Source organism: Pinus tabuliformis, chromosome 7 (genome assembly GCF_031772625.1).
Source record: "Pinus tabuliformis cultivar Carrire ecotype Pingquan chromosome 7, CPIR1, whole genome shotgun sequence".
Taxonomy (NCBI): domain Eukaryota; kingdom Viridiplantae; phylum Streptophyta; class Pinopsida; order Pinales; family Pinaceae; genus Pinus; species Pinus tabuliformis.
In genome coordinates, this window is record NC_142293.1 from 327,853,407 (window position 1) to 327,925,495 (window position 72,089).

At 36.6% G+C, this 72,089-nt stretch overlaps 1 protein-coding gene and 1 pseudogene across 1 annotated transcript; both read left to right on the plus strand.

The window, feature by feature from the left end:
• The first annotated feature begins 29,843 nt into the window (after positions 1–29,843).
• LOC149247263 (uncharacterized) lies at positions 29,844–32,020 on the plus strand. Its single transcript, XM_089443734.1, has 5 exons — positions 29,844–30,232; positions 30,665–30,746; positions 31,007–31,501; positions 31,796–31,813; positions 31,895–32,020. Exons 1-5 carry the CDS (start codon positions 29,844–29,846, stop codon positions 32,018–32,020), a joined length of 1,110 nt encoding a protein of 369 aa, XP_089299860.1.
• Positions 32,021–54,993: 22,973 nt separating this feature from the next.
• LOC149247264 (uncharacterized) lies at positions 54,994–59,253 on the plus strand (annotated as a pseudogene).
• Positions 59,254–72,089: the final 12,836 nt, after the last annotated feature.

Here is a 72,089-nt window from a genome sequence, read left to right on the forward strand (position 1 = left end):
TTCTATGATGGTAACTTTTCGGTAAACTTCCTACTTTTCCTCTTTCATTGGTATTTATTATTTTGTTACCCTTCTATACATATAATAACCTTTTCTAGTTATTGGCCCTCCATGGGTTATCATTAGTGTTAACCCACGACCACAATTCTAGAAGAGCATAGCGCATCTCGCAGGTGAGTTGTTGTGCTTCTTCCATGGGCCATTTTCTTTTATTGCAGTCCCCACACCCTAGCGGGTTTAATAATGGTAACAAATTTTATTAGGGTTTTCTCGAGTTTTTTATTTCTTCAACACAACCACTTGTATAGGTATTACTTTACAATTCTTCTTTATGATAATTTTTCCCTTCCTTTCTCCTCTAGATATGCATACTTAATGTGAATTCTTAGATACTGGATTATTCTTATATGTAATGCTCCTAGAGTTCACAATGCCTTGTCCGCCCTTGCTAGCTCTCTTCAAAATTTGTTGGTAACAATTACTCTTCTATTGGTATTCCTAGGTGCGGTTGCATACCCTTTAGGGTCCTTGTGATTATGATTACTAGAGATTGTATGCAAAGGCTTCCTAACAACAAGCATTCTGTTGGTATTTTGTTTGGTTGTCTAAATGAGAAGATGTCGTATTACTGGTATTAAATTTTTCTGCAAGCCAATTCAAAAGTTGATTTGACAGGTTACGTTTCTCTATTTACCTTCTTGTGTGGGGTGTTTAAATATACAACTCTTATCATATAATTATTCTAAATTTTTACTCTTCCTTATTAGTTGAAATATTAAAAGCAGTAACTGACAGTTTGTATTTTTTGCTCACTGTGTTTACTTTATTTTCCATATGGGAGGTCTAAGGGACTTACCTTGGGTTGTTGGTAACTTGACTCAGCCTAGGGACTAATGCAGGCCTCGTCAGATGCATTACTTTCATTATTTATATTAGTTAAAATTGTTGTTTATTCTTTGAGGATCTCTATATGATATTGCTACTGCAATTCAGAAATCCCACATCAAGACTTATTTATAGATATTCTTTACCCTACATTCCAATACACAGTCTCTTCTTGAAGTGGCATACAAAAAAACATATATTACAGTTTGTACCCTTTTATGTGTAACACAACTTTACTTTAGAAGAACAATTCCATAACTACTAAATGAAATAGGTTCCTCAATACTTATCTATTTTTCCTTGCTACAGTCAGTCACAAACTACAGGGAAAAGAATGTTCCTCCCAACCTATGAGCACTAGTAACACCATTAGTACTCCCCCCGAGCCAATTTTATATTACGAACAATCTAAAGTTTAAAACTTTGGTAGGGATACCCCAAGACCACCTTGTCCAAACCAACTTCAGCCTAGGGTTTCACAAACAGAGTTCCACTAGATAACCAACTCAAGAATTTTATGCCTATGGATGTTCCTTTTGTGTTAAGGAAATGTTGGGACTTTGTCCTAAGTACCTCGAGACTATTAATTCAAGGAAATTATATTTTTCTTGTCTTTTATTTAGTTGTCTAAATGAGAAGATGTCACATTACTAGTATTAAAAGTTTCTACAAGCCATTCCATGGTTTTACCTTTTTTTCTTACTAACACACTAGCCACATTCATGTGTCTTATGAATAGTATAATTAATCCTTACCTTGACAAATTTGTGTTGATTTTTATTGACGATATTTTGATTTATTCTAATAATGTGGAGGAACACAAGAAGCATCTACAAATAGTATTTCAAACATCACAGGAGCATCAACTGTATGCTAAATATAGTAAATGTGAATTCTACAAGGATTAGATACAATACTCGGGACATATTATCACTCAAGAAGAAATAGTAATAGACCTTGAGAAAATTAAAACCATTATGGAGTGGCATGTCCCAAAAAATGTTGCAGATGTATGATCCTTTATGGGGTTAGTTGGCTCTTATCGTCGCTTCATAAAGGAATTTTCTAAATTAGTGTACCCCTTAATGTCTTTATAGAAGAATGGAAAATATTTCAAATGGAAAACTAAATGTCAACAAAAAATTGACTTAATTAAAACACCTGCTAACCACAACGCTTATTCTAAGGATAGAAGATCTAGGTAAGGAGTTTATTGTATGTATTGAAGCATGTCAAGAAGGGGTAGGAGGTGTGCTAATGAAAGAAGGTCGGGTAGTGGCCTATGAGTCATGGAATATTAAATAACATGGACAATGTTACTCTGTGTATGATCTAGATTTAACTACTAGCACTACTCTTGCACTACTACCATGGGTGTTTAAATTTATTAACTTGTAACTAACAAAGTTATACTACTTTAGGACTTATGTAACTTAAACTAACTATAGGGTCTATTAAAATAGAAGCATTATGCTTGAAGAGCTTACCTTCAAATTTGATCATGTTGGGTTGATATTCTACTTGATGATTTTCTAATGCAACATTGGTTTTACGTATACTTTTCACTACTTCACCCACTATTGATTCCTCTTGTATATTTGTTACATGTTCAAAACTTCCACGATAGGGATAGTTATTTATATAATGTGATCCTTCACAACCCTAGCAATGCAGTAGTGGATTTTGTGATTGGATTCCTTCGGACCTCATTGACTGTTCTACATATTTTGATTCATTTTGTGGTCAAGGTTTTTACTGACCCTTCTCCATGAGATTCCCTTGCTAGTTTTTGTGGGAATTCCTAAAATTTACAGTTTTGTTTTTCTTAAAATTTTGTACATTTTTTGTCCCTTCTTAGATTCCCTAGTCTTATTATTATCTTTCTGCTTCATCTGTTGATAGAATATTTTCGCTTTTCTCACACCATCATCCATAGTTTAGGATTGTCGAATTCTAATCGTTCCTTCATATGAGTTGGTAGGTTGCTAATAAATATTTGTACCTTGGTCTTTTCCTCCCATATATAAGGTACATACCATAATAGAAAAGTGAACTTTACCATGAACACATCCATGGTTAGTTGTCCTAGCCATTGATCATGGAATTCTCTAGCCTTTTCATCATAAAATCATTTACTCAAATATTTTCCCTAAAAATATTTCTGAAAGGCTACCTAGGTGACTAATTGTTCATGTTTCTGAAAGTATTCTTAGGTAACTGATTGTTCATCAAATCCATGTAATTCCTTCACCTCTTCCCACCATAGGGTTTCCTTTCGTTATAGCTAATAAATTGCTAAGAAAGCTTTCAAATTATCATATACTTTAATATGGAAGTACTTATTCATGTTAAATAACCACAATTCTTCTACCTCTTCAACTTCACTATCGTAGTGTAGGGGTTTTATCTTTTCAAATCCCCCCTACAATTCCATCTTCCATCTCTTAGCTCCTTTACACAAATTACCCCCAAGAGTATTTCCATATTCTCTCTCATGTGTTTCTCAATCTCACTCTGATTCTGTTTTTTTACTTCCTTCGAGTATGCTATTTTCCCTCCTTTTGGTAGGACTTGACCCCGTTTCCATTATCAAGACTTGGAATGGAATTTGTGTGATTATATTTTTCTGTAAAAAAATTCATAATCTTTTCATGTTCACGCATCAAATGTTCATTATTTGCCCTAAATTTTTCATCTCAACCTTTAATTGTTTTACAGTTTCCATCATCCACAGTCGTAACATTCTGAGACTCATTCTCCAGCTAGATCCACAGTTCTGGGTTAGGTCCCATAAGTAGTGTTGATCCAAATCCTACAAGGGGTCTTGTTGGTGGTGTAAATTTTGTACCACTCCCTCTCCTCTTATTTCTTCCACATTTCCTCTCTCTTTGTGAAACATATTGATGGATAGTTGGCATTGTCTGGATGGCTAGTGGCCTGGTGAAGGCATCTGCAAGTGTGTTGGAATTGATGTCAACAGTCATGCTGGGGAGATGTGTTGGGTAGTTGGCATTGACTAACTATTGGAAAAAGTGTTGGCATTGATGTCAACTATACAAGCTCGGATGCTTGTTGCAACAGATTTTGGTAGTGATGGACCAGAAGGAATCTCAAGGTAGATGCATGCTTCTTGTAGAGAATCATGATAGTGGCAGGCTTACTGGAGAATCCATAAAATGATGAACTATTGTGTTGTTCAAGATGGAATTTCATGGTAGCTACAGGCTTCATGTAGAAAATCATTAGAGTAGCAGGCTTATTGGAGAAGCCATAAAGTGATGATTATAGTGATGGAACGGGAGGAATCTCATGGTAGCTGCAGGATTCTTGTTGAGAATCATTATAGTAGCAGGCTTACTGAATAATTCATAAAATGATGATTATAGTGATGGACCAGAGGAAATCCATCATAGTTGCAGGCTTCATGCAAAGGATCACCATTGTGGGTGTGATTTCAGTTGTCCATAGATTCAAGGAGGAGAAGGGTGGCAGAGTTTGGAGCCATATTAAAGGTATCATATGGGCTCAAAGACTACATCATACCCCCTCCATTGGAAATCTCTCTAGAAGAGCTTTCCAACAATATGCGGAAGTCCAAAAATGGATTCCTAGATAAAAAATTATGACTTGCTGAAGTTCAGGGTTTTGAGGCCTTGAGAAGGCAAGAATATCACATATCGATGATCACAATTGGAGGTCAATGATTAATCCATATCGGAAATCGCAATCAGGTGTCAATACTTGGGCATATTGATGCATCTGCAATTGAAGGTTGGGCAGACAAGTTGTATTGCATATCGGAAGTTCGAATATCGAAACTCTCCAAATGCAACCCTTTGAAATGTTGTGATATTTATGAAAATCTGATTGTGATGGAACCCTGAGGATCGACACATGGTTTTAGGCCAATCAGGCATTGCACATCATAAATTTCCAAGGGTGACCCTTCATACAGTTGCGATACAATAAAATGTTGATTGAGTTAAAAATCGTCGGTGAGGCGAAAAAGGAATTAACAAAGGAATTCGTTGAAAAACAAGGGTAGGCGAGGCCTCTTTCTCTCTCCTCTAATAGGACATGTGCCAGTGTCTGGTGGGTTTTGATTAGGACACATCGTAGCAGGAGATTGGTCCGAATGAGGACAAATGGTAGCATCTACTTAGTTTCGATAAGGGACAAGTGACAGCTAATGTCAACATGATGTGGTAGTAACGCAGGACATGTGGAAGGAATATTTGACCATATTGGGTGGCCTAATGGGCCATATTTGAGTGAAATGTGTTAGCACTCAGGAAGCGCCATGTGGCAGTGATGACTTCATATCGCAAGTTTACAACCGGAGGATTGAGGTTGTTAACAATCAGTGGTTTGAAACATTGCACCATTGAAAAGTGTGCGATAAGGAAAGATTTGATATAGCATTGTAGTGTCAAAGCTCTGATATATGGCACAATATAGTGCTTTAAAGGCTGTATGGGTCGACAGCTAAAGTAAATGTGGAACTGAGTAGTTGGTCGCTGGAGATGTCCCATGCACGCATTGTAGACAGAAATGAAAAAAACAGAGAAGCCATGTGGAGGTACAATCAAGCTCTACGAGCGTTGAATAGACATGGAAATCCTCAGTGATGCAAGTGTTGCAAATAGAAAGGACTATACCTGGTTTGAGTATGTAGGTTGACTGAGAATTAATTCTCAGTATGGAGAGATAGTCGGAAGTACATCCTCATTGTTAATGCAGAGGAAAAAACTAGTGGCAGATGTAACAACAAAATGGAGAGGCCATGCCAAGGTACACTTGCAGAGTAATGAACAAAGGGTAGTGTGGTAGCATTGATCAAGGGAGATAGTAGAGGAACAAAACCTAGGAGCTCAAATGAGCAATGTAGGGGAAGAAGCATAGTTTCCTATGAGCCTAAGCGGATAAAACTCTATGAGAGTGTGCACTAATGTGAGGCTAAGAGAGAGAATCTGCTGCAAAAATAGGAGGAGATTGCCTATGCAGATAAATAGAGACCCAAAGAGTTGCGTTGTGTGTGAAAGGTTGATGTTGCCTATGTGTTGTGAGAGAAGGTCAAGAGTTGTGTGTGCATTGTAGAGTAGAAGGCTGAGAGTTGTGTGTGCATTGTAGAGCAGAAGGCTGAGAGTTGTGTGTGCCTTATAGAGAAGAATGTTGAGATTTGTGTGTGCCTTGTAGAGAAGAACGCTGAGAGTTGTGTGTGCCTTGTAGAGAAGAAGTTTGAGAGTTGTGTTCGGTTGTGGAGAGAAAGAGGCCAAGTGTTGAAATGCATTCTAGTAAAGGGAAGACACAGAGTTGTGTGGGTTGAGATGAGTGACTATTGTTGAACCAGATCAGAGTGTTGAATAGTGTAGCAGAGTGAGAAAGAGATCAAATTTTTTATTATGCAGAGTGGCTGCCAAATTACAAAGGACATTCAGTTCCTATTTGAATGTGGGTTGGTGCCTGCAGACATGAAGTTGGTGCTTCCATTATCGAGTGGGTGCTTCAGAAGGCTTTGGGGCGGGTGCCTCCTGCAAGTTGGTTCTTGCAAAAATCCAAGGAGCTTCGAGTCAGTGGTTGCAACAAATCCGTGAGGTCGGTGCCTCATATGGTGTTTTTGGTAAGCTGGATAGGTGTCTACAACAAGAGGAAGTTGGTGCTTCCTGCTAGTCGGTGCTAGCAAATAATCAAAGGGAGTTGGTGCTTCTTTTGAGTGGGTGCTCACAAAACATATTGATGTAATAGAGTAGGTGCTCTTATTCACATCAATAGTAACAACAAGCTTTGTGGTTTTTCCCGGAAGGGTTTCCACATGAAAATCTTATGTCTCATGTGTATGATGTACATGGTGTGTAAGCTTGTTTGTTGAGTTCATGTTGTTGTGATATTACATATTATTGTTGAGTATATGGATGAATTCTAAGTTTAAATAAGAAAATAAAATTGGCGTAAAGAAGTTACAGTTAGCCATAACATTAATTCACCCCCTCTCAATATTATCATTGTTTCCAACAATTGGTATTAGAGCCACGTTCCTTTAGGAATAGCTTAATCTCAAGGGAAACAATGGCTAATGAATCTTGGCTAGCATCAGAAGGAGTTATATTCTTACATAGATTAGGCCATGAGCTCTGGTATGAAACTAGAAGGTTAGAATGGAAGCCTATCTGATGTCCTTTGATGGAGATATATATGGCTCTCCATATTGAATGGAAAAAAGAGCGAACATGATTAATTTTAATAATGTTCAATAAATGAGTAATAAGAAAAATAAGTACACTTATTCATACCAATCAGTTGGGACAAGATTGTAGGTTTAATTAATCTCTTTTTTCATTTTCTTGAAAATTTGATTTTTATTTTTCAGTTTTGTTATAAAAACTTTTTCAATTTATTTTTTCTTTAATTAAATATTTTTATTTAGTAAACGTAAAAGTATTAATAATTATTTAATATTCACTTTTAAGGAAAATTAAAATTAGTATGATTTTTATAACAATTTGCACATGTATTATAAATAAATAGTATATTTTTCAAGCATCTTGAGTTTTTACCAAAGTATTTCCAATTTATACACTATTTTTTTGTAAACATGTGTTTCAAAGTATAATGGAAATATGAACATCATGATAATGTGTATTTATAAAATATGGTACATTCAATTATGTAGTTTGAGTACTAACATTTTTTATAATCATATTTTAAAAATTATAATATAGACATGATTAAATTTAAGAGATAATACTTTATAAGGGAAAAAAAAAATCTTAAATTTCATCTTATTTTATTTTATGAATTGACATGTTATTTTAATTAATAATATTTATTAATGCAACTTTTAGTTTATCTATATATTACTATTCCAAAAATATCTATATGCATAAGTATTTTCAATATTATATTTAAAGATTAATAAGAATATATATATATATTTTGAATTTAAAATTCATATGGTTAAAAGAATTGCAAATTAATTTTTAGATTATCTTTAGAAATCAAATTATTGGCAAAATTAAAATTCCTACTATAAAAAAATGCTTAATGTCTATACGATAATAAAAATAACAAAACTTTCAAAAACAAATCATTTTAAGTTAAATAGAAATGTAATTTTAATTTTAAATATACCGTTATTTTAATTTTAAATAAAGATATAATTTTAATTTTAAATATAAATACTTAATTAAAGATATATATAAGTTTAATTCTTTAATCATTTAAAATTATTTTTAAATAACAAAATTTCTAATTCAATTAGAGCTAAAAACTTATTTAAAGATATCAATTTATTTTAACATAAACATATAAGTAAAATTTTAATAAAAAAATATTTCAAATAATTTTATTTCCACACATATTATTTTAACTAAATAAATTAAAAACTATATACATAAAATTCCTGTATACAAATAAGATATGCCATTACATAGCTCTTATTAACTTAAATAGGGAAGCGCGCCACTCTATCAGAACCTTAATTAATAAAAAGAGACGAAACATCCCAAAAACTTTATAAGTGTAGTCATTGTTACCTTATTTTGACAGCTCTGCGTCCTTTCTTTTTTAAGCCTTGTAACCCAATCTATATGACACTGCAAAATATGGGGCTGCATCGAAACCCTCAAAATCAGTTGAAACATATAAGTACTGGGTAAGGAAAGAATTGGTGGATATGATCAATTGTGAAACCATTATTAGTCTTTGCTTGGGACTCTTAGCGATGATTGTGTGTTGACGGCGTATTAATTTGACCAAAAAATATTGTTGTACATCACAACCTTAACTGTACATCACAACCTTAACCAAAGTTTTCATATTAGAAAATAATATAAAATTTATTATGTAATTTTTGATTGGACAACAAAGTTGGGGGTCTTATTGCGCGCTTCGCAGCTTTCAAGACATTATGTTTGGGGAAAAATAAGATATCCAAAGTTTTCGGAGATGAAAAGTTTTTGTTATCCAAAGTTTTCAGAGACGAACATTTTATCAAAAGCACCACTTAGTTTGTCCTAAGTTTTTGTTACCTGTTCTCAGTGTCATGCATGCCGTGTCCTGCATCCTGCAAGTGCCCGCTGTTTGCATATGCAGAGGCGTCCACGGTGGTCTACAATTGCCTTGTTCGGAGTCCGGAGTAAGTTCAGAGCAGAGAGTGTCTAGCAGCTAATTCTCCTGAGTAAGTTGAGAGCAGAGAGTGTGGAGCAGCTAGTTTAGCTAATTCTCCTGAGTAAGTTGAGAGCAGAGAGTGTGGAGCAGCTAGTTTGAGGAGCAGAGTAGAGAGCGTCGAGCGGAGCTTCACCTTTACAACTTGTAAGTTCCCAGACAGAACGAAGCATTCCCATCTAATTTAATATTTACCATAAAAAAAATGTTGAATTTCTACAAACGTTTAACATAGTTATTTGATGGCATACAACTCTTTACACTGTTCCCTTCATCTATTCATGGTAATAGTTTTGCTTCTATCACTCAAGATTTCACTATATAAAGTGTTTTCTTAATTGCAGTTCTATGATATATCAAGTTTTCATACTCAAATATCCTTTCTGGCAGTGCCCCAATTTAAGGGTTTTTGATCTTGTCTACAGATTTTCTATGGTTGAAACAAAAATTTTAACTCGTTTTCTTTTTGCACTCCTAACTCTAATTATTTTCTTCGAGGCTCAGATCAGATGGAACACCAACTTCTCCTTAACATATGCTAGAGAAATATCTCTCAACATTGTACAGGTAGTTGTTCTTATTAAATTCTTTTTATATATAATGTTTTCTTTTTAACAAGGTTTCTACCCATCAGACTGACACTACAAATAAGTTGGGTTTATTCTTCTTGATTGCAGCGCACATCACAAACCGCTCAATTTTTTCCCAGGTACCATAATAGATTATATGTTTTATTTATTAATCTACACCATTCAATTTGTTATATTTTCCATTTTAACTTGTTCCAGTGGTGTTTACGCACGTAGATATCTCTCTTGGTGCTTGGGTATATCAGATCTTTACTCTGATCATTTTGGGAAACACTCATAGTGGCGTTGAGATTAAAATTTTCCTCATTGGTTGCATGTTCTCATTTCCAGGTTGGTTCCTTACCTATCCATGATTGCTTGAGGGAGGTCCAACATGTGTTGCTAAATTGCTTCTATTTTTGTGCAAGAGAACTCTTCCTGATTACTCGAAACAATTTTCTAGGCTGTCCACAATCCTTGGGGGAATGTCGTCACTCGGCAACTACCCATTTCAGCTTGAACACTGTATATTTATTCTATTTCTTACATAAACATTTGTTTGTACTAAACCCTTTTTGGGATTTCCCCTTTTGAGGGACTCTCGCCCCTGGTTGAACTAGTAGGATTTCAAGTCCTAGTTTGATTGTGAGAGAATCTATTCTTAGTCTATCCGCTATGATTACCTGGAATTGTTTTGTTTTTCCTCCATTGTTGTAAAGGTTTTCCTTTGTATTGAATGGTTTTTATTCTAAATTTTAATGCATCATGAGTTCATGAACTACATACTTAAAATAGTAAGACTTTATTTTTACAATTGTTATCATATAGCTCCTATTGTTCAAACTGTCCTGGAACTTAGCAGATGACTCTATCATGACTTCACCAAAGAATTGTCTCGTGATTTACGCTTGTTTTTATTTTAAAATATTTCTTTCTTGTCGGCACAAATGCCATTATCTGTTGGACGATAGTTTATAATCACTTCAACTGAAATGGTGCTTAGAACATGGATTCACACCTGCTTTAGTTGTTTCGTGATTTTGGCTAAGTTATTTTGTTTTTGTTTTTAGTGAGTACCTCTATCTCGCAATGGTTTCCATTTTGAACTTATATTCCTATGTAAACAATACGTTGCGTAGTCATTAAGGCTGAGCTTCAATATTTGAAGGAATTAAGATTTTTCTTCTCATACAACGCAAATCTACTAAATTAACTTTTACCGTAGTAAAATTACACATATGTTTTGAATCTACCAAACTAACTCTCTGGTTCTCAAGTGATTTGATACTAAATTAATTCATACTGCATTGACGATATTCATATTTCCTAGAAGTCGTAAGCGGTATAATCCCTCCTAAACTAAGGACACTCAAATAGATGAGAAAGCATTTTTATTATGGAGATAACATTTTTGTTTTTATTCTATAATAACAGATTAAAATGTGCTCTTTAGTTTGTTTATCAACAGTTTCAATACCTATGCTACCCGATGGTGAGAGTGAGCTTGGCTCGTGCAGATCTCACTTGGACTTGGATCCCAATGGTGAGAGTGAGCTCGGCTCGTGCAGATCTCACTTGGACTTGGATTTGCTTGCATTGCTATTTTCACCTTTTGTGTTATCCGGCACCAGCACCCTGTACAAATGTCTTCAAAGGATTTTGATTTTGATTGTGAGATTCTGTGAAAATAATGAATGTTCATTTTGTTGTATGTGGACCGCTGTGTGTCAAGCTCATGAATGTAACTTGTCGATGTCGTTCTCAATAAAATTAAAAGATAAGATATTAGATCGTAGTCGTTTGTGTTCTAAACATCATTCCTTCTTGCTTCTTGTGGCATTTTACGAAACCTGTATCCTCACACTCATGAGTGGCCATGATATTATGAATAACTTCACTGTTATTCTAGATATCCTCCATTGCATTTTTTTTTTTTGAATGGATTTCCTAATACTTGTATTTATTAGTCTCCAAACAATGCATCTTTCAATGACAATGCTTTCCAAGAAAACACGATGAAATATATTTAGCCTTTCCGTGCATGATTTCCAAAAATGGTCACCACTTCTTTTCAATAAGCAACCCTACGCTTATATTGCAGTACATGCATATTGTAAACTTTCATATTAATTAGATAAGACCATGTAAATAAGTTAATGGAAAAACTTTCATATTAATTAGATAAGACCATGTAAATAAGTTAATGGAAATACAACCTGTGACCGCAAAAGCAAAAGGAAAAGGAAAAATTGCACCCTTCATAAGCTTTGTTAAAGCTAATCAGTAGGTCTAACTAAAACAAAATCCATAGGTTTCCAATAAAACCCAATTGCATATCAAATTCCGCACATCACCGTCGATTTGACAGCTCTAGATAAACTATTTCAGTTCCATTTCAAATCCCATTTTAAATCGGACAGTATACAATCCATTTGTGTTGTCCCTACAGACCCCGTCACGGACTACCCCACGGCAGTGGCTCCTTGTTAAATATAGATAGATCTTCTCAGTGAATGAGACATCTCTCCATTTTATTATATTCCTTCAAACTCGGAATTTTTGTGGGGACACACAGATCTGCCTGAGCTGTATTACGTTCATGGAATTTTGTAAGCTGGCGCCCTCAAGATTCTTGGTTGGCACAAAAGCTACCTATCCAATGATACTCATATGGGAATTCCCATTTTGGGGGTTGAAAGTTATAATAATTTAGTTACTGGTACTGAGAACAATCTTATTTGTCAGAAGAATAAATTCACTTATATTTTTATATGTACTATTTAGTGATCAAATTCAGTGATATTTTCTTATGTAATATTTAGTGATAAAAGTTATATAGTATTGGTTTATTGGATGTAATTTAATTAATATTACCTTTTTCTGAAGTAACATGAAGTTCTGATCTTATGATCCTATAATAGTATCTGATTTCTGAATATCTGCGCTTAAGGCATTTTGTCTTCTCATGTATCTCGACTTTTATATTCTCTTAATATAAATCATGAAGTTTTTTCTCTCTGAAAAAAAAAGATTTAAAATTCAAATACTATAAATTAGATTTAAAAAATAAATAAATAATTATATAACACTTAATGATAAATGTAAAATGAATAATAATAAATATTGATAATTTATGAGGTGTCAAACGAATAAGGATAAGGATTGATAAATTAGATAACTGTTATTTGGATAACTATAGGGTTCTACGTTTAAAGAGTGATATGGAAATGGAGAATATATATATAATTTTTGAATGTATAATATTGGTAATTCATGATATCATAAAAAAGTTTATTTAAACATTAAGATTTTCATATTAAAGTAGGGATGAATTTTCATTATTAAAAATCTGGTTACATATTTTTTTTGAAATGCATATATGTTTAACTCATATATTATTATTTTTTAATTAATAATAACAATAATAATGATTACTCAAATATGTGCCAAAATTTTAATTTAATTATCAATAATTATTAGCTTCATATTAGGGATCTAACCTCCACATACCATAGGAAACACAATGTTGAAGCTAAGAAAAGATCAAAGGAAACAATATTGATGTCCTTAGAATGAATGCCAACAACATTTATCTAAAATAGACCTTGCATGTTTTTATGTTTGACTATTTTATGTTATGGATTGATAGAATGTCATAGCTCTTGGCAGCCATATAGAGGTTGTAATTGAACAATAATTTGTATAATGTTGATTTCAATGCAATAATAAGTATGCGATATTTTTTAGTGAAAAAAAATAAACATACAAAAAGCTCCACAAATATTCTTAATAATAATCACATATAAAAGTTGAGGTTTATCTCAAAATTAGTTATGTTCTTTCTTCCTCTTTAATTACAGTGATTGATTAAAAAATATCATATGATGTTTTTGACATGTGATATTAGTAAGTTATGGTATTAGCCAAAGATATTATAGTAAAACCTATTTATATATTAAGAATCTCCATATAAAATAAGAAAAAATATACATGGTTATAAATCTTATTATATGCTTTTTAAAATATGTATACATTTAACTCATATATCAAATTTTTTTAATTAATAATAATAATTTAAAATAAATTTATAATTTAGCCAATTTTATTTTTTAAATATTGATAAAATTTTAATGTTTATAAATTTTTACTATTTATTTAATTTATATAAATATTCCTTCTTAAATAATTAATATACAATTATAATTCAGTTAATTTTTTAATATTTTCATTTTATCAATGTATATATAAAAATACTAATTAATATATATATATATATATAAAGTATTAACAAAATTTAAATGTCAAATTTAATTATTTAAAAATACGTGAACATGGATAATGTATAAAAGGTAATGCACATCACAAATAAATGTAAAAGTACACATTATGAGCAGTAGTAAAGTATTGCATACTACAAATAGGTATCAAACGTTTCATAATATGAGTTTAAAGTTATTGCGTTTCTAACGATGTTATGAGGTGGTGTTAAATTACTTTATTTTTTGAGTGTTTGTTATAAAAACAATTTTTAGTTGAATAATGAGTTGTTATTTAAAATATATTTTTAAATATATTGGTCTCTCAAAAAAAAAATTATCATATTTAAACAAATTTAATAAATAGATTTAAAAAAAAAACTAAAATCTCTAAAATATAAAACAAATATACTATAGTTTACAGCTTTTTGAGATAAATGACTATGAAAGAGATCCACACATTACTTTATCAGTACCACGACGCACTAACTACGATGACATAAAAAAATTGTCACATATTCAATTATTCAACTACACAACCATACATTTATTTATAATTAATTCACATTTTATAAGTAAAATGTATTTTCTATATATAAATAATTTACAACATAATATATATAATAATATAAATTAAACAACTACATTACACAAATCTAAATACATAAAACAAATAGCCACAAGAAAGTAAATTTAATAAAAATTAATAATTTATAAATTATATAAAATATATTGATGAAGATAAATCAATTTCCAATTCTTATCTTGTCCTCATTATATGATAACAAAATCTCATTATTTATGATTTGTAAAATAGGTTGATAAATATAAATCATTTTTCTAATATATTTTATAATTATATATTGATAACAAAATCTCATTATTTATGATTTTTAAAATATGTTGATAAATATAAATCAATTTTCTAATATATTTTATAATTTTATATTATTATTATGTAGACAAAATTTCATAATATATTAATTTGTTGAATTTTTAAATAGAAATATACTATAAATTTTGTATTTACTAATTCTTAAATTATATATATATAGATTTCATTCCAAAATGTATAGGTTAGGTTCTTAGAGTATTTAATAACGAGTAATTCAAAAATTTATTTAAAATTTTATGATAGTTTTATTTATTAAAAAATTTAAAACTAAAATACAATTATAGATATAAATTTTAAAATATTATATATATAAAATAATAAATTGTTATCTTGTAAATTTATATTAAATATTAAATATATTTATATGAAGTAGATTAGTATAATAAATATTTTATTTTAAAATATTATTATTATTATTTATTTTAAAATATTATTTATAATTTATTTTTATTAACTGTAGTAAAAAATTGTTTAATTCTTGTATTAAGATTATTTTTTATAATTGATGATTTTTTAAATGTGATAATAATGTTTTTTTACAATTTTATCAAAATCATTCTTAATTCTAATTATTATTTTTAACTCTTTTAAAATATTTTAATAGTTGATATTAATATTATATTAAGGGTTTTTTTCAAAATAAATAAAATAATAAAAAAACTAATCTTAAGCATAAAAAGTGGTTCAATATATATATATATATATATATATGAGTTAAGTATAATAAGTTTATTCAATTTTGGTAAACATGTCAACTCCCCAAGATTTGGAGACATCTCATAGCGTATCATTCTAGATAGTGTGGCTAACAGTAACTAGTTAGGATACATTTAAGAATAGCAACAAAAATGACTCCTCATTATTAATTTAACAACTAAATTATAATAAATTTTCCAAAAAAATTAATACTATAAAATTTTTTATAATTTAATTTTTTATATTATTAAATATAAACATTATAACCCACCATAAATAAAATAAAGTAAAATTAGCGCAAACTAAACTCAGGTTGAAAACACTTCTTAGAATTCTCGTCACTCAGTATGGCACTCTTCCATCATTGTTAAGTTATAAGTCAATCCTATGACACTGCAAAGTATGGCGCTGCATCAAAACTTCAAAAGCAGATGAAGCATATAAGCACTGGGCAAGCGAAAACTTTTTAGAACTCTGGTTATTGTTATTACCTTACTATGACAGCCCAAACTCTCGTCATTGTTATTACCTTACTATGACAGCCCAACCTTCGATCGTTATTCAATCCGTATGACACTGCAAAGCATGGCGCTGCATAGAAACCATCAAAAGTAGTTGAAACATACAAGTATTGAACAAGCGAAGAATGGTTGGACATGATCGATCATCAAATCATTATTAAAGATATATTTTATTAGTGAATGAGACATCATTGTCACAGTGAGAATCTTTCCCTTTTGATGTAACTATGGTAGAATCTTTCCGTTTTGATGTAACTATTGTGTTCTACAGCTAGATTTTTCATTAATACAGAATTTTAGTTATTTAAAAAATATAAATAAAAATTAAAAATTAAAAAATTTGAAGTATTATTTTGTTAACAGATAAAAAGTTAAAAAGGAAATTGGATATTGTAATAAATATTTTGAAATTGTGATTTAATTTCAGTGTATTCACTATATTGTATTTTAAGATAAAATGATTTTTATCTTTATTTTTTTAGTGTCACAAATACAAGAATTTCTTTTGATTTATGACATTTTGGAAATTATCAAATTTTAGTTTAGCAATGTTGATTTTCTTCTTTAAGTTACAAAAACATAAAAATATTTTTCATTTTCTATATTAAAGTTAATGATTTCCTTTGTAGCATTATAATTTTATTTTTTATTTTTTTATGGCAGTAGGATTTCTTCTTAAATTCAGATGTAATAATATTATTCATATTATCTTCAAGTAATATATTCTTTTATTTTCCAATGATTTAACCAAAACTACATCTGATCTGTATGCTATCTAGCTTTAGCCACATGTAATTTTGATTGGAGTTAGAGAAAATATTAAGAAGTATCTTGTTTTCCATTAAATATTTATTCACAAATAATGGAAACATAGGTTCCTACACAAAAAATAAGATAAACCTTCTATCTTAAAAACCACCTTTAATTTTGAAAATATAATTATAAAATATTTTTAATTTACTTTATTTTTCTCCCTACCTTTTTAAAAATATTCAAACACAAATTTTCAAATAACAAAAATAACATTGATAACGCTATTCTCAAACTGGATATTCTTATTATCCATATTCATTAAAGAGAACTTATTCACAATTGTTTTTAATTCCATAATAAACATTCGAAGTCAATCCCATGACACTGCAAAACACAGTGCTGCATCAAAACCCGGAAAATAGGTGAAACATACGTGATACTAGAACTGCCAAACGAAACTTTTCTCATTATCATTGTTACCTTAGTATGGCAGCCCTCTTCCATCATTAATTTTTGCCTTCACAAGTCAATTTGTATGACACTGCAAAATATGGCGTTGCACCGAAACTCCGAAGTAGATGAAACATACAAGTAATGGGCGTGCGAAGAGTTGTTGGATATGACACATCATAAAACAATTATTAAAGATACATTTTATTAGTGAATGAGACATGCTACCATTTTATTCTCTTGCACTTTATATTCGGAATTCTTAAACATGCTACGGTTGTCTATGGGGACACACAGATCTGCCCGAGCTGGAAATTGGTAAGCTAGCGCTTCAGTATGAACCTCCTCAAGATTCTTGGTATGCAGAAAAGCTAGCATCTGTATGGTATTACCTGTCCAATGATACTCGCATGTGAATATTGGGTGGTAGTAGTTATCATAATTTAGTTAGTTGTTTGTTGTAGTCAGAAGAATGTTATTCATTCATTTTCACCCCATAAATTTAGTGGTCAAAGTTATATAGAACCAGATAATCCCAGTTAGAAAAATAGATTTTACGCGGAGAGGCAGAGGCAGAGAGAAGTTGTTTCGTGCAGCTATATAGAGGCTTAATAAAACACTTACGACTAAAATACAGAGTAAAGCTTGGAGCAATATAATAAAAATTTCGGATTAAATTCTAATTTATGAAAATACTTTCATATGAGATTTTGGCTCATTCACCAAGTAAAAACAAGGTTTACAGTGATTTGTGTTTCACTAGGGGTTGCGGAGTAACACACAGTAAAACACAGTAATTGTTGTTTTTAGGCTCCCTCAAAAATTTTCTCCACGATTGTCTCTTTCTCTCACTTGCAAAATGACTTTTACATCCATATTTATCTCAACATACAATTTTACATTAATACATGATTGAGCAAATAACTAATACTTTGTTGTTGTTGAGTATGGAAAGTAATCGCGCAGTTGTTTGTGGAGCATGCGCAATAGTCGCGCAGCTTGCCCGTATTTACTAAACTTCATTTTCTGTTCTGGCTTCATTCCTTCCATCTTCAAACAAAGACGCAACCTGCAAAAATACTTCTGACAAGTATGGTTGTTGTTAGGGTGTTTAAAGTGGTGGTTGGGATTAATATTTCTAACAGTCCCCCTTAATCAAAATCACCACCATTGACAATTCCCAAATTAGAGATAAACAAAACTTTCACGTGGCAATGACTTTGTGAAGATATCTGCAAATTGTTCATATGACCTGCAGTGCTGCAACACAATTTCATCATTGTTAATCAACTCTCTAATAAAATGATATTTAGCCTCAATATGCTTGGTTCTCTTGTGAAAGATAGAATTATTTGACAATGCAATTGCTGAGGTGTTGTCACAGAAAATAGTTGGCCTTCCCTCTTGGTCATGACGAAGATCCCTCAACATCCTTCTCATCCAAACTGCCTGACATGCTACTGTTGTTGTTGCGGCATATTCATCTTCTGTTGTTGATAGTGACATTATTATCTACTTCTTGGAGGCCCATGAAATGGCTCTGGAACTTAAATGGAAAACATATCCTGATGTGCTCTTTTTGTCATCGACACTTCCTGCCCAATCATTGTTAGTGTAACCAACCAGCCTGAAATCACTTTTTGTTGTGTACAAAATGCCATACTGTTTTGTCCCATTGGCGTACCTTAGAATACTTTTTGTTGCTTGCCAATGCGTCTCCTTGGGTGTCTCCTTGAACCTCGACATCAAACTTACTGCATACAATATATCTGACCTAGTGGTGGTGAAATACATCAAGCTGCTTATCATGCTTTTGTATAATGTCATATTGACATTGTTGTTGCAATCTTCTTTCCTCATCATCAACCCCATGACAGTTGGAATTGGTGCGGACTACTTGTTCTGCATTTTAAATCACTCCAAAATGTCTACCACATACTTCGCTTGAGAGATAAAAATGTCATTTTTTGTTTTCTTCACTTCTATGCCCAAAAAATATCTAAACATTCCCAATTCAGTGATTTCAAATTCATTCTTCATGACTTGTTTGAAATCAACGATGAGGAAATCATCACTACCTGTAAAAATCAAATCACCTACATATAAGACAACAATAAGAATCTTACCATCACTCTCTTTGACGTAGAGAGTAGGCTCACCATCACATTTGTCGAAACCATTGTCCAATAAGTAGGCATCTATCCTGCTATACCATGTGCGCGGTGCTTTCTTAAACCCATAAAGAGATTTCCTCAACCGATACACTTTGTCTTCTTGGCCTTCTACCTCATAACCAGGCGGTTGTGCAACATACACTTCCTCTTTCAGCACTCCATTCAAGAACATTGATTTTATGTCCATTTGATACACTTTCCATTTATGCTGCACGGAAATCGCCACAACTGCACACACTATCTCCATCCTCGCGACTGGCGCGAACGTCTCTACGTAATCTCTTCCATGATGCTGCTTGTATCCTTTGACAAATAGCCTTGCATTGTGCCTTTCAATCTTCCCCTCAATGTTTCTTTTGGTCTTATAGACCCACTTCACTCCAATGACATGCTTTCTTTTCGGAAGGCTCACTAACTCCCATGTGTCATTCCTTTCTATTGCTTCTATTTCTTCCTCCATTGTCGCAACCTATTTTTCTTCTTTGAATGCATCCTCAAAATGGATTGGGTCATCTACATGACAAAACAAGGAAAATAATGAATTCAGCCCAGCGCTACTATCAACTTCATCTTGCTCATAAATTTCATTTAAATTTTTGAATTTTGGTCTTCTTGTGCTTGTTGTATATGGGCTTGACATGTCATTTGGTGTTGTGCTTTGCGGCATGCTTAGAGAAGCATTTTCTTGACTGTGCGACACTAATCTATTATTTGTTGATGGTGTTGCTTGTTGTCTGCTTTGTTGCGCTTGAATAGGAGTAGAGGGAGTCATTGTTGAGGAATTAATTGCTATTGTTAATTCCTCTTTTTCCTCATGTGGTATACATGCTTTGACATTGATTGCCTTTTCTAAACTTCCATCCCATGCTTCCTTTTCTATAAACTACACATATCTGCTGATTATGACCTTCTTGGTTAATGGATTATAGAGTTTGTATACCTTGGATTCATCATTGTATCCAACAAATATACATTTCTCCCCCTCGTTATCCAACTTCTTCCTCAACTCATCCGGGACATGTGCATACACCACACATCCAAAAACTCTCATGTGAGTGACACTATGATTTCTTCCACTCCATGCCTCTTTAGGAACTATGTTCTTGACGCTTTGGTTTGACATCTATTCAAGATATATGTTGCACAAGCGACAGCTTTAGCTCAATAATCATTTGGCAAATGCTTTGCCTTCAACATACTCCTTGCCATTTCCATAATGGTCCTATTCTTTCTTTCCACTACACCATTTTGCTGAGGTGTATACCTTGTTGTAATTTCTTGTGAATTCCATGATCCCTACAAAAATGAAGGAAATCATTTGAGATGTTTTCTCCACCTCTGTGAGTCCTAAGGACTTTGATGTAGTGTCCGCTTTGGTTCTCAACAAGAGCCTTGTATTGGTGAAAGTGCTCAAACACTTCACTTTTCTATTTTAGGAGAAAGACCCATATCTTCCTTGTGTAGTCATCTATGAAGGTCAATAAATAGTGGCTGCCACCAATTGATGGTGTCTGCATTTGTCCACATAAATCTGAGTGGACAATCTCCAAAGGTGCCTTTGCCCTTACTGAATTTCCTGCTGGAAATGTCTCTCTATGTTGCTTGGCCAAGATACATCCTTCACATAGGCTGTCCAGTTTTTGTATGAGTGGTAGTCCTTCACCATGCCTTTCTTATGCAGCAAATTCAAACCTCCAAAGTTGAAATGACCAAATCTCAAATGCCATAACCAATTTTCGTCTTTGACGTCTGCTTGAAATTTTACTTGTATGACAACTCCATCATTTCTTCCATTCTCTTGTGAGTTCATTGAGAGTTGTGCTTGTGCACCTTCTTTCTATAAATATGATCTTATTTTTAGGGGAAACATTCTATTGTTTGTCATCTAAACCTTTGCAATCAGCTGTCTATTTGGAGGTCTATCCAAAATTGTGCACACATCATTTTTGAAGAAGACATTGTAGCCCTTTTGCATGAGTTGTCCAATGCTTATGAGGTTATACTTCAGACCAAGGACAAAGTAAACATCAGAGATGTACTTCTTCTCCCCCTTTTTTGTTAGTATATTAACTCTTCCTTTTCCCATGACAGAGACTTTGCTATGAGTCCCTAATGTGACTTCATATTTCACACTTTCATCTGGATTGGAAACATTTCTATGTTTCTTGACATGTGGTTGCTACACCCTGAATCTAGATACCATATATCACTTTGTTTTTCTTGTGCTACATTACAAGCTAAAAACATGCTATCATGGTTCTGAATTTCCTTTTTGAAGTTTACACTTGGTTTGTTACTAATTTCATATTGCTTATTTCTACATTCATTTGCATAATGACCATACTTCTTACAGTAATGACATTGAACTTTAGATTTATCATACCTCTAACCTTGTGCTTGGTTTTGGCTTGGGCCTTGACTTGGATTTTGATTGTTTCCTCTTCCACTTGAGCTTGAAGGGCTACTTCTTCCACCTCTGTGTGGGCTTATTCTTCTTCCTCTAGCATATGATCTTGCTCTGCCTCTACCTTGACCAAATGAAACTTGTTTCTTGAAGGCATGCTCCAATGAGGAGCTTGTTTCTCTATTTAGTCTATGTTCATGAGAAATTAGTGATGCATGAAGTTCATCCACTCAGAACTGTGAGAGATCCTTTGTCTCTTTTATGGCCATAACAATGGCATCAAACCTTGCTGGCAAACTTCTCAAAAAATTCTCAGTTATTCTTATTTCCTCAAATGTCTCACCATGAGACCTGATTTGAGTAACCAGCGTAATTACATTTGTAAAAAAAAAGTCTACATTCTCAAACTCTTTCATACATAGTGTTTGAAAATCTCTTCTCAACATTTGTAGTTTTGTTGTCTTGACTTTTTCCATGCCTTGGTAGGTTGTCTTGAGGGTGTTCCATGCCTTGGTGGGTTGTCTTGAGGGTGTCCCATGCTTGCTTGGACTTCGTTGTTGCTGCAACCCTTGAAAAAATATTTTCATGAATTGCCTGGAAATTATAGAAGAGGGTTTTTGAATCCTTCTTCTTGTTGTCCCTCAACAAATCTCTTTATTCTTGAGGCAAGGCATTGTATGTTGTTGCATCTGTTGATTCTTGAAAACCATTCTCCACCAAATCCCAAATGTCTTGAGACGAAAACAAGGCCTTCATTGTAATAGCCCAATAATCATAATTTTTGTCATTAAACTGAGGTATCTAAGGATTACTCAAGCTTGTGAAACTTTCTACCTGCTCGTAAATATGCTAAAAACAATATGTCCTCAAAACAATCTTAACTACTAGTAAAAACACTTATTTTTACACTAATGGAGTTTAACCTGCTCTGATACCATGTTAGAAACAAAGTAAAGCTTGGAGCAACACAATAAAACTTAGGATTAAATTCTAATTCATGAAAATACATTAATATGAGACTGGTAAAAACAAGGTTTACAATGAGGGTTGCGGAGTAACACGCAATAGGCAAAAACAGAGAGTAAAACAGAGTAAAGCTTGGAGCAAAACAATAAAACTTAAGATTAAATTCTAATTCATGAAAACACATTCATATGAGAATGGTAAAAACAAGGTTTACATTGATTTACACTTCAACAGGGGTTGCGGAGTAACATGCAGTAAAACACAGTAACCACCAAAATTTGTTCCACTGTTTTCTCTTCACTACCTCAAAGACTCTTGCTCTCTTTCTCTCTCACTTGCAAAATGACTTTTACATCCATATTTATCTCAACATACAATTTTAAGTTAATACATGACAGAGAAAATAATTACTACTATGTTGTTGTTGAGTGTGGACAACAATCGTACAGGTGTTTATCGTATAGGTGTTTGTGGAGTATGGAAATAATAACCCAATAAATGCTCGCCCATATTTACTAAACTTCTTTAAATTCCTTAAATTCTGTGATGTGTTGCGGAATGGTTCACCCGCTATTTATGTTTTGGCTTCAGCCCTTCCATATTCAGACAAAGACGTAAGCTGCGAAAATACTTCTGACAAGTATGGCTGTTGTTAGGGTGTTTAACACGGTGGTTGGGATTAATATTTCCAATAATCCCTATGCACCTGAAACACTTAAAATTATGACATGGAAATGAATAATGACAAGGATCGATATATTACAGTCATCTAGATAACGATAGGAATTTAAATTTGAGTGATCCAGAAATGAAGACAATGTTCTATGAAATCATTCATTGGATTGCACCTTTCATGTTTTTGGGGTCAACAAGGTCTTTTACTGATCTAAGGGACCTATCGATGGTGTTAAGGGGTCTAAAGGTTGAGGGAACATTATGCTTCCTAAGAATTCTCGCAATCTTATCAATAGTCCCCTCGATGAAAGGGAAATGAACCCCTAATTAAGTTATCTAATTATTAATCATTTATTATTTCTTCTTAACATTTCATATAATAATAATAATATAATTCTTTATCTAGTTTTTTAAGATTTAAATAATAAAAAAGTATATTAGTTAGTTCTTAGTTAACTATTGATTTAGTTAAATACAAGTAATTACAAAAGAAATAAATATAATAAAACTAACTAGTTATGTGTCCCTTTCCATTTCTTTGGTCCCGTCCTCTTTCCATGTCTAATGTAGCCATTTTCTGGTCAAATGTAGCTGTTGGTGGTAAAATATAGCAGTTGGATTATCTGCTCTCTTTATTTATCCAGCAACCATGATCTAGTTCTTCAACTTGTCCTGACAATGAACTACACTTTTTGGTTCGAAACGCTTACACAAATGAATTATAATGTGGTTTTCGACCAAAATTCTTCTCAAAAACTCATCACAAAAGCCTAAATTCAACAATTTATAAGTTATATAAAATATGTTGATAAAGATAGTTCTTCAACTTGTATTGAGGATTAGTGTGATGACTCCGGGAAAAGTGTAAATATTTAAATCTTACTGTGGTAAAAGACAGAATTAAGATAACAATGGAAAACTGTTTGTTTTTAAAAAAAAACCTTAGTAGTATTTCTTGCTATTTTATATGTGCACTAAAAGAATAATTATTCCAATAAAAAAATACTTATGATAGTGTTGGCAACTCTCGGGAGGGAATTGGAAAAGAAAGTCAGTTATCAAAACTGCAAATAACCACCTTCCCTAACTGGAAAAGGGTCTCCAGGGAAAAGGGAAGGGGCTTGGAAAAACTCTGTGCTGTAGAGACAAGCAGAGAGAGAAAAGAGGAAAAGAAAACACGAAAAGACTAAGTTTGGTAAGGATCAGATAGTCGAGCACGAAGTGAAACCTTGCTGAGGATAGTGATCCGGCAAGAGGAAGCTTGGGGGGAGACTCTGGTCCTGGAGGACAAGTCTCATGGATGGGCAGTTAAACAGCTATGCACAGAATCTGCAGGTGATTTACTAAGGGATTAAAGAACTGGCAGTGACCAGGTAAGTAAACTAAACCTTAAAGCATCTGAAAGTTATCTGTGTGTTATATAAGTTATTGTTTCCTTGAAAATACAAATGTTACTTTCTATTGCTGCACTAGGAGGTCTGCAAACGATTGTGACTTGGGTACGATAAACTGTAGTACTTGTACCCGGAACAGGGAAAAGAGATAAGAACAGTGCGGGACAGAAACCTGGCGGTAGAGGTTACTGTCTCGTTGTCAACGCACACAGAAACAAAGATAAGACTAAAACCCCGACTGTGAACAGGATGGTTGAAACTGTTTTCCTGGGTAGTTTTAAAAGAGTCTTGTCAACATTAAGAAAAGCTATCAATAGTAGATCAGTGGTGTGGAATGACAATAACAATAACCCAAAACTTAATACACGAAAATAGTATCTTCCCGAGATTTGTACCGAACTCAGGAAATAAGGTAAGTCAAGAAAGAAGAATAAAACATAACCCTCAGAGCCGGGTAAGCTCCTGCGGTATAGAACAAGCTCCGCAATCATATTGTGCATGGTGAGTACCCAAATGGGTGGTGTATACCTGAAATACGACCGCACACCCAGAAAACCGAAAACTCATGGAGCAGGAATCGAAGCTTTACTTAGGCTATCATTTAAGCAAATTTAAAAGAAGACCGAGCAGCAGCTAAACTGTTACACAAAGAACTATTTAAAAAAAAAACAGTGATATATATAACGAGTTAGGAAACCGATTAAACATCCAGACTCGCTGGTATAAACAAATATGATCAATCATTCACTTACATACAGAAGGCATAGGGTCGAAACGACCGAAATCACTATTTTACCGTGATGCATTCGTAAATACTCATAAACATGTAATGAGAGACTTGCTGAACAAGCGTATACAAACATACGTAAATCTCTACCAAACACCAGAAGAATAATCAATACATTTCCCGAACAGTGATCTATATTGCGAATCTGGGCAGTATTCGGGTGACAGAACCCATACAAATTCTTTTTAAACAAAGAAAAAACTCGCAACTGATATGAAAATATAAATACAGAGTTTTAAGTCAAAATAGATACGGCCGCAAGGCTGTAACAGTCCAGTTTCCAGAAGCAAGTGGGTCTGGAACCCAACATCTGTAACCAGTAGAGTCGCGTTTGAAATTTAACTCAAGATTCATATGCAATACACAGTTTAAAAACTACAACAATTCAAAGATTGAACTACAGCTCTTATAATCTAAAAGCTTTCCAACCCAGAACCGTTGGAAGCGTTAGGGTTTCTCTAGAACCCATATCACGAAACCAAGAAGAATTGGAACAGGTCAATGAAGAACCTCCCGTCGCCATCTGCGTCCAACCATGGAAGAGTAAGGTTGGGGCTTCGGTCAGGCGCAGGGGTAACCCTCTGCCGACAGATAGAAGAACAAAAAAGAAGGGAAATCTTTAACCCGGATTTAAATACATACAACAAACAGAAAGCTGAGAAGGGTCGCACCTGTTGAATCGACGACATTCCATAGCCTTGAAGAGGACCTCCTTTCCTGAATCAATCTCAGAAGCAGACAACTGCGTTTATGCATTAAACGATAGAGGATAATCGTTAGCCCTAATTTCCTAAGGGAAAATCAAGAGAACCGAAAACGATAAACTCAATAAAACAAAACTCATATGTTAACGACTGCAACACTTACCCAAAAGTCGTTTCGGATGTATATAAAACACAGAACGGACGCTCGGCGATGAGGATGCACGCTGGGCGGAGGGGGTAGGTGTTCGCTCGGCGCAAAGTCGTCAATCAATCCACTGACTGTGGCGGGGTGGAGCGGAGAACAGCAGGGTCGCCGAGCTATGCCGAAAAACTCGAAGAGTCGAGAAGAGGAAGGTCTATATAGCATCGGCCTCCGGAAGTGATGTCGAGGGGGCATCTCCACCCTCAGATCCATTCTGGATCATCCTTACCGTCGAATGAGGCGGCAAAAAAACAAGCGGTAATTCTCTAACCCCGAACCACACCCCTTCACGTGAACAGGCCGGCGGAATTTATTGCCGCGTCCATATGTCCACTGCGGATGGTGCCAGCGGTGCTGTCAGTCAGAGCTGCCTCGGGTTGCCAAATGCTGCAGCACTTAGGTTATACGGTGGGTTTCACATATGGAGTGGGGCGATACTTTAGGTCTAACAAATATAACATATATAAATATTATCAGCCCGTGAATATAATACATGACCTTATCGGTCCATGCTAACCAAGAACTATAACGATAATGGTGTTGTAACCTTACCGTAATTTTTTTTTTATGTATATTTATTATATGGGTTCGAGTATGTGACAAATTGGTATCAGAGCAGAGGTTTCCATACTGTGACCTCTGGGACAAGTCTTAACATGTTAAATTGTGGAAGAAAACACAACGATTTGTTTTTTCTTTCTTTCCCTTTTGGGTACTAAGATGTACAAATAACTAATAGTGTTGAATATTTACTGACTTTATTTTAGGCAAAAAAAAAAAAAAAAGAACAACAGCGAGATGCTAGATAAGCGGCAGTAATTATGCAGAGAGCTAGCAGTGCTCCGCACAGAACGATAGCAGGCCAGGAACCTGCAACAAATCCTAGGGATAACCCAGAGCTGTGGGTACAGCTTGGCGAAGAGACACGGAGCACAAATTTAGCCATATTAGAAACAGTCCAGGAACTGAAAAATGAGATGGCTCGGTTGCGAGAGGATAATGCGCGATTGACAATGGAGCAAGAAAGAATTTTAAAGAGTTTGTCTGAAAGGCAGAACCTGCCATTAGCCAATCCCAGTGCAGAACAACAGAGAATGACGGAGGAGCAACATTACCAAGCAGAACCTGAAAAATCGGAAGAAAGAGAGGATCAATCTGATAATGCATCCAAACAACAGACCTCAAAACGTCAAAGGGTGGAGTTACAGGGAGAATTTCGGAAGATTAAGCCCCCACACTTTGATGGGGAACAAGAGGAAGCGGTTGAAGCATGGCTAATTAACATGAACAAATATTTCCAGCTGTATGAATACGACCATAACCTGAAGGCACGATTGGCCATCTTTCAATTACAAGGGAAAGCAACCCTGTGGTGGGAAGAGGTCAAAATCGTCAAGGGGGTAAGCGAACGAACCATCACATGGGAAAAGTTTCAGAAATACTTCAAAGAAAGATATTTGACCGAGCGCTTTTATGATGAAAAGGCAAAGGAGTTCCACGATTTGCGGTTGGGACAACAGACTATGGATGAGTTTATTAATCGTTTTACCTCCCTGCTTCGTTATGTGCCCTACCTTAAGGAAGAAAAAGCCAAGGTGCAAAGATTTGTTAGTAGTTTACCCATGTATATACGGGAAAGGATTGAGTTTGACAATCCTAGGACGATGGATGAAGCGATTCGCAAGGCCAAAATCTGTTATCAGCAGAACAAACAGAAAGGGGACGCTTCAAATAGGAAATGGAATGAAAAAAGGGGTAGTAAAACTGTTGGAAACAGTAAAGGAAGTCGCAGCGGTGGAGTTAAGGGTGGAAGTAAAGGGCAGAACAGCCGGACTGTACAAAGAGGATCGTTCAGGTCCAAGACAACCGGCGAATCCAGAATGAGCGAATAGCCTGTCAAGCTGGAGAGCGAAGGAATAACCAGACCTCCAGTACAGTGCTGGGGTTGTGGAGGACCGCACTACGTCAAAAACTGCCCGCAACGGAAGGGAACCGATCAAATATCCCAGATTCACGAGGCATCAACCGTTGGTGATGTGGGACGCATCGTGCCTAGGATTAACGCAGCCCTGGACGACCGTCAGGCGGAGTACCAGCCCACCATGGTGGAATTTGAAGGTAAAATTTTAGACCTTTCTATAGCTGTTCTAATTGATCCAGGAGCTACTTTAAGTTATATTAGCCCAAAAATAGTAGAACAATGTAAGTTACAGCCTGAAAAATTCAAGAATTCATGGTTGATACAGCTAGCTACAAGGGCTAAAAGATGAGTGTTGGCAAAGATTAATAGCTGCCCTCTAACATTAGTAGGATAGCCAGTGGTAGTAGATCTAAATGTGCTTCCAGTTGGCTCATACGATGTTCTGATTGGGATGTACTGGCTAGAGAAGCACTGGGCATTAGTAAACTGCAAGATGAAAACCATTTGCTACAAAGATGACCTGTGATGTAAGGGATAAAATGACCAGTGCAGGTCCGGCCAATCACTGCATCACAGCTAGCTAGGTGTATCAGAAGAGGATGCCAGATTTATGCCATTCAGGCAGGATATGCAGATTCCAAGGATAAAACGATCACGCTGGACAACCTTCCGGTAATAAAAGAATTCACAGATGTATTTCCAGAAGAGATACCTGGGCTACCCCCAAAAAGGGATATAGACTTCACTATTGAATTGGTTCCAGGGGCAGCACCAGTATCGCGGGCACCTTACAGAATGAGTGCACCCGAGTTGACTGAATTAAAAATGCAACTACAGGAATTACTAGACAAAAATTATATCTGACCCAGTGTATCTCCATGGGGAGCCCCGGTGTTATTTTTCAGGAAGAAAGACGGAACCCTTCGAATGTGTATAGATTACCGACAGCTAAACAAGATCACGATCAAAAACAAATATCCCCTACCTCGGATTGATGAACCTTTTGATCAAGTCAAGGGTGCCACAGTATTTTCTAAGATCGATTTGCGATCAGGTTACCATCAGATTAGAATTAAGGAGGAGGACATCGCAAAAACAGCTTTCAGAACACGATATGGGCACTACGAGTTTGTAGTGCTACCTTTCGGGCTGACTAATGCACCTGCCACTTTTATGTGTTTAATGAATAGTGTATTCCATAAATTTCTGGATAAATTTGTACTGATATTTATCGATGATATTCTGATTTACTCCCGTACTAAGGAGGAGCACGAGGAACATCTCAGGTTGGTACTGCAAACTCTTCGAGAGCACCAACTGTATGCTAAATTCAGCAAGTGTGATTTCTTCAAAGAGGAGATACAATATTTAGGTCATGTAATCAAAAAGGAAGGGATTGCAGTAGACCCTGAAAAAATAAGGACCATAATGGAATGGCCCGTACCTAAGGATGTGGCAGATATCAGGTCTTTCATGGGATTGGCCGGTTATTATAGAATATTTGTGGAGGGCTTCTCAAGAGTACCATATCCTATTACTTCCTTGCAAAAGAAAGGAAGGGCTTTCAAATGGACTTTAGAATGTCAGCAAAGCTTTGAGCAACTTAAGTGTTTGCTCACCTCTGCTCCCATTTTGAGTATAGAAGATCCTAATAAGGATTACGTGGTATGTACCGATGCAAGCCGAGAAGGCGTGGGTGGTGTGTTAATGCAAGAGGGGAAAGTGATCGCCTATGAATCAAGAAAGCTAAAGGAGCACGAGCAGAAATATTCTGCCTACGACTTAGAATTAGCAGCCGTCATACATGCACTAAAAATGTGGCGGCATTATCTTCTGGGAAGAAAATTTCTGTTGTTAACAGATCATCACAGTTTGACAAATTACTTCAGTCAGCCCACCCTGAATTCAAGGCAAGCCCGTTGGGCAGATTTCTTAAGTGGATTTGACTTTGATATTAAGCATTTGAAAGGAAGGGAAAACCGTGTGGCTGACGCACTGAGTCGGAAGGTGCAATGTTTATATGAAATTTCGTCCAAGAAATGGAAGAATCCCTTGCAAGAAATGATAAAAACAGCCGCAGATCAAGATGCCGAATACCAACAAATAAAACAACAGTTACAACTTTCCAGTGAAGAAAATCAGCAGGGGTATGAGATAGATGAGGATGGGATGCTGCTCTATAAAAAGAGGTTGTATGTACCTAATAAAAACAATCTTAAAAATCTGGTTTTGGACGAGTTTCATATCAGCCACTACGCAGGTCTTCCCGGATACCAGAAGATGCTTATTGCACTTCGGAAAGCATACTATTGGCCTGGAATGAAAAATAATGTAGCTGAATATTTAGCGCGGTGTTTGGAATGTCAGCAGATCAAAGCAGAACATCTACATCCGCAGGGTTATTACAACCTTTTCCCATTCCAGAATGGAAATGGGAAATCATATCCATGGATTTCATAACCGGGCTGCCTAGGACAAAGAAGCACAATGATTCTATTATGGTCGTAGTAGATAAATTAAGTAAGGCAGCGCACTTTATACCAGTGCAATCTACCTATAGAGCTGTGCAAATTGCACACATTTTTATGCAGAATGTGTTCAAACTGCATGGGCTTCCAAAGACAATAATATCCGATCGAGATGTAAAATTCACATCAACCTTCTGGAAAGCATTGTTTACCGAACTGGGTACACAGCTGAATTTCAGTACAGCCTATCATCCCCAGACCGATGGACAGACTGAACGAGTGAATCAAGTAGTAGAAGACATGTTAAGAGCATGCGTGATGCAGAAACTGACTCAATGGGAAGAATATTTACATTTGGTTGAATTTGCTTATAACAACGGATATCACACATCATTGAAAATGACTCCCTTTGAGGTCTTGTACGGACGGAAATGGCGTACACCCTCAAGTTGGAGTGGGCCTGAGGACAAATTGAGATTGGGGCCAGAAATGCTCAAAGAAATGGAGGACATGGTAAAAAGGGTGCGGACTAATTTAAAGGCTACCCAAGACCGCCAAAAGAGCTTTGCAGATTGGAAAAGAAGGTTCAAACAGTACCAGGTCGGCGACCATGTTTACGTAAGAATTCAAGCCAGGAAAAGTACCCTGCATTGGAGCGGTTGCGCCAAACTTGCACCCCGCTTTTTTTGACCTTTCCAGGTCTTGGCAAGAGTTGGGTCGGTAGCCTACCAGCTCACCCTGCCAAGCCACATTAGAATCCATAATGCCTTCCATGTTTCCATGCTTAAAAAATACATTTATGACCCTAAGCATGTGATCAAATGGCAAGATATACGGGTAAGAACTGATTTCAGTTTAACTAATTGGAAATGTGTTTTGGAGATAAATGACTGGTATTGTTGATGGTTGTAGGTCGAACCGGAAGGAGAGGTCCTGGTCGAGCCGCTGAGCATTCTCGACCGGAGAGAAGTACAACTGCGGAAGCGAGTTATTACCCAAGTTAAAGTGCAGTGGCAGCACTATAGGCCTGACGAGGCCACTTGGGAAGATGAGGAACTTCTTAAGCAAGCTTATCCGGGGCTGTTTGAGAACATCAGACATCGGGACGATGTCCAATCTCAGGCGGGGGAGATGTGATGACTCCGAGAAAAGTGTAAATATTTAAATCTTACTGTGGTAAAAGACAGAATTAAGATAACAATGGAAGACTGTTTGTTTTTAAAAAAAAACCTTAGTAGTATTTCTTGCTATTTTATATGTGCACTAAAAGAATAATTATTCCAATAAAGAAATACTTATGATAGTGTTGGCAACTCCCGGGAGGGAATTGGAAAAGAAAGTCAGTTATCAAAACTGCAAATAACCACCTTCCCTAACTGGAAAAGGGTCTCCAGGGAAAAGGGAAGGGGGTTGGCAAAACTCTGTGCTGTAGAGACAGGCAGAGAGAGAAAAGAGGAAAAGAAAACACGAAAAGACTAAGTCTGGTAAGGATCAGATAGTCGAGCACGAAGTGCAACCTTGCTGAGGATAGTGATCCGGCAAGAGGAAGCTTGGGGGGAGACTCTGGTCCTGGAGGACAAGTCTCATGGATGGGCGGTTAAACAGCTATGCACAGAATCTGCAGGTGATTTACTAAGGGATTAAAGAACTGGCAGTGACCAGGTAAGTAAAATAAACCTTAAAGCATCTGAAAGTTATCTGTGTGTTATATAAGTTATTGTTTCCTTGAAAATACAAATGTTACTTTCTATTGCTGCACTAGGAGGTCTGCAAACGATTGTGACTTGGGTACGATAAATTGTAGTACTTGTACCTGGAACAGGGAAAAGAGATAAGAACAGTGCGGGATGGAAACCTGGCAGTAGAGGTTACTGTCCCATTGTCAACACACATAGAAACAAAGATAAGACTAAAACCCCGACTGTGAACAGGATGGTTGAAACTGTTTTCCTGGGTAGTTTTAAAAGAGTCTTGTCAACATTAAGAAAAGCTATCAATAGTAGATCAGTGGTGTGGAATGACAATAACAATAACCCAAAACTTAATACGCGAAAATAGTATCTTCCCGAGATTTGTACCGAACTTAGGAAATAAGGTAAGTCAAGAAAGAAGAATAAAACATAACCCTCAGAGCCGGGTAAGCTCCTGCGGTAAAGAACAAGCTCCGCAATCATATTGTGCATGGTGAGTACCCAAATGGGTGGTGTATACCTGAAATACGGCCGCACCCGGAAAACCGAAAACTCATGGAGCAGGAATCGAAGCTTTACTTAGGCTATCATTTAAGCAAATTTAAAAGAAGACCGAGCAGCAGCTAAACTGTTACACAAAGAACTTAAAAAAAAAAAAACAGTGATATATATAATGAGTTAGGAAACCGATTAAACATCCAGACTTGCTGGTATAAACAAATATGATCAGTCATTCACTTACATACAGAAGGCATAGGGTCGAAACGACCGAAATCCTATTTTACCGTGATGCATTCGTAAATACTCATAAACATGTAATGAGAGACTTGCTGAACAAGCGTATACAAACATACGTAAATCTCTACAAAACACCAGAAGAATAATCAATACATTTCCTGAACAGTGATCTATATTGCGAATCTAGGCAGTATTCGGGTGACAGAACACATAAAAATTCTTTTTTAACAAAGAAAAAACTCGCAACAGATATGAAAATATAAATACAGAGTTTTAAGTCATAATAGATACGGCCACAAGGCTGTAACAGTCTAGTTTCCGGAAGCAAGTGGGTCTGGAACCCAACATCTGTAACCAGTAGAGTCGCGTTTGAAATTTAACTCAAGAATCATATGCAGTACACAGTTTAAAAAAATTACAACAATTCAAGGATTGAATTACAGCTCTTATAATCTAAAAGCTTTCCAACCCAGAACCGTTGGAAGCGTTAGGGTTTCTCTAGAACCCATATCACGAAACCAAGAAGAATTGGAACAGGTCAATGAAGAACCTCCCGTCGCCATCTGCATCCAACCATGGAAGAGTAAGGTTGGGGCTTCGGTCAGGCGCAGGGGTAACCCTCTGCCAATAGATAGAAGAACAAAAACGAAGGGAAATATTTAACCTGGATTAAAATACATACAACAAACAGAAAGCTGAAGGGTCGCACCTGTTGAATCGTCGGCATTCCATAGCCTTGAAGAGGACCTCCTTGCCTGAATCAATCTCAGAAGCGGACAACTGCGTTTATGCATTAAACGACAGAGGATAATCGTTAGCCCTGATTTCCTAAGGGAAAAATCAAGAGAACCAAAAACGATAAACTCAATAGAACAAAACTCATATGTTAACGACTGCAACACTTACCCAGAAGTCGTTTCGGATGTATATAAAACACAGAACGGACGCTCGGCGATGAGGATGCGCGCTGGGCGGAGGGGGTAGGTGTTCGCTCGGCGCAAAGTCGTCAATCAATCCACTGACTGTGGCGGGGTGGAGCGGAGAACAGCAGGGTCGCCGAGCTATGCCGAAAAACTCGAAGAGTCGAGAAGAGGAAGGTCTATATAGCATCGGCCTCTGGAAGTGATGTCGAAGGGGCATCTCCACCCTCAGATCCATTCTGGGTCATCCTTACCGTCGAATGAGGCAGCAAAAAAACAAGCGGTAATTCTCTAACCCCGAACCACACCCCTTCACATGAACAAGTCGACGGAATTTATTGCCGCGTCCATATGTCCACTGCGGATGGTGCCAGCGGTGCTGTCAGTCAGAGCTGCCTCGGGTTGCCAAATGCTGCAGCACATAGGTTATACGGTGGGTTTCACATATGGAGTGGGGCGATACTTTAGGTCTAACAAATATAACATATATAAATATTATCAGCCCGTGAATATAATACATGACCTTATCAGTCCATGCTAACCAAGAACTATAACAATAATGGTGTTGTAACCTTACCGTAATTTTTTTTTATATATATTTATTATATGGGTTCGGGTATGTGACAATAAACCACACGTGTTGGTTCGAAATGGGTACACAAATGAATTATGATGTGATTTTCGACCAAAACTCTTCTTAAAAATTTGATATAGATCACAAAAACCTAAATTCAACAATTTATAAGTTATATAAAATATATTGATAAAGATAAATCAACCTACAATTCTTATCTTATTCTCATTATATGATTAAAAAAAACTCATTATAATATAGGTTAATAAACATAAATCAATCTTCTAATATATTGTATAATTAATATGATCTGAAAACAAAATATTATAAGATATTATTTTATTGAATTTTTAAATAGAAATATACCATAAATTTGGTTATATATATATATATATATATATATATATTCAAAAATTCATATGTTAAGTTGTTGAGTATTTAATAACGAGTAATTCAAAAATTTATTTAAAATTTTATGATATTTTTATTTACCAAAAAAATAAAACAAAAATACAATTATAATTATAAATTTAAAAACATTATATATATATAATAATAAAGTGTTATATTGTGAATTTATATTAAATATTAAATAGATTTTTATGAAATAGATTAATATAATAACTGTTTTATTTGAAAATATTATTATCATTATTTTTCAAATATTATTTATAATTTATTTTAATTCCTATATTAAGATTATTTTTTATAATTGATGATTTTTAAAATTTGATAATAATGTTTTTTTACAATTTTATCAATATTATACTTCATTTTAATTTCTTTTTCATGCTTAACATATTTCAATACTTGATATTCACAATTATGTTTGGAGTTTATTTTAAATAAATAAAATAATAAAAAGACTAATATTAAGCATAAAAAGGTGGTTCACAATAAAATTATATTTATATATATATATATATATATATATATAAGAGGCTTAGGTATAACAATTTTATTAAATTTTGGCAAACATGCTAATAGTCTAAGATTTAGAATTATTTCAAGTAGTGTGACTTTTTTAATAACAGTAATGAGTTAGCTTGCATTTAAAGATAATAACAAAAATAACTATCCTTATTACTAATCTGACAACTAGATTATAATAAATTTTCCAAAAAAAATAATACTTAAAATTCTATATATTTCAATTTTTTATATTACTAAATATAAAGACGTTATAGCCCACCATAGATAAATTAAAATAAAATTCCAGAAAACTAAACTCATATTGAAAACACTTCTTAGAATTCTCTTCACTCAGTGTGACACTCTTACATCATTGTTAACTTATAATTCAATCGTATCACACTGCAAAGTATGGCGCTGCATCAAAACTTCAAAAGTAGATGAAGCATACAGGCACTAGGCGAGCGAAAACTTTTTAGAACTCTCGTCATTGTTATTACCATACTATGACAGGCCAGCTATCTATCCTTATTCAATGCGTATGACACTCAACGCATGGGGCTGCATATAAACCCTCAAAAGTTGTTGAAGCATACAAGTATTGGAGAAGCAAAGAAGGGTTGGATATGATCGATCATCACATCATTATTAAAGATATCTTTTATTACTAAATGTAACATCATTGTTACAGTGAGAATCTTTCCCTTTTGATGTAACTATTGTGTTTTACGGGTAGGTTTTCCATTAATACACAATTCTAATTATTTTTAAAAAATAAAAAACTAAAAACTAAAGTATTTTTTTTTGAAAAAATAAAAAAAATTGATATTGTAATAATTGTTTTGAAATTGTGATTTAATGTTCACTGTATTTTAAGATAAAATGATTTTTATCTTTAATTTTGAATTTCTTTTAAGTTATGATATTTTGGAAACTATCCAGTTTTAGTTTAGCAATGTTGATTTTCTTCTTTAAACTACAAAATCATAAAAATCTTTTTCATTTTCTATAACAAGGTTAATAATTTCTTTGTAACATTATAATTTTATTTTATTTTTTAAATTGTTATTGCAGTAGGATTTCTTCTTAAATTTAGATGTAATAATATTATTCATATTATCTTTAAGTGACATGTTTTTTTATTTTCCAATGATTTAGCCAAAACTACATTTGTATGCTATCTAGCTTTAGCCACATGTGATTTTGATTAGAGTTAGAGAAAATATTAAGAAGTATCTTGTTTTCCATTAAATATTTATTCATAAACAATGAAAACAATAGTTCTACACAAAAAAAAAAAAGAAGAAAAAGATAAAATAAATTCTCTATCTTAAAAAAATATAAATTATAAAATATTTTTAAATTTACTTTATTTATATAAATTATAAAATATTTTTAAATTTACTTTATTTTTCTCCCTAATTTTTTTTTGAAATATTCAAACATTTTCAAATAGCAAAGATAACATTAATAACACTATTTTCAAACAGAATATTCTTATTATCTATATTCATTAAGGAGACAACTTATCCGCACTTGTTTTTAATTCCCTAATAAACTTTCCCAAGTCAATCCTATGACACTGCAAAACAGGGTGGTGCGTCAAAACCCCGAGAGTAGGTGAAACATACATGATGATGATATCCACACTTTTTTTTAATTCCCTAATAAACTTTCCCAAGTCAATCCTATGACACTGCAAAACAGGGTGGTGCGTCAAAACCGCGAGAGTAGGTGAAACATACATGATGATGATACTAGCTAGAAATTGATGGAACACACTATTCATCAAACACATGAACGTGGCAGGTGCATTAGTCAATCCAAAAGGCAGCACTACAAACTCGCAGTGCCCATACCGAGTTCGGAAGGCTGTCTTAGCGATATCTTCTTCTTTAATCCGGATCTGATGGTATCCAGATCGCAGATCGATTTTAGAAAATACTGTCGCTCCCTTGACTTGATCAAATAGTTCATCGATCCACGGTAAAGGGTATTTATTTTTAATTGTAAGCTTGTTTAATTGCCGGTAATCAATACACATTCTAAGAGTTCCATCCTTCTTTCTGACGAATAGCACCGGAGCTCCCCATGGAGATACACTGGGGCGGATATAATTTTTATCCAGCAATTCTTGTAGTTGCATCTTCAATTCAGTCAACTCTGGCACACTCATTCTATAAGGTGTCCGCGAAACTGGAGCAGCTCCTGGTATTAACTCAATGGTGAAGTCTATGTCCCTCTTTGGAGGTAATCCAGGAATTTCTTCTAGGAATACATTTGCAAACTCTTTTATAACTGGAAGGTGTTCCAGTGGATTCTCCTTATTCTTGGTTTCTGCATAGCCCACCTGAATTGCATACACTTGGCATCTATTCCGGATGCATTTTGCCAGCTGAGATGCGGTGATTGGTCGGACTTGAACTGGTCGTTTAATTCCCTGCATTTCTTGTTCTATTCCAGCATCATCCTTGTATCGTATAGCTTTTGTTTTGCAGTTTACTAAAGCCCAATGCTTTTCTAGCCAGTCCATCCCAATTAGGACATCATAGGACCCGAGGGGAAGTATATTCAGGTCTGCCACTACCGGTTGTCCTGCTACCACTATAGGGCAGCTTTTTACCTTTGCCATTACTCGTCTTTTGGTTCCTATAGCTAGCTGTACCAGCCAAGGATTCCTGAACTTTTCAGGCTGCAATTTACATTGCTCAACTATATTTGGACTAATGTAACTTAAAGTAGCTCCAGGATCTATTAAAACAAAGATTGAAAGGTTTAAAATTTTACCTTCAAACTCTATCATGGTGGGCTGGTATTCTGCCTGGCGATCGTCCAAGGCTGCGTTAATTCTTGGCATACTTCGTCCCACGTCACCCACGGTGGATGCCTCATGAATCTGGGATATCTGATCAGTTCCCTTCCTTTGCGGACAATTCTTGATATAGTGCGGTCCACCACAACCCCAGCACTGCACTGGAGGTCTGGTTATTCCCTCAGTGTCCATCTTAGCGGGTTGTTCACTCATTCTGGTTTCACCGATGGACTTGGACCTGAATGCACTTCTTGGTGCTGCTCTACTATTCTGGCTCTTGCTGCTTCCTTTGATCCCGCCGCTTCGACTTCCCTTATTTTTTCCAACAGCTTTATTATTCTTCTTCTCATTCCATTTTCTGTTGGAACTGTCCCCTTTCTGTTTGCTCTGTTGATAGCAGATTCTGGCCTTACGAATTGCCTCATCCATAGTTCTAGGATTGTCAAATTCAATCCTTTCCCTCATATACATAGGTAGACTGCTGACAAACCGCTGCACCTTTGCTTTTTCTTCTTTAAGATAGGGTACATAGCGGAGCAAGGATGTGAAACGATTGATGAACTCATCCATAGTCTGCTGCCCCAACCGCAGATCATGGAATTCCTTCGCCTTTTCATCATAAAACCGTTCCGTCAAGTATCTCTCTTTAAAATATCTCTGGAATTTTTCCCATGTTATGGTTCGTTCAGTTACGCCTTTCACGATTTTTACTTCCTCCCACCACAATGTCGCCTTCCCTTGTAACTGGAAGATGACCAACCTTACCTTCAAGTTATGGTCATATTCATATAACTGAAAATATTTATTCATGTTGATTAGCCATGCCTCTGCTGCTTCTTCTTGTTCCCCATCGTAATGCGGGGGTTTAATCTTTCGGAATTCTCCTTGCAGTTCCACCTTTTGACGCTTTGAGGTCTGTTGTTCTGATGCATTATCAGATTGGTCCTCTCCTTCTTCAGGAATTTCAGATTCTGCGTGATATTGTTCCTCCTCCGTCGTTTTCTGCTGTTCTGCGCTGGGATGAGCTAATGGCGAGTTCTTTCTATCAGACAAACTTTTCAAAATCCTTTCCTGTTCCATTGTCAGTCGTGTATTATCCTCTCGGAGCCGGGCCATCTCCCTTTTCAGCTCTTGGACGGTTTCTAGTATGGCCAGATTCGTGCTGCGGGTCTCCTCACCCAGTTGCACACACAATTCTGCATTATCTCCAAAATTTGTTGCAGGCCCCCAATTGGCTGCAGGCCTACGCGGTGCACTGCCCGAACCTTGCATATTACTTGTCATGGTCTGATCATGCAACATATAACTTTGTGAGCTACCTGCACAATTCTGTCATTTCAACAAGATTATTATTGTCATAATGACCTTCTCAACTTTAACACTTATCCATTTCCGAGAGGCCACAGTATGGGTAACCTCCGCTCTGATACCAATTTGTCACGTACCTGCAACTTTAACATATATATAAAAAAAAAAAAAAAATTATATGGTATACAACTAACGCATATACACTATGGTTAGCAGCTGCTTATTATTGAAATATGTTTTAAGTTTATGGCCACCCACCGTGTATACGTGCCTAACCCGAGGCATTCTATATGTGGCAGGCAATGTATCTATGGCCAGCTTTGTTTGACATCACATTGCTTATTCGGCAGTCAATACATAATTATGTTTATTTGTTAACTATGTGGTTTGAGCCTCTTATATTAAATCTTCGAGTTGATCGAAGCTGTACTAAGCTCTTCTGTTGGCGCCTCCTGCGCGGGACATCTGGCAAGAGCATTGAATCTTGCCGGACGATTCATGTGAACAAAGCTCTGTTACTGTGCTTGGGTTCTTCCCGCGCCTGGCTTTTGGGTAAGGGTGCCTTCATCTACGGTGCTCATTTGATCTATGAGGTCAAGGGTTGGAAGGGTTCCACGTTTCTCCACTGGCAGCCTGGTTTATACTTGGCGCTCGTCGGATTATTCGAGATTTCCTTTGTCACTCTTTCGTTCTCCGTTCCTTGCTGCATGGACTGGTTCACTGCTCCGCGCCACGACCTCTGCGATTCCAGACTCTGGCGCCATCCGGAAGATTCCCAGCTCCACAGACTTCATGACCAAAGCTATCAGGTATTATGCTCCTCGACAGAAGATCTAAAGTTTCATTTATCTTAATGTTTTTGCACTGAGGTCTAACTTCTCATCGTTGGCACGACAAGTTGCAAACAAAGGGGTTCCGGCTTCTACAGCTTGGAGAAGAGATAAACCCGTTGAAGCTCGCCGAGCTTACCTCCGGTTTGCTGGCTTATTTATCGGTTAATTTCCCTCTGTCATGACTTTTAGTTTTTGCCAGGGGTTTTTCCTCTGTGTTGGCGAAGAGACCCCAACCCTGTTGTCTTTGGTTGGTCGCAGGTCTTCATGAACCAACGCTCTTAACTCTTCAAGAGTTCTGGAACTTGGTCTCTTTTTTTATAGAGTTGGGTTTTCTCATCTGCGGTGATTTGGGCTCTTACCCATGTATTTCCGAGGCTGGAAACTACTATACAGCTATCTGTATTTGCATTAGGTGTATCTGATATGACTATAGACTTGTTTAAGACTATCCATAACCCTGGTTGGAACCAGTGGCTTGTTTACTTGTATATTCATATGGCTCGAGGCTTTTTGGTTTAATGTATCTATCTATTTCAGTTATATAATGTCTTGATTCTCTGTCATGGATACGAATGACTGTTCTATAACGCAGCGTAGGGTTTTGTTTAATTCCATATACATGATGTTTCCTCGTTTTCCAGTTTTACGCTGGTTAAGTTTCGTATCTGAGCAAACGTGTTGACTAATCTACAGTTATCTTTTGTTTCGCCAATGTTTTGATTGACTTATGTATGGAATACCCTCTGTCGTGCCAACATCTGAATCCTGTAGATGTATGGCCGGCTGGGTAAAGGGTTTGAATGGGTAAATTTAGAGTCACCTCGTCGTATCATCCTCTGTTTTCCATAGATGATTGATTGATGGTTCAAGACTCGTCAATTCGAACCCTAAGTTCTGTATTATGTGTTTATGTACCATATCAATTCGGTCAATCATATGTTTTGAAGTTCTGGTTTATTATGGGCAGCCATTACATTCGCGGCCTTGAGGAATGCATATTTCCCTATTGTTCTTGATGCATGCAGTCGGGTTACGGTTCTTAAAGAAATATCGTTTGGTTCTGAAGCATTGTTTATGCCCGTCTCTGTATGGTTTACACAGTGGTTAAACTACTCTTTGGTTATCCGCGGCATGGGTCTTTAACCTGTTATTAACTCCTTTCTTTTCATTACGTGGACTTGGGAAAGTCTCATTTGCCATGGCTATACCGAGTTTATCTCCACGCCAATATACCTTTCCTTACTTGTTGACCTTCTACTGGTATAGTATTTACAGGTGCTATAGTTTCTATATAACTACTTGCGACCGTTAGGGTCTGGTTTATTATATCGACCCAGATTTATTGGATGTATGAGGGTTTCAGTTTTCTGTGACTCGTCTTTCTCCAGACTTGTAATCTTTTAATTGATAAAGACAAACTTATATTAATAATAGTCCGCTTCGTTGATTTACAGTGTTCAGCTGTCCTCAGCTCTTGAAATTTTAACTGTTCTGGTTACATTTCTTTCCTGCAAAGAATATTACAGCCTAACAGTCTTTGACCTTATGATTGTACGGGTGTTTTCCATCTTCTGGTTTTCTTTAAGGTTGACTGTTCCTATTCTGATACCTCTGAGCTACACAGTCACGTTATCCTTAATTCAGGCAGTTAAACTGTGTATAGTTATACTCAGACATGCTAGCTCTCACTTCTACAGCTAGGTTTTTTACTAATGCAATTAACTTCTTTAAGCTATTATAATCAATTGCTCAGATAATCATAGTTGTACTATAGATAACTAGGCATATGAGGGTTCCAGTACTTACCTGATTCCCTCTGGTAAGTTGAATCTGGAACGCTTCTCCTGCCAAATAGTTGTGTATCGCTTGTTTTCCACCCAACCGTGAGATCAGTCTCTCAAGACCTGAGTCTCCCCCCAAGCTTCTGCTTACCGGATCACTATCCTCAGTAAGCCAGCACTGTGTGCTGGACTATCTGGTCCTTACCAGACTTAGTCCAAAACAAATTTCTTTCTTTTTTGTTTCCTTCTCTGTCTGTCTCTACAACACAGAGAGAAACTATCCCCACCCTTTCCTTTTTCCTGGAGATCTTTCCAGTTAAGGAAGGTGGTTATTTTCAGTTTCATTAATTGCTTTCCCTTTTGAGAAACTCAATGCTCTTTGAGTAATTCTTTAAACATTACTTTAATGCATAATTCAAATCAACAGATTGCTCTTTAAAAGAAAATAGTTATGAATGTCATTCAGTTTTTACTGCAGTAAACTTTTTAAATAATTACATTTACGGGGTCATCACATCTCCCCCTCCTGAGATTGGACATCGTCCCGATGTCTAGTGTCTCCAAACAGTTCTAGATAGGCTTTCCGAAACAGCTCTTCGTCCTCCCAAGTGGCCTCTTCAGGCCCATAGTGCTGCCATTGCACTTTAATTTGGGTAATAACCCGCTTCCGCAACTGCACTTCTCTCCGGTCGAGAATGCTCCGCGGCTCGACCCGAACTTCTCCTTCCGGTTCGACCTGCAATCAATAACAGTATCAATCTTTTGTTACAGATACATTTTCAAGTAGTTTTTAGAGAAAAACCATCCTTACCCTTATATCCTGCCACTTGATCACATGCTTAGGATCATAGATATATTTCTTAAGCATGGATACATGAAAGACATTATGTATTCTAATGTGGCTTGGTAGGGCTAGCTGATAAGCTACTGGCCCAACCCTTGCTAAGACCTGAAAAGGTCCGAAGTATCAGGGTGCAAGTTTAGCGCAGCTGCTCCACTGCAGAGTACTTTTCCTTGTCTGAATTCTGATATAAACATGATCGCCCACCTGATACTCTTTAAACCTTCTTTTTCGATCTGCAAAGTTTCTCTGTCTATCCTGAGCGGCCTTCAGGTTGGCTCGCACCTTTTTGACCATATCCTCCATCTCCTTGAGCATTTCTGGTCCCAACCTTAACTTGTCCTCCGGGCCACTCCAATTTGAGGGTGTCCGACATTTCCGTCCATACAAGACTTCAAATGGAGACATCTGAATCGATGTGTGATAACCATTGTTGTAAGCGAATTCTACCAGGTGCAAATAGTCCTCCCATTGTGTCGGTTTCTGCATGACACATGCCCTCAACATATCTTCCACCATCTGATTTACTCTCTCTATCTGTCCATCAGTCTGGGGGTGGTAAGCTGTGCTAAAATTCAGCTGTGTACCCAATTCTGCAAATAGCGCCCTCCAGAAAGCGGACGTAAACTTTACATCCCGATCTGATATTATAGTCTTTGGGAGTCCATGAAGTCTGAACACATTTTGCATGAAGATGTGCGCAATTTGCACTGCCCTGTAGGTGGATTGTACTGGTATGAAATGTGCTGCTTTGCTTAACTTATCAACCACCACCATAATAGAGTCATTGTTTCTTTTTGTTTTTGGCAGCCCCGTTATGAAATCCATTGATATAATTTCCCATTTCCATTCTGGAATGGGCAGGGGTTGCAATAATCCAGCCGGGTGCTGATGCTCCGTCTTGATCTGCTGACACTCCAAACACCGCGCTAAATATTCAGCCACATGCTTTTTCATTCCCAGACAGTAGTACTCCTTCCGAAGTGCAGTCAGCATTTTCTGGTACCCGGGATGACCAGCGTAATGACTAGTATGAAACTCATTCAAGATTAAGTTTTTGAGGTTGTTGTCATTTGGTACAAACAATCTCTTTTTGTAAAACAACATTCCATCCTTGTTAACCTCATAGTCTTGCGGACTTCCCTCACTGGAATGTGACATATGCCGCTTCATTTGTTGGTATTCAGCATCTTGGCTTGCTGTTGTTTTCATCTTTTCCAGCAAGGAATTCTCCCATCTACTGAATGTAACTTCATACAAACATTGCACCTTTCGACTCAATGCGTCAGCTAGTCGATTTTCCTTTCCCTTCAGATGTCGAATGTCAAAGTCGAACCCACTTAAGAAATCTGCCCAACGAGCTTGCCTTGTGTTTAATGTGGGCTGGCTAAAATAATTTGTTAAACTGTGATGATCTGTGAGTAGCAAAAATTTCCTTCCCAGAAGGTAGTGTCGCCACATCTTAAGCGCATGTATGACAGCTGCTAATTCCAGATCATAGGCAGAATACTTCTGCTCATGCTCCTTCAATTTTCTTGATTCATAGGCGATCACTTTTCCTTCTTGCATTAGCACACCTCCAACTCCTTCTCCACTAGCATCGGTACACACCACATAGTCCTTGTTCGGATCAGCTATACTTAAAACAGGAGCAGATGTGAGTAATTAATTAAGCTTCTCAAAACTTTGTTGACATTCAGAACTCCATCTGAATGTCCTTCCTTTCTTTTGCAAAGATGTGATAGGGTATGCCACCCTTGAAAAACCTTCCACGAATCTTCTGTAATATCCCGCCAATCCCATGAAGGATCTGATATCCGCTACGTCTTTTGGCACCGGCCAATCTAGTATGGTTTTTATTTTCTCAGGATCAACAGCAATTCCTTCTTTTGAAATTACATGACCCAAATACTGAATTTCTTCTTTATAAAAATCACATTTGCTGAGTTTGGCATACAACTGATGTTCTCGCAAAGTCTGTAGTACCATCCAAAGATGTTCCTCATGCTCCTCCTTAGAACGAGAATAAATCAAAATATCATCAATGAATATTAACACAAATTTGTCTAGAAATTGATGGAACACACTATTCATCAAACACATGAACGTGGCAGGTGCATTAGTCAATCCAAAAGGCAGCACTACAAACTCGTAGTGCCCATACCGAGTTCGGAAGGCTGTCTTAGCGATATCTTCTTCTTTAATCCGGATATGATGGTATCCAGATCGCAGATCGATTTTAGAAAATACTGTCGCTCCCTTGACTTGATCAAATAGTTCATCGATCCGTGGTAAAGGGTATTTATTTTTAATTGTAAGCTTGTTTAATTGCCGGTAATCAATACACATTCTAAGAGTTCCATCCTTCTTTCTGATGAATAGCACCGGAGCTCCCCATGGAGATACACTGGGGCGGATATAATTTTTATCCAGCAATTCTTGTAGTTGCATCTTCAATTCAGTCAACTCTGGCACACTCATTCTATAAGGTGTCCGCGAAACTGGAGCAGCTCCTGGTATTAACTCAATGGTGAAGTCTATGTCCCTCTTTGGAGGTAATCCAGGAATTTCTTCTGGGAATACATATGCAAACTCTTTTATAACTGGAAGGTGTTCGAGTGGATTCTCCTTATTCTTGGTTTCTGCATAGCCCACCTGAATTGCATACACTTGGCATCTATTCCGGATGCATTTTGCCAGCTGAGATGCGGTGATTGGTCGGACTTGAACTGGTCGTTTAATTCCCTGCATTTCTTGTTCTATTCCAGCATCATCCTTGTATCGTATAGCTTTTGTTTTGCAGTTTACTAAAGCCCAATGCTTTTCTAGCCAGTCCATCCCAATTAGGACATCATAGGACCCGAGCGGAAGTATATTCAGGTCTGCCACTACCGGCTGTCCTGCTACCACTATAGGGCAGCTTTTTACCTTTGCCATTACTCGTCTTTTGGTTCCTGTAGCTAGCTGTACCAGCCAAGGATTCCTGAACTTTTCAGGCTGCAATTTACATTGCTCAACTATCTTTGGACTAATGTAACTTAAAGTAGCTCCAGGATCTATTAAAACAAAGATGGAAAGGTTTAAAATTTTACCTTCAAACTCTATCATGGTGGGCTGGTATTCTGCCTGGCGATCGTCCAATGCTGCGTTAATTCTTGGCATACTTCGTCCCACGTCACCCACGGTGGATGCCTCATGAATCTGGGATATCTGATCAGTTCCCTTCCTTTGCGGACAATTCTTGACATAGTGCGGTCCACCACAACCCCAGCACTGCACTGGAGGTTTGGTTATTCCCTCAGTGTCCATCTTAGCGGGTTGTTCACTCATTCTGGTTTCACCGATGGACTTGGACCTGAATGCACTTCTTGGTGCTGCTCTACTATTCTGGCTCTTGCTGCTTCCTTTGATCCCGCCGCTTCGACTTCCCTTATTTTTTCCAACAGCTTTATTATTCTTCTTCTCATTCCATTTTCTGTTGGAACTGTCCCCTTTCTGTTTGCTCTGTTGATAGCAGATTCTGGCCTTACGAATTGCCTCATCCATAGTTCTAGGATTGTCGAATTCAATCCTTTCCCTCATATACATAGGTAGACTGCTGACAAACCGCTGCACCTTGGCTTTTTCTTCTTTAAGATAGGGTACATAGTGGAGCAAGGATGTGAAACGATTGATGAACTCATCCATAGTCTGCTGCCCCAACCGCAGATCATGGAATTCCTTCGCCTTTTCATCATAAAACCGTTCCGTCAAGTATCTCTCTTTAAAATATCTCTGGAATTTTTCCCATGTTATGGTTCGTTCAGTTACGCCTTTCACGATTTTTACTTCCTCCCACCACAATGTCGCCTTCCCTTGTAACTGGAAGATGACCCACCTTTCCTTCAAGTTATGGTCATATTCATATAACTGAAAATATTTATTCATGTTGATTAGCCATGCCTCTGTTGCTTCTTCTTGTTCCCCATCGTAATGCGGGGGTTTAATCTTTCGGAATTCTCCTTGCAATTCCACCTTTTGACGCTTTGAGGTCTGCTGTTCTGATGCATTATCAGATTGGTCCTCTCCTTCTTCAGGAATTTCAGATTCTGCGTGATATTGTTCCTCCTCCGTCGTTTTCTGTTGTTCTGCGCTGGGATGAGCTAATGGCGGGTTCTGTCTATCAGACAAACTTTTCAAAATCCTTTCATGTTCCATTGTCAGTCGTGTATTCTCCTCTCGGAGCCGGGCCATCTCCCTTTTCAGCTCTTGGACGGTTTCTAGTATGGCCAGATTCGTGCGTGGGTCTCCTCACCCAGCTGCACCCACAATTCTGCATTATCTCCAAAATTTGTTGCAGGCCCCCAATTGGCTGCAGGCCTATGCGGTGCGCTGCCCGAACCTTTCATATTACTTGTCATGGTCTGATCGTAACATATAACTTTGTGAGCTACCTGCACAATTCTGTCAGTTCAACAAGATTATTATTGTCATAATGACCTTCTCAACTTTAACACTTATCCATTTCCCAGAGGCCACAGTATGGGTAACCTCCGCTCTGATACCAATTTGTCACGTACCTACAACTTTAACATATATATAAAAAAAAAAAAAATTATATGGTATACAACTAACACATATACACTATGGTTAGTAGTTGCTTATTATTGAAATATGTTTTAAGTTTATGGCCACCCACTGTGTATACGTGCCTAACCCGAGGCATCGTATATGTGGCAGGAAATGTATCTATGGCCAGCTTTGTTCGACATCACATTGGTTATTCGGCAGTCAATACATAATTATGTTTATTTGTTAACTATGTGGTTTGAGCCTCTTATATTAAATCTTCGAGTTGATCGAAGCTGTACTAAGCTCTTCTGTTGGCGCCTCCTGCGCGGGACATCTGGCAAGAGCATTGAATCTTGCCGGACGATTCACGTGAACAAAGCTCGGTTACTGTGCTTGGGTTCTTCCCGCGCCTGGCTTTTGGGTAAGGGTGGCTTCATCTACGGTGCTCATTTGATCTATGAGGTCAAGGGCTGGAAGGGTTCCACGTTTCTCCACTGGCAGCCTAGTTTATACTTGGCGCTCCCCGGATTATTCGAGATTTCCTTTGTCACTCTTTCGTTCTCTGTTCCTTGCTGCATGGACTGGTTCACTGCTCCGCGCCACGACCTCTGCGATTCCAGGCTCTGGCGCCATCCGGAAGATTCCCAGCTCCACAGACTTCATGACCGAAGCTATCAGGTATTATGCTCCTCGACAGAAGATCTGAAGTTTCATTTATCTTAATGTTTTTTCACTGAGGTCTAACTTCTCGTCGTTGGCACGATAGGTTGGAAACAAAGGGGTTTCGGCTTCTACAGCTTGGAGAAGAGATAAACCCGTTGAAGCTCGCCGAGCTTACCCACAGGTATTTATCCGGTTTGCTGGCTTAGTTATCGGTTAATTTCCCTCTGTCATGACTTTCAGTTTTTGCCAGGGGTTTTTCCTCTGTGTTGGAGAAGAGACCCCAACCCTGTTGTCTTTGGTTGGTCGCAGGTCTTCATGAACCAACGCTCTTAACTCTTCAAGAGTTCTGGAACTTGGTCTCTTTTTTTATAGAGTTGGGTTTCTCATCTGCGGTGATTTGGGCTCTTACCCATGTATTTCCGAGGCTGGAAACTACTATACAACTATCTGTATTTGCATTGGGTGTATCTGATATGACTATAGACTTGTTTAAGACTATCCATAACCTTGGTTGGAACCAGCGGCTTGTTTACTTGTATATTCATATAGCTCGAGGCTTTTCGGTTTAATGTATCTATCTATTTTAGTTATATAATGTCTTGATTCTCTGTCATGGATACGAATGACTGTTCTATAACGCAGCGTAGGGTTTTGTTTAATTCCATATACATGATGTTTCCTCGTTGTTCCAGTTTTACGCTGGTTAAGTTTCGTATCTGAGCAAACGTGTTGACTAATTCTACAGTTATCTTTTATTTCACCAATGTTTTGATTGACTTATGTATGGAATACCCTCGCCATGCCAACATCTGAATCCTGTAGATGTATGGCCGGCTGGGTAAAGGGTTTGAATGGGTAAATTTAGAGTCACCTCGTATATCATCCTCTGTTTTCCATAGATGATTGATCTGACGTTCAAGACTCGTAAGCTAATTGGCATATGAGATCAGTCTCTCAAATAGACCTGAGTCTCTCTCAAGACCCCCCAAGCTTCTGCTTACCGGATCACTATCCTTAGTAAGCCAGCACTGTGTGCTGGACTATCTGGTCCTTACCAGACTTAGTCCAAAACAAATTTCTTTCTTTTCTGTTTCCTTCTCTGTCTGTCTCTACAGCACAGAGAGAAACTATCCCCACCCTTTCCTTTTTCCTGGAGATCTTTCCAGTTAAGGAAGGTGGTTATTTTCAGTTTCATTAACTGCTTTCCCTTTTGAGAAACTCAATGCTCTTTGAGTAATTCTTTAAACATTACTTTAATGCATAATTCAAATCAACAGATTGCTCTTTAAAAGAAAATAGTTCTCAATGTCATTCAGTTTTTACTGCAGTAAACTTTTTAAATAATTACATTTACGGGGTCATCACATCTCCCCCTCATGAGATTGGACATCGTCCCGATGTCTAGTGTCTCCAAACAGTTCCGGATAGGCTTTCCGAAACAGCTCTTCGTCCTCCCAAGCGGCCTCTTCAGGCCCATAGTGCTGACATTGCACTTTAATTTGGGTAATAACCCGCTTCCGCAACTGCACTTCTCTCCGGTCGAGAATGCTCAGCGGCTCGACCCGAACTTCTCCTTCCGGTTCGACCTGCAATCAATAACAGTATCAGTCTTTTGTTACAGATACATTTTCAAGTAGTTTTTAGAGAAAAACCATCCTTACCCTTATATCCTGCCACTTGATCACATGCTTAGGATCATAGATATATTTCTTAAGCATGGATACATGAAAGACATTATGTATTCTAATGTGGCTTGGTAGGGCTAGCTGATAAGCTACTGGCCCAACCCTTGCTAAGACCTGAAAAGGTCCGAAGTATCGGGGTGCAAGTTTAGCGCAGCTGCTCCACTGCAGAGTACTTTTCCTTGTCTGAATTCTGATATAAACATGATCACCCACCTGATACTTTTTAAACCTTCTTTTTCGATCTGAAAAGTTTCTCTGTCTATCCTGAGCGGCCTTCAGGTTGGCTTGCACCTTTTTGACCATATCCTCCATCTCCTTGAGCATTTCTGGTCCCAACCTTAACCTGTCCTCCGGGCCACTCCAATTTGAGGGTGTCCGACATTTCCGTCCATACAAGACTTCAAATGGAGACATCTGAATCGATGTGTGATAACCATTGTTGTAAGAGAATTCTACCAGGTGCAAATAGTCCTCCCATTGTGTCGGTTTCTGCATGACACATGCCCTCGACATATCTTCCACCATCTGATTTACTCTCTCTATCTGTCCATCAGTCTGGGGGTGGTAAGCTGTGCTAAAATTCAGCTGTGTACCCAATTCTGCAAATAGCGCCCTCCAGAAAGCGGACGTAAACTTTACATCCCGATCTGATATTATAGTCTTTGGGAGTCCATGAAGTCTGAACACATTTTGCATGAAGATGTGCACAATTTGCACTGCCCTGTAGGTGGATTGTACTGGTATGAAATGTGCTGCTTTACTTAACTTATCAACCACCACCATAATAGAGTCATTGTTTCTTTTTGTTTTTGGCAGCCCTGTTATGAAATCCATTGATATAATTTCCCATTTCCATTCTGGAATGGGCAGGGGTTGCAATAATCCAGCCAGGTGTTGATGCTCCGTCTTGATCTGCTAACACTCCAAACACCGCGGTAAATATTCAGCCACATGCTTTTTCATTCCCGGCCAGTAGTACTCCTTCCGAAGTGCAGTCAGCATTTTCTGGTACCCGGGATGACCAGCGTAATGACTGGTATGAAACTCATTCAAGATTAAGTTTTTGAGGCTATTGTCATTTGGTACAAACAATCTCTTTTTGTAAAACAGCATTCCATCCTTGTTAACCTCATAGTCTTGCGGACTTCCCTCACTGGAAAGTGACATATGCCGCTTCATCTGTTGGTATTCAGCATCTTGGCTTGCTGCTGTTTTCATCTTTTCCAGCAAGGAATTCTCCCATCTACTGAATGTAACTTCATACAAACATTGCACCTTTCGACTCAATGCGTCAGCTAGCCGATTTTTCTTTCCCTTCAGATGTCGAATGTCAAAGTCGAACCCACTTAAGAAATCTGCCCAACGAGCTTGCCTTGCGTTTAATGTGGGCTGGCTAAAATAATTTGTTAAACTGTGATGATCTGTGAGTAGCAAAAATTTCCTTCCCTGAAGGTAGTGTCGCCACATCTTAAGCGCATGTATGACAGCTGCTAATTCCAGATCATAGGCAGAATACTTCTGCTCATGCTCCTTCAATTTTCTTGATTCATAGGCGATCACTTTTCCTTCTTGCATTAGCACACCTCCAACTCCTTCTCCACTAGCATCGGTACACACCACATAGTCCTTGTTCGGATCAGCTATACTTAAAACAGGAGCAGATGTGAGTAATTGCTTAAGCTTCTCAAAACTTTGTTGACATTCAGAACTCCATCTGAATGTCCTTCCTTTCTTTTGCAAAGATGTGATAGGGTATGCCACCCTTGAAAAACCTTCCAAGAATCTTCTGTAATATCCTGCCAATCCCATGAAGGATCTGATATCCGCTACGTCTTTTGGCACCGGCCAATCCAGTATGGTTTTTATTTTCTTAGGATCAACAACAATTCCTTCTTTTGAAATTACATGACCCAAATACTGAATTTCTTCTTTATAAAAATCACATTTGCTGAGTTTGGCATACAACTGATGTTCTCGCAAAGTCTGTAGTACCATCCGAAGATGTTCCTCATGCTCCTCCTTAGAACGAGAATAAATCAAAATATCATCAATGAATATTAACACAAATTTGTCTAGAAATTGATGGAACACACTATTCATCAAACACATGAACGTGGCAGGTGCATTAGTCAATCCAAAAGGCAGCACTACAAACTCGTAGTGCCCATACTGAGTTCGGAAGGCTGTCTTAGCGATATCTTCTTCTTTAATCCGGATATGATGGTATCCAGATCGCAGATCGATTTTAGAAAATACTGTCGCTCCCTTGACTTGATCAAATAGTTCATCGATCCGCGGTAAAGGGTATTTATTTTTAATTGTAAGCTTGTTTAATTGCCGGTAATCAATACACATTCTAAGAGTTCCATCCTTCTTTCTGACGAATAGCACCGGAGCTCCCCATGGAGATACACTGGGGCAGATATAATTTTTATCCAGCGATTCTTGTAGTTGCATCTTCAATTCAGTCAACTCTGGCACACTCATTCTATAAGGTGTCCGCGAAACTGGAGCAGCTCCTGGTATTAACTCAATGGTGAAGTCTATGTCCCTCTTTGGAGGTAATCCAGGAATTTCTTCTGGGAATACATCTGCAAACTCTTTTATAACTGGAAGGTGTTCCAGTGGATTCTCCTTATTCTTGGTTTCTGCATAGCCCACCTGAATTCCATACACTTGGCATCTATTCCGGATGCATTTTGCCAGCTGAGATGCGGTGATTGGTCGGACTTGAACTGGTCGTTTAATTCCCTGCATTTCTTGTTCTATTCCAGCATCATCCTTGTATCGTATAGCTTTTGTTTTGCAGTTTACTAAAGCCAATGCTTTTCTAGCCAGTCCATCCCAATTAGGACATCATAGGACCCGAGGGGAAGTATATTCAGGTCTGCCACTACCGGCTGTCCTGCTACCACTATAGGGCAGCTTTTTACCTTTGCCATTACTCGTCTTTTGGTTCCTGTAGCTAGCTGTACCAGCCAAGGATTCCTGAACTTTTCAGGCTGTAATTTACATTGCTCAACTATCTTTGGACTAATGTAACTTAAAGTAGCTCCAGGATCTATTAAAACAAAGATGGAAAGGTTTAAAATTTTACCTTCAAACTCTATCATGGTGGGCTGGTATTCTGCCTGGCGATCGTCCAAGGCTGCGTTAATTCTTGGCATACTTCGTCCCACGTCACCCACGGTGGATGCCTCATGAATCTGGGATATCTGATCAGTTCCCTTCCTTTGCGGACAATTCTTGACATAGTGCGGTCCACCACAACCCCAGCACTGCACTGGAGGTTTGGTTATTCCCTCAGTGTCCATCTTAGCGGGTTGTTCACTCATTCTGGTTTCACCGATGGACTTGGACCTGAATGCACTTCTTGGTGCTGCTCTACTATTCTGGCTCTTGCTGCTTCCTTTGATCCCGCCGCTTCGACTTCCCTTATTTTTTCCAACAGCTTTATTATTCTTCTTCTCATTCCATTTTCTGTTGGAACTGTCCCCTTTCTGTTTGCTTTGTTGATAGCAGATTCTGGCCTTACCAATTGCCTCATCCATAGTTCTAGGATTGTCGAATTCAATCCTTTCCCTCATATACATAGGTAGACTGCTGACAAACCGCTGCACCTTGGCTTTTTCTTCTTTAAGATAGGGTACATAGCGGAGCAAGGATGTGAAACGATTGATGAACTCATCCATAGTCTGCTGCCCCAACCGCAGATCATGGAATTCCTTCGCCTTTTCATCATAAAACCGTTCCGTCAAGTATCTCTCTTTAAAATATCTCTGGAATTTTTCCCATGTTATTGTTCGTTCAGTTACGCCTTTCACGATTTTTACTTCCTCCCACCACAATGTCGCCTTCCCTTGTAACTGGAAGATGACCAACCTTGTCTTCAAGTTATGGTCATATTCATATAACTGAAAATATTTATTCATGTTGATTAGTCATGCCTCTGCTGCTTCTTCTTGTTCCCCATCGTAATGCGGGGGTTTAATCTTTCGGAATTCTCCTTGGAGTTCCACCTTTTGACGCTTTGAGTTCTGCTGTTCTGATGCATTATCAGATTGGTCCTCTCCTTCTTCAGGAATTTCAGATTCTGCGTGATATTGTTCCTCCTCCGTCTTTTTCTGCTGTTCTGCGCTGGGATGAGCTAATGGCGGGTTCTGTCTATCAGACAAACTTTTCAAAATCCTTTCCTGTTCCATTGTCAGTCGTGTATTATCCTCTCGGAGCCGGGCCATCTCCCTTTTCAGCTCTTGGACGGTTTCTAGTATGTCCAGATTCGTGCTGTGGGTCTCCTCACCCAGCTGCATCCACAATTCTGCATTATCTCCAAAATTTGTTGCAGGCCCCAATTGGCTGCAGGCCTACGCGGTGCGCTGCCCGAACCTTGCATATTACTTGTCATGGTCTGATCATGCAACATATAACTTTGTGAGCTACCTGCACAATTCTGTCATTTCAACAAGATTATTATTGTCATAATGACCTTCTCAACTTTAACACTTATCCATTTCCCAGAGGCCACAGTATGGGTAACCTCCGCTCTGATACCAATTTGTCACGTACCTACAACTTTAACATATATATAAAAAAAATTATATGGTATACAACTAACGCATATACACTATGGTTAGCAGCTGCTTATTATTGAAATATGTTTTAAGTTTATGGCCACCCACCGTGTATACGTGCCTAACCCGAGGCATCGTATATGTGGCAGGCAATGTATCTATGGCCAGCTTTGTTTGACATCACATTGCTTATTCGGCAGTCAATACATAATTATGTTTATTTGTTAACTATGTGGTTTGAGCCTCTTATGTTAAATCTTCGAGTTGATCGAAGTTGTACTAAGCTCTTCTGTTGGCGCCTCCTGCGCGGGACATCTGGCAAGAGCATTGAATCTTGCCGGACGATTCACGTGAACAAAGCTTGGTTACTGTGCTTGGGTTCTTCCCGCGCCGGGCTTTTGGGTAAGGGTGCCTTCATCTACGGTGCTCATTTGATCGATGAGGTCAAGGGCTGGAAGGGTTCCACGTTTCTCCACTGGCAGCCTGGTTTATACTTGGCGCTCCCCGGATTATTCGAGATTTCCTTTGTCACTCTTTCGTTCTCTGTTCCTTGCTGCATGGACTGGTTCACTGCTCCGCGCCACGACCTCCGCGATTCCAGACTCTGGCGCCATCCGGAAGATTCCCAGCTCCACAGACTTCATGACCGAAGCCATCAGGTATTATGCTCCTCGACAGAAGATCTGAAGTTTCATTTATCTTAATGTTTTTGCACTGAGGTCTAACTTCTCGTCGTTGGCATGACAGGTTGCAAACAAAGGGGTTCCGGCTTCTACAGCTTGGAGAAGAGATAAACCCGTTGAAGCTCGCCGAGCTTACCCACAAGTATTTATCCGATTTGCTGGCTTAGTTATCGGTTAATTTCCCTCTGTCATGACTTTCAGTTTTTGCCAGGGGTTTTTCCTCTGTGTTGGCGAAGAGACCCCAACCTGTTGTCTTTGGTTGGTCGCAGGTCTTCATGAACCAACGCTCTTAACTCTTCAAGAGTTCTGGAACTTGGTCTCTTTTTTTATAGAGTTGGCTTTCTCATCTGCGGTGATTTGGGCTCTTACCCATGTATTTCCGAGGCTGGAAACTACTATACAGCTATCTGTATTTGCATTAGGTGTATCTGATATGACTATAGACTTGTTTAAGACTATCCATAACCCTGGTTGGAACCAGCAGCTTGTTTACTTGTATATTCATATAGCTCGAGGCTTTTCGGTTTAATGTATCTATCTATTTCAGTTATATAATGTCTTGATTCTCTATCATGGATACGAATGACTGTTCTATAACGCAGCGTAGGGTTTTGTTTAATTCCATATACATGATGTTTCCTCTTTGTTCCAGTTTTACGCTGGTTAAGTTTCGTATCTGAGCAAACGTGTTGACTAATCTACAGTTATCTTTTGTTTCGCCAATGTTTTGATTGACTTATGTATGGAATACCCTCTGCCGTGCCAACATTTGAATCCTGTAGATGTATGGCCGGCTGGGTAAAGGGTTTGAATGGGTAAATTTAGAGTCACCTCGTCGTATCATCCTTTGTTTTCCATAGATGATTGATTGACGGTTCAAGACTCGTCAATTCGAACCCTAAGTTCTGTATTATGTGTTTATGTACCATATCAATTCGGTCAATCATATGTTTTGAAGTTCTGGTTTATTATGGGCAGCCATTACATTCGCGGCCTTGAGGAATGCATATTTCCCTATTGTTCTTGATGCATGCAGCCGGGTTATGGTTCTTAAAGAAATATCGTTTGGTTCTGAAGCATTGTTTATGCCCGTCTCTGTATGGTTTACACAGTGGTTAAACTACTCTTTGGTTATCCGCGGCATGGGTCTTTAACCTGTTATTAACTCCTTTCTTTTCATTACGTGGACTTGGGAAAGTCTCATTTGCCACGGCTATACCGAGTTTAGCTCCACGCCAATATACCTTTCCTTACTTGTTGACCTTCTACTGGTATAGTATTTACAGGTGCTATAGTTTCTATATAACTACTTGCGACCGTTAGGGTCTTGTTTATTATATCGACCCAGATTTATTGGATGTATGAGGGTTTCAGTTTTCTGTGACTCGTCTTTCTCCAGACTTGTAATCTTTTAATTGATAAAGACAGACTTATATTAATAATAGTCCGCTTCGTTGATTTACAGGGTTCAGCTGTCCTCAGCTCTTGAAATTTTAACTGTTCTGGTTACATTTCTTTCCTGCACAGAATATTACAGCCTAACAGTCTTTGACCTTATGATTGTACGGCTGTTTTCCATCTTCTGGTTTTCTTTGAGGTTGACTGTTCCTATTCCGATACCTCTGAGCTACACAGTCACGTTATCCTTAATTCTGGCAGTTAAACTGTGTATAGTTATACTCAGACATGCTAGCTCTCACTTCTACAGCTAGGTTGTTTACTAATGCAATTTACTTCTTTAAGCTATTATAATCAATTGCTCAGATAATCACAGCTGTACTATAGATAACCAGGCATATGAGGGTTCCGGTACTTACCTGATTCCCTCTCGTAAGTTGAATCTGGAACGCTTCTCCCGCCAAATAGTTGTGTATCGCTTGTTTTCCACCCAACCGTGAGATCAGTCTCTCAAGACCTGAGTCTCCCCCCAAGCTTCTGCTTACCGGATCACTATCCTCAGTAAGCCAGCACTGTGTGCTTGACTATCTGGTCCTTACCAGACTTAGTCCAAAACAAAGTTCTTTCTTTTCTGTTTCCTTCTCTGTCTGTCTCTACAGCACAGAGAGAAACTATCCCCACCCTTTCCTTTTTCCTGGAGATCTTTCCAGTTAAGGAAGGTGGTTATTTTCAGTTCCATTAACTGCTTTCCCTTTTGGGAAGCTCAATGCTCTTTGAGTAATTCTTTAAACATTACTTTAATGCATAATTCAAATCAACAGATTACTCTTTAAAAGAAAATAGTTCTCAATGTCATTCAGTTTTTACTGCAGTAAACTTTTTAAATAATTACATTTACGGGGTCATCACATCTTTACACATCAATTTGTATGACACTGCAAAGTATGCGGCTGCACCGAAACTCCAAAGTAGATGAAACATGTAAGTATTGGGCGTGCGAAGACTTGTTGGATAGGACAAATCATTAAATAATTATTAAAGATACATTTTATTGGTGAATGAGACATACTACCATTTCCATAAGTATATAAATGGTGTAGGGTGTTCGCTCCTCACAGAACTTGTATTTGGTATGTCCACTACCATGCTGCCAAAAAAGAGGCAATCAAGTCACTCAATTCCACCATCGGCAATGAAGAGCGATGCAAGTCCTTTATTATTTCGAAGATATTTACAAGAGTTGGCATATATAACTTCACTTCTCCTTATTCTGTTCTCGGTAGAGGCTTCCAACACAATTTCGATATCTCATGGGGTACAGTTAAGTTGTTGAACAATGACCAAACGGCGCAGCTCACATTGGATCAAATCTCAGGTAATTAAAGTATTTCATTTTTAAGGACATCCTACATTTAATATATGGATGTGTATAATAACGATTCTTGTTTCTCTAGGTTCTGGTTTTCAGTCCAGAAAGGAATATCTCTTTGGCAGCGCGAGCATGAGAATTAACCTGATCTCAGGGAATTCCGCTGGAACAGTTACCTCGTATTATGTAACCACCTATTTTCTTTCCAGAACGAAACCTTGTAGAATGATTTGTTATCAGTTGATAGTACTTAAAACTCAATTCCTGAGATGTATATTTTAAATTTCAATATTGCCGCCAGACCAGTCATAGTTTCGACAACACACGATATAGTAATGTCAGTATTTTGCATTCAGATGTCGTCCGAAGCTTTTTCTCATGACGAACTCGACTTTGAATTTCTGGGAAACCTTCCGGGAAATCCTTACATTCTTCAGACCAGCGTGTTTGCAAGTGGAGTTGGGAATAGAGAACAAAGACTTCATCTGTGGTTTGATCCCACAGCAGACTTCCATAACTATTCAATTTTGTGGAACCACCAACAAATCGTGTATGTGCTTCGAGTAGCTGAAACGGAACCTCATTTAGAAGCTGTATTTAGAATTTTCATGATTTATGTTAAGATATATGTCTTTCCTATTGTGAAAACAGGTTTTCAGTTGATTCTATCCCATCCGGGTATTCAAAAACAATGAAGCTGCGGGCGTTCCATATCCAAATAGTCGACCCATGAGGATCCTCTCCACCCTTTGGAATGGAGAGGATTGGGCTACCGACGGAGGAAGAATTAAAATAGAGTGGAGTCACGCCCCTTTGTTGCCTCTTATCAATCCTTTCAAGTCGATGCATGCAGCGTGTCATCTCACTCTTCTTCGCCCTGTCCCAACCATTGGTGGGATCAATCCGAATTTCAAAGTCTAAACCAACAGCAGCTGAGTAAACTTAATTGGGCTCGCAAAAACTACATGATTTACGACTACTGTCACGACAAGTCTGGAAGGTTTTCTGCAACTCCACCTGAATGTGCATCGAATCCTTAATCACAATATTTGGTTACATATTGTAAGATAACTACCTGAATGTGCATCAAATCTTTAATCACAATATTTGGTTACATATTGTGAGATAAGTGGAACTCCGGATATTTATCCCATTAATTATTAGAAATGGTAATTACTCTGCAACATGGAACATGGGTTTTGTTAAAATTAGCGAATCAGTTAACCAAGGGTTGAGTCAAGTGATGTTATTTATTTATTTTATAGTGTGAGTTAACTGAGTTAAGTGTGTGTGAATGCCAAAATATTTTAGGCCAATTGTTATTTAGAAAAAGTCAAATATCTTTCACCTAATTCATTGTAAGAATAAAATTTTGTGTGATCATTAAAAAAACCGCAACTCTCCTGTGATTTGTGTGTGAATTTTTGTTTTGTCTACACTATCTTTCCAACCAATTATATTTCCAACAAATTAATATCAGAGCAAGGTTACAAGAAGTTCATCATCAGTGCTTTATAACGCTAAAAGAACCCGGTTAAGAGTGACAAACTTAGAGTGTTTTGCATGAAGATTTTTCCCAAAGTTCGTTGAGGGTTTCAAAACCCATCTGATTGGGAGAAACAGCGGTAGCCGCTGTGAACAACTTCGAAGTGGCTGCATAAAGAAATAAGTCTAAGCAGGGCCGTTAAATCATTAACGGGCTCTTCGTTATCGTGGAAGGTGTCATTAGGCGGGCAGCGTTAACAAGTCAAAAGAACGTTTTAAAAGGGTTTCTAAAGTTTTTAAACATCAAGTGTGCACGGAATTAAAGAGATATTGGAGAAGCTTTTAAATAGGATATATAGGTAATGTTTAAAGGGAAGCTTTATGAATGTATTTTTCATAAAAGTTTGACATGATATTCGAAAGTCTATTTTAAAAGCTAAGCGTGTGGATCCAAGGTTATTAACCAGATAGTTTTGGTTTGAAAAAAGAAGTTTTGAAGAGTTATTGAAGTGTTTTTATAATTAAAAAAAAAAAAACGTGCTTTCGAGAGTAAGGTTTTGAAATAAGTGTTTTTTTTTAATTAAAAGGCAAGGTGGTTTTATTGGAAAAAAAAAACAAGATATTTTGGGTTTTTGTAAAATTCTATTAATTTGTGAATTTTTTGGTGTTTTGTTAAGCATGAAAGTTTTTTTTGGCTGAAGATTGTTTCTTATGGGGGCGCATATTGAAAATCATATTTTCTTTAGGGGGCGATATGGAAAATAGCCTCACGCAATCAAGAAAGAAACTATGAAATAGAGGAAATACTACAATCATGAGTCGCAAAGCGCGATTAAAGAATACTAAGAAAATGAATCGAAAAAAAGAGACATAGATTGTTGCCATGTTTAGAAAGGTTCAGGCCACCGCTGAGAAACTGAGAAGTTTAGCAAAAGATGAAGAAGAATTTGGTGCAAGGGATAGTGACATGCAACAACAGGTTATGTCACACACAAAGAAGTGAGTCGCAGAGCTTGGAAAATCCCACTCAAAAGTGGATGATGGTTGTCAAGACCATAAAATTGAAACCCATTATGCATGCATGCATATGGATGAAGAAGATGCAACAAAGGTTGCAGAGAGAGATGCAATAGCCTATGTATGTGAAGCAGAGCAAGAGCATATAAATGCTCAAGGAATCTATTGTAATGTGGATAATGCAGATGATTATGAATCCCACTGCAATGAGACATGTGGATGGTGAACGTAAAGTGATATGTGAATTGGTGAATCCAGTCGCAATTGATGCATTTGGTAAAGTTGAAATTGTCAATGAAATTGACAATGAGCAGAGGAATGCAAGGATATCCCACCATAGTATGAATGAATATTATGTTGATGATATGTGTGGTTTCTTTTTTGAAAGAGAGATTGATTATGACAATATGATAAGTGTCATATTTGATGAAGAATTAAAGGTTGAAGTTGCCATTGTAGTAGCAAGATATGAAGCAGTATGTGATCTGACAGCAGTTGATGATCAAGAACAAGATAAAATGATTGAAGATTTTTTTATGGGAATATCCACTGACCACATAATAGTGGAAGATAGCTTCAATGAAGTTGAAAAAAATAGAGAAGGAAGAGGTAGAGCAGGAAGCTCTCATTGAAGAGCATAGTAAATATGTTTTTAACATTTTTTTTTAATATGCAAGTGTTCATAATACCATGGTCGAAAAAGTTGAAAACAAGGTTGTTCAGATGCAGATTTGAAGCTCATTGAAGAATAGATTCAAAAACCAATAGAAAAAACTGATGCGAGTCCTAAAGCAGCAACTGGAATAAAATAATTAAATGAAATGGTGAATAATGATCTTGAGTGTGTAGATTACAGGAAAAAAACAACAGTACCTGATGATGAAAGTGAAAATAATGATATGGATGCTTATGAAGACAAAGATGAATGCATTGAAGCCATTTTTCAGCAATGGAGTCAAGAAGAGATAAGATTTTGCTATCAAAAAATATGGAAGAAAGAAAGTCAATAATATGAAACACAAGAAGCAGAGAAAACAAAATAGTTTGAAGATGCAATGTTGTGTCAGCAGTTCATAGTTGAACAAATATTTGAAGAGGAAGGTGTATAAACAAGATCAGATTGTGTTTCAGCACAAATTCAATAAAATTCAAATAAAAATTGCAGCAGCAACAAGTAAAGAAATATGGAGTCTACAACAAGAACTCGTAACAAGAATGAAGCAGTTTCAAGGATCTAAAATTTGGCAGAAGAGAAAAAGAAAATGCAAAATTGTGAAAGTCTTGAGTAATTGTAAGCCTAGCTGAGACACAGACCAGCAAGCATGTTTCAGTGATAATTGAGTCAATTTCTATTGTAAGCCTAGGAGACAAAGTTGAGTCATGTTTGAGCTATGTTGAGTCGTACGGTCGTAATTAAGCGGGAGTGTTAGAAATTGTAATTACTCCCACATGTGGAGTAGGTTAAAATTAGAGAATCAGTTAACTGGGTGTCGAGGGTTGAGTCAAGTCAAGTGATGGATAAGAGTTAAGTGCAGTGCATATTTAGAATGCGAATTATCTGAGTTAAGTTTGTGTGCATGTCAAGATATTTTAGGCAAATCGCTACTTGGAAAAGGTTAAATATCTTTCGCCAGGTTCATTGTAAGAATAAAATTTTGTATGATCAAATAGAAGAAACGCAGATCGTGTGATTTGTGTGTGAATTTATGTTTTATCTCCTCTTCCTTTCCAACAAAATTTTTATACACGGCCATGACATTTATTTTTAATTTATTATTTGATTATGAAATATACTAACCCAGGTTGATATAGCATCGTTTCAGAAGCTTCTTAATATTATAAGATTTAATATTATATATCTAATATTATAAAGTATTATAAAACCTAATATATATACTACGAGTTATAAAAATAGTATTAATTTAATATGTAATTTTATACGGCAAATTAGTAATGTAATTTAATATAAAATATGTATTAATACTACAGTTTAAAATTAATACTAAAACAGTAATCTAATATTAAATTGAGACATGAAATTAATAGATTTATAATTCAAAAATAAAAAAACAAACCCTAAAATAAAACCTTGGAAGTTTCTTCATCTTAAAGAAACTTTGTTCCAGCGAAACCCGCAAAACCGTAAGTCAGCAGAACCATTTTTGAACATTTCGACACGGTGGCAATGAAACCCACATTTATTCATTTTTAATTTTTTAGGCATTCATTTTATATTAGGGTAATGTAAGTTTCACCCATGATGAATCATAATTTTGAATAGTTTTATATGATTGCCTTTGTTTATAGTTTTAAATGAGTAAAAATGCCGTGTACAATGAAAAAGAAAGATTCACATTGCAAATGAATAGATCTTGATTTCAATAAGCTCTCTAATTTTCTACACTGGTCATGACCTTATATGTTATAGCAAACGGAAATCGAAATAGAACCAAAAAAAAGTCATATATACAATCTACATATCTTACACGATATCACCGTATTTGATTTGCACCGTTAACTGCACAATAGTTTTTATAGCATAAGAGAAAATACAAGCTAGCCATCGCATGCATATTTCACAAGCAATATAGTGACTTATTATGAGGGTGAATTCTCTCTCTCAAAAACACAGTTTAAATTCAAAAACTTGAAATCGCAATAAACATCAAAGTGGTAGGTCATTGGTATATCATGGAAGCTATAGACACCATGAAACTGTCAATTATCTTATCAATTTTCATATGGATGGAGCATAAACTAAAAAATGTACTCCATTCACATCATAGCAACCTAGTGAAGCACATAGCCATGCCTATTATTTTATACTTTATGAGTTTATTATATGAATTATATATATATATATAGAAGTGGAAGGTTATCAATTTTCATATGGATGGAACATAAACTAAAAAATGTACTCCATTCACATCATAGTAACCTAGTGAAGTACAGAGCCATGCCTATTTTATACTTTATGAGTTTATTATATGAATTATATACATATCTAGAAGTGGAAGGTTGACAAAGGTTAGGACATGTTTTTGGTTGATGGGCATGTCAAGCTTCTTGTATTTTCTAATGGTCGATAATTGATTTTTGAGGAAAATATAGGGTGGCAGAAGAGGACCCTTCTTGAATTTGTGCAATTGTAATATTTTGGATTATTGGCGACTGAGGGAGATCTATGATCCGATTTTCAGGAAAACTCAGGTCTTCCCATATGATTGTCTAATGCTCTATTTTTTGGTTATGGGCATCAGTAATCACAAGAGTGCTTGATTTGGATTCTTGGCTTGGAGCATGTAGTATTGTTAGGTACAATGTGTTGGTGTGTATAAAACACCTTCTAGTATGAATTGCAATATTTGTTATTTTTCTTTTCATATCAAAACCAGTGGTTTTGATTTTCAATCGTAGGACATTTTTTATATATTCATCGAACAAATATACAGAAAAGTTCAAATGACAGTCAAATGAAACAGGGCCATTTGATAAGGGAGCAACAATACCTCTGATTAATGAATCTGTATATCTGTTATGTGTGAGATCCCTAATACTTGCCAACACATATGTATTTAACCCTCTGTGAGTGAGGGCATTTATGCCGACTCTTATACAACCAAGATGCAAATATTGAGTGCCATGTCTTCTAGCTTCTTCTTGAAGCTTCTTTGGGTCCAAGAGAGGAATAGTTTGGATAAACTCAGCATTTTCTTGAATTTGAGACACATTCTTTTACAGTTACTCTAGTGACAGCTTTAAGATGAAAGACAGATAGATCTAAATATATAGTGGACGGATTTATAGATGGTAAAGCCCAACGAGCTGAAGGCTAACATTCAACTATTTCTAATTATGCAGAGTTTACTTCCCTAGAAGATGCAGAATGAAAAATATTTGCCATATTAATGTCATCTTCTTATTGAAGCTCTTTGAAAGAAACATATTTTCTTCCTGGATCCATTTTAAAAAGAAATTTTAAGGATAAATACCGGATAGAACCAAAGTTATTACATGTAAGTGGTAGATAAAACTGAGAGTGAAATCTCAAATCTTGATAAATTTAAAATTACTATCTTTAATCACTATGGTTTCCATTATAATTTATGATATTTAAGCTATGGTTTCCATCATTATCTATTATGAAACTGAGAAATATCAAAGCTTGATAAATATAAAATTACTATCTTTGAAGTATGATAAATATAAAATCTTTATTTCCAAGAACCAATTTTAGTTTCCAATTCGAATTACCATATTCATTTATATCTAATCGGTTGTATTGAATACAAATCATGCGCTCCCTCCTGTGACTTAAATTTTCATCGATTACAGGGACTAACTCGTGGATTTTGATGATGTCAGTCTCTGTGTTCAAGAATATCAGGAAGCTCGATTAGTATAAAGCGGGTTGAAGTGGCTTTCTTGTCGTCCGTCAAGAAGATGACAGTAAATCGCGAGCAACAAAATAGTGATGAATGACTATGAACACTGTGTCATCAGGAGTGTAACATATCCTAGTAATTTTTTTTTCCATTTAACATAATTTAATGATTCTACCCTATTATAGAATTTAATTACATCATATATTACACATGTTTCAATATCTTATTCAACATCAGATTAATCTGTCGGTTTATGCATTTGGACATAATGAATTTCTGAATATGCTCTTAGCTCTATACATTAAGGGGTTAACAAAGGTTTTAGTTGTAATTCAAGTTCTATGGGGGCATTTATTATGACATTGTTAGTGATATTTAGTGATCGTGTTTTGGCATTAATCCAGAAAAAATTTCAAATCTTTTTCTTTCTCCCATAGTTCAAAATTGGGTTTTGGGATTTTCAAGATGGTGACAGTGACCCACCGCCACCACAAGGGCTCTATTTCCCTAACCCAAAAGTTAGCATTCCATATGGTATTGACAGTTGTTGTATATTTTCATTTATTTATGTCTGAGGGTTTTAATCTATGTATTGCCTTGTGTCTTGTTATGTTTATATGTGTGTCATACCCGTTGGTCATTCTAGAGTATTCAATTGTAGCACAGTGGAGGCCTTAGTATTTGTGCGGATGTGTTGCTCTAACTCTTCAAGTAAGTTCGACAACCTTGGTTTCCATAACTAGGAGTATTTGTATGAAAATTGTTGGAAAATTACTCCCAACCACCGCATTAAACCACTGACAACAACCATTTTCAGAAAGTATGCAAGCATATCAATCGAGTAGTCTTTTACAACAGGGAGTAGATTTTTTTAGCTGAAGGAATGTCAAGTTAATGTTTTGAAAACCCAAGGATGTAGAGTTGGAGATTATTAAGTCCAAGTCTTTACTATGTAGTACATGAAATTCCAGAGAATCAATTGTGTATGCTAGCCCATAACTTGCTTTTATTTTTTGTCTTGTTATGAAAAGATAAGTTGACCAAGTTATATGAAGTTTCCATATTTTGGGATTAATGTAATAGCATGAGTATTTGAGTTTTTTAGTGGTTCATAAGTCTTACAGGGGTGTAGGTCTATAGATAGGAGGTGAAAACAAAAATATTACTCGTTGTTATAATGTTTTATAACATAAAATCAAAGATAAATTGAATATTTATAAGAAGAAATTTCGGCATAAATCACATTCAGAAAATCATTGTTGACGCCTTTCGAACCAATCAGTGTGGTTCATCGTCAGCACAAGTTGAGAAATCAGATCTATCTTTGCCAGTTAAATACCTTGAGCAGAGCCTCCAACGGCTAACTAGGGTAACGTCTAAATTTGACTAGGGACCAAGGTCAAACAAACCAGTTATAAATTAAACGTAAACTATATATAAATTAAATGTATAAAGTAAATTTAATTAAATTGCTAGTTTAATAAATGGTTAAAAGTATTAACTATTTAATAGATACATAGAAATTATAAATATTACTATATAACTATTAAAATTATAAAAATTTTATATTAGTATATAACTATTAAAATTATAAAAAAATTATTTTTATTAAATGGGAGGCTAAGTTTAAAGTTAGATGAAAAAAAAAAAAAAAGGAAAAAGAAAAGAATAAATAAATAAATAAAATAATTAATAATAATAATAATAATTAAAAAATAAAATATAAAATATAAATATAAATAATATATATATATATATATATACACACACACACCTGAAGGAAGAATTAAACAAAACAAAACAAAAAAAATTGCTAGGGGAGTTATTTAATAAAATAAAGAATATTAGTAAAGATTTTAACTATTAATATCTATCAGGAAAAAATAAAAAGAAAGAGCGACACAAATTAAAAAGAAGGAGAAGGTCAGGAAAAGGACCAAAAGAAAACCACAGAGCAAGAAGGGGAAACCCTAGGAGGAAGGAAAAGACAAGGCTCTAAGGGGAACAACGAAAGCTCCAAAAGGAAAAAAGGAAAAAAAGGGGGGAAGGAAAAGAAAGACTAGGAAGAAAGGGCAGGGATCCAACAGCTACTGATCTTTCAGTTGTCATCTCTATTGAGATTGTTAGGCCTTCTTTCAATTTCAATAGCTTCCTTAAATTTACGATGATGGAACTGAGAAAGTTTAGCAATAACCTTGGCCTCCTCTATACAAACATGATGCTTGGTCTTCTCCGCATGTTCCAGAGATTTCGGCTCCTGTCCAGAATATCTGCGTTGTTCCAAAGATTTCAGCTCCCTCTGCTTCTCGTAGCTGTGGCGCGAATCTGTCCTTAACCCGCAGCGATGGTGTTGCTGACCTGAGGGGCAGCACAGTGTTGCATGATCGTGATTTTCTGCTGTCTTCATCAAGTAAGCTTGACAATATGGTCGCTGGTATTAATGAGTCAGTAGATATTAATAATAATTACGATTTCAATAATATTAATATTAATGATTATAACATATGTAATGTCAATAATATCATTAACAATAATAATAATAATAATAATATTTTTAATAATAACAATAATAATATATGTAATATTAATAATAATAATAATATGTGTAGTTCTAATAATATTAATAATAAACACTTACATAATTTTAATAATATTAGTGATAATAATAATATTAAGGATATTTTTTATAATAATAATAAAATAATAACAATAATTATCTACACGATAATATTAATAGCCACAATTGTACTAGTATTATTAATAATCAAAGTAAGGACATGGGATCTATTAACAATAGCCTTAATATTAGCCATGTCAGTGAGGTTATGAATTTGGACCTGAGTATTCTTCCCCTTCCCCCCCCCCCCCCCCCGGAATAATAGAGTTGTTAACTTATCCAGTTTTTCTTTCTCTCCTTCTATTTTTAGACTTTTAGGCACAGGTTTAAACTTTGCCCTTGCCCCTAGGAAAATCCCGGTGGATGACATTATTTGCGACGTGGAGTACAGGATTAGAGATCTTTCGGATAATATCAAGGACACTATTAGGTATGATTGTGTCGTCGTCCTTAGAAAGGCTAAGCCCCCTCGGAAGAACCTCAGCGATGAGGAAATATTGGCCCTTAAAACCTTAAACTAGAACCAAGATATCATCATTCTAAAGGCTGACAAAGGAGGGGTTGTGGTCATCCTTAACAGGGATGATTACCGCAAGAATATGTTAGATCATCTTTACAATAGTGGCAATTATAAAAAACTGCCCAAGAACCCTCTTAAGAAAATTCCTAAGACAGTGGCTCTCGCTATCAAGTCCAGTAGCTTGGTGAGTTCCCTTTACCACAAACTCATTGAGAGCAGTCCCATTACTCCTAGGATCTATGGGTTGCCTAAGATTAACAAGGAGGGGGGGCCTCTGAGGCCTATCGTCAAAACCATTGGTGGTCTGAGCTACCTTCCTGCTAAGTTCCTTGCCCTTAAGCGTAAGCCCCTGGTTGGCGGTACAGAGTCCTTTGTGAAAGACTCTGCATCCTTCATTAAAGAGCTTAAGGACATTAAGCTTAATTCCGATGACATTCTTGTCAGTTTTGATGTGGTCTCCCTTTATACTTGCATCTCTATAAAGGAGGACTTGGAAGTGATCTATCGCCTAACAGATCACGATACCGCGCATCTGGTTGAGATCTGTCTCACTTCCACTTTCTTCTGTTTCAAGGGTGAGTTCTTTGAACAGACCTGTGGTGTTGCCATGGGCTCCCCCCTTTCCCCTATTGTTGCGAATCTTTTTATGGAAGATTTCGAAGCCAAAGCATTAGCCTCGGCTCGTCTCCTTCCTAAGCTATGGAAAAGGTATGTAGATGACACTAATGTCATCTGGTCCCATGGCCAAGAGGAGCTGGATCTCTTCTCCAATCACCTCAGCTATCAGTTCGTTGCCATTAAGTTCACCATGGAAAAAGAAGTCAACGGTTGCCTCCCTTTCCTGGATATTCTTATATCTAAGAACAAGGACGGGTCTCTCTTCCACTCAGTGTTCCGGAAGAAAATGCATACTGAGCAGTATCTTCATGTTGATTCCCATCATTTCCCTGCTCAAAAGATGGGTGTTCTTAACACCCTCACTACTCGTGCCCTTAGGATTTCTAATAATGAGAGCTTCGATAAGGAGAGATCTCGTCTCCTTAATGTCTTTTTGGAGAATGCCTATAGTAGGCGCCTAGGTCAGAAGGCTTTCCTTAAAGCCTCTAAAAATTCGTTAATTAAAAAAGAACCTAAAGAGCGCCGACTAGGTGTCCATCTTCCCTATGTCCAGGGAACCACATACAAGATTGCTCAGATCCTTAAGAGGTATGATAATCCCTCAACCTTTAGGCCCCTCAACACCATTGTAAATCGCTCCAATCGGTGAAAGATCCCGTTGACCCTAAGGACATGAAGGGTGTCTACTTGATCCCTTGTTCGTGTGGGACCCCCTATATCGGGGAAACAGGGTGCTCCATCCATCAGAGGATCAACGAACATGTAGCTAACCTAAGACATGGGAGAACCAAGTCTTCAACGTTAGCAGAGCATGTGGAGAAGACCAAGCATCAGGTTTGTATAGAGGAGGCCAAGGTTATTGCCAAAGTTGCTCAGTTCCATCATCGTAAATTCAGCGAAGCTATTGAAATTGAAAGAAGGCCTAAAAATCTCAATAGAGATGACGGCTGGAAGATCAGTAGCTATTGGATCCCTGCCCTTTCTTCCTAGCTGTTCTTTTCCTCCCCCGCCCCACCACCCCCCACCTTTTTTTTTCCTTTTTTCCTTTTCGAGCTTTCGTTGTTCCCCTTGGAGCCTTGTCTTTTCCTTCCTCCTAGGGTTTCCCCTTCTTGCTTTCTTTTTATTTTTTCCTGATATATATTAATAGTTAAATTTTTTACTAATATTCTTTAATTTATTAAATAACCCCCCTCGCAATTTGTTTTTTAAATTCTTCCTTCAGGTATATATATATATATATATATATATATATTATTAATTATTTTATTTATTTATTCTTTTCTTTTTTCTTTTTTCTTTCTTTCATTTATTTATTTATTCATCTAGCTTTAAACTTAGCCTCCTATTTAATAAAATTAAAATTTTTATAATTTTAATAGTTATACACTAATATTTATAATTTCTATGTATCTATTAAATAGTTAATACTTTTAACCATTTATTAAACTACCAATTTAATTAAATTTACTTTATACATTTAATTTATATATACTTTACGTTTAATTTATAACTGGTTTGTTTGACCTTGGTCCCTGGTCAAATTTAGACGTTACCCTAGTTAGTCGTTGGAGGCTCTGCTCAAGGTATTTAACTGGCAAAGATAGATCTAATTTCTCAACTTTTCCTGACGATGAACCACACTGGTTGGTTCGAAATGCGTCGACAATGATTTTCTGAATGTGATTTACGCCGAAATTTCTTCTTATAATTGTTATGGATCACAAAAGCCTCAATTCAACCATAAATTAAATATGTAAAAAAATTATTTTCCACCTCCCATGAAATATTAAAACAAATTATTTTAGTTTCTCAGTCGAAGAGTCATATTTATAGTTTTATTATGCATCCCGTGTTTTACTCTATTTTACAATGTGTTGTTACTTTGTTTTACTATGTTGTTACTGTGTGTGATGTTATTGTCTGTTGTTACTGCATATAATTTTTTTGGGTTTTACTTCTCCGCCTCAAGAAAACAATGGTATCAGAGCAGGTTGAAGAAGTTTTATTTTCTTTAGCAGTTAAATATGGAAACAACATCAAGCACGAGATTGACCAACCCAAAAATACCTCAGTTTAATGGAAAAAATTATGAATATTGGGCTATCACAATGAAGATTTCTTTTTCTTCTCAAGATATTTGGGATTTGGTGGAGAATGGGTTACGAGAACTAGCAAATGAAACATTATACAATGATTTATCACAAGTAGAAAGAGACTTGTTGAGAGACAATAGGAAGAAGAATTCAAAATCCCTCTTACACATATTTCAATTTGTGCATGACAGTATATTTCCAAGGATTGCAACAACAAAAAAGTCCATGAAATCATGGGATATTCTCCAGAAAGCCTATCAAGGCATGGAAAAAATGAAGACAACCAAGCTACAAATGCTAAGAAGATATTTTGAGACAATTTGTATAAACGATTTTGAGAATATAGACTCATTTTTCACAAAATCGATTGGATTGGTTACTCAAATCAGGTCTCATGGTGAGACACTTGAAGAAAGGGGGATATTTTTAAGGATTTTTCCGCCAATCTTTGACCCTATTGTTGTGACTGTAAAAGAGACAAAATATCTTTCACAATTTTCACTAGATGAGCTTCATGCATCATTTATTTCTCGTGAACATAGGTTGAATAGAAAATCAAAAACCTCATTGGAGGATGCCTTCAAGACACAAGTTTCCATTAGTCAAGGTAGAGGCAAAGGAAGATCAAATGTTAGGGGAAGAAGAAGTCGACATAGAGGTGTAAGAGGAAATTCTTCAGGCTCAAGTGGAAGAGGAAACAATCAAAATCAAAGTCGAGGTCCAAGCTAAAATTAGGCACAAGGTTTGATGTATGATAAATCTGAAGTTCAATGTCATTATTATAATAAGTATGACCATTATGAAAATGAGTGTAGGAAGAAACAACATTATCTTAGTAGCAAACCAAATGCAAATTTCACAAAGGAAAATAAAAACCAAGGAAACATGTTTTTAGCTTGCAATGTAGCACAAGGGAAACAAAAATATGTATGGTTTTTAGATTTAGGGTGCATCAAACACATGACAGGGAACATAGAAATGTTTTCCAATCTAGATGAAAATGTGAAATTTGAAGTGACATTAGGGAATGATAATAAAGTGTCTTTTATGGGTAAATGAAGGGTCAACGTTCAAAAAAAGAAGTGGGAGAATAAGTATATTCCATGTGTCTATTGTGTTCTAGGATTAAAGAAAAATCTCA

What these genes read in the sequence shown, in the direction of transcription:
- LOC149247263 (XM_089443734.1), top strand. Translation starts at nt 29,844, where the DNA reads ATGGAATGGCCCGTACCTAAGGATGTGGCAGATATCAGGTCTTTCATG. An exon ending in GTCATACATGCACTAAAAAT is followed by an intron (nt 30,233 to 30,664) that starts GTGGCGGCATTA and finishes GTTTCATATCAG; the next exon opens with CCACTACGCAGGTCTTCCCG. An exon ending in GGCCTGGAATGAAAAATAAT is followed by an intron (nt 30,747 to 31,006) that starts GTAGCTGAATAT and finishes ATTTTTATGCAG; the next exon opens with AATGTGTTCAAACTGCATGG.